We start from the raw sequence: 59,442 nt of genomic DNA, 5'->3' as shown, positions 1-59,442 counted from the left end.
GTAGCCAGTCTTAATGCTAAGCTAAGCTAACTTAGTTGGCTAATTAACCTATTTCTCAATGACTATTCTTTTAAGCTTGTCCGCTGCACTCCTGCAGTGTGTTGATGCTTTCTCCGGCCGCACCGTAAACACGGCTCCACAAGAAATCGGCGACTCTTAAACCTCAATTGGGCCGCCGCCGGCTTCGCCTTTTTGTTTTCCAAACAAACGTCAGTCAGAGTTGAGTTTGTGTATTTTGCTTCCTCCTCTGAGGAACTTGAATATTTCTACTTCAGGCTACTTTATACATCGTTTCAACTACAATTTAGAGGCACAATATTGTACTTTTTACTGCACTATGTTCATCTTAGAATTGACCCTTCGCTAAGTGCTGCACCTCGAGCGCAGGCTGGCCAATCAGAGCCTAGCATCAGCCGGCTGCGCCTAGGGCCCCGACAACCATCCGACTCGGCTCCATCGACATTTTGTGGATTTGGAGATCGTCATGGTGTGTAATAGTGATACTCGTAAGAGATAAGCTTTTATGAAACAATATGTTTCTAAGTAAAAGTCAGTGGAGCAAACATTAGCAAATCATTAACTTCTATGCTGTGCAAACAAAATATGTACTTTTCATCCTCAGTCTCGATCTCCAGGTGATGCAGTGGTTGGATTTTAAGCTTAGCTTCTAGCTTTATCTTTTTATCTGTTTTCACTGCTGAATCAGTTTGACATCTTGGACCTTCAAACACATTTTGTAGACATTTATATTGACTTCTCTTTGAAATCGCCTCCTACCCCCAAAAGTTTTTATATTTCTTTAGAGAGTGCAGTACAGATAGAGTAGCAGCGAGGGGTGGGACTTATCGAAGGGTCATTGGGAGAAACTTCTTACTTCTTAGACTTCTTACTATTTTTTTATTCCAAACGTATATGATGCATTGCTGAAAACAGAACAGTGCTTTGCAGTGCTGCAAAGCCATTGATAGGATCATTTCAACCTGTTTTCAGTGCAAATCAACTACCTTTTCATCATCCTAGTGGCAGGTTTTTAGGACTTTACAGACATAAATGTATTTATGATCAAGGTCTTTATGAACAGGTTAAACAGCTTAACACAGAATAAAGTAGTTAAAATCAGCTAAACTACTTACATATTAATGCATCAGCTCATATATTCCTATGATAGATCAGTACTTTTACTGTAGGATTTAGAATGCAGTACTTTCTTTTGTTGCATCGTATAACTACTTACAAGGGCTAAGGGGTCTGACTACTTCCTCCGCCGGTCCATAAACAGCTACTTGTGCAGTGTATGTGCACACATGAGCGTTCTGTTAGAGGTCTGCCTCCTGCTGGGATAGAGCTTGTTCCACTGAGCCCAGCGGTTAGGCAGGATTTTTTAAGGTTTATTAAGATGATAGATGTGACTGAGAGACAGGGAGAGGTGGCGCTAATAAGGCACAGAGAGGGCGTTATGCAGCAGAGACTCCCGGCCTCTGCTCTGCAAGGTCGTAGCTGTTACGCCGCTGGGATTTAAAGCCCCATACACGCACGTGCACATGAAACACGCTGTGGATCTCTCAATATTATTACAATTAATAATCTGTGCACATCATCGTCGACCTATCCTCGGTGTGTTTCAAAGAAAATATCCACCGCGTCAAGATGGAAGCCCAATGCAGCCTGATTAAGTATGCCACTCGCTGCCTGCACCCACTAATCTTAGCTCAGGTGTTCTCGCTTTAAATGGGGAAGGTCAGACACGTGTGCAGGTGTATGCACATGTAAGCTAGAATATGCACATGCACATATATATTTGATATATATACACACAGTTTGATATGTAATTCAAACCTGTGAAAGCTGACCAAATGTTACAGCGTGCTGTAACTCACTTGTTCAACATCCCCTCGCCACGGATTCAGGTCACACTTTGATGCCCAGCAATGTGCCGCAGCGGTCCACTTGTAACTCTATCATTAACTCGGCCCTGCTGCCCGACGCCATCCTCCTAAGTGTTCACTGTACTAGAACTCACCGGGGCTGAATGTGAACGGTCCAGTGGAGTCACGGCCGGGAGAGATGATATTTTAATTCCCTGGTTTTTGCAGATCCCTCCTAGGCTCGGTGTCATTTCTCACTAAACGACCTTGACAGACAAAGAAGCCTCAGCATATAATGAATAGGAGCTGGTTAATAGTTAATTACTTATTATTACTTGATCTCGGGGCAGCGGAGCCTGTATGCATGCTGTTCTTTGTGTGTGTGTGTGTGTGTGTGTGTGTGTGTGTGTGTTCGGCCAAAAATAACTCAATTTGTTTTTTGCAGGAAAAGGGTTCCTTTTTGTTTATAGATCACCAAAGGAAAAGGTCTCAAATTATCGTTTCTTTAATAGCTGCAAATTGTTGGAAATTTCAATGTCAGCAGGAATGACTCTGGAAAACAAATCATTAACAAACGGGAGAGGAAAACGAACGCTGGATGATGGTTTCTTTGGGATTTCCCTTTTCCAAATTGTCACCTTTTGCTGCTGAGCGTGCAGGGAGAGGAAGAGAGAGAGAGGGAGCGACAGAGAGAGAGAGTAATGGAGTAAATGTACTCCCACTGCAGCAAACAGCTTTGTGGCTATCTGTCAGAGGCAGCTGGTTCGTCACTGAATTTAAGAGTCGGGTGTCTCAGCCACCTGCGTGAGAGGCCGCACATAAACCGGAGAAATGTTTTGCAAATGTCGTGCAGATGGGGAACTTCCTCTCAACGCATCTTTTACGCCGAACTTCCCTTTTAACACGTCTGTCAAGTGATCTATCGCCGCTTGACTTACTTTATCATTATCACATCAAATGGGCTCCGGGCCGGTTTTCAGCGAGCGCTAATATGGAGCATTTATTCCTGTTGCATACGTGGCCTGGCGCCAAGAATACGACAACCTCACATCGATAGCTGGGCCTCATCATGTAAGGAAACTCTTCTTCTCTCCAATTCAAGTGCTGGTTGAAGATAAATGGACACACAGAACACGTTTTTCAGGAAGTGGAAAATCTATTAATCATCACCCACAGGTGTCATTAATTCCCCCTTAAAAGGCATTAGTAGATATTGTATTCATTCTAAATGGTTATGGCTGCCTTTAAAAAACAAAACTTCTTCGGTAACAGCCAGAATGCACCAAAGCTAAAAGTGTGTGTGTGACACAGAAAACTGCCCATGCCAGCTTAGTTTGCATGCAGTGTCCCTTCCTGCTTGCCATCATTTGTTAGGCAAATATTGTACATGCTTCAGGTCGACCGACCTTCAACTAATGTCCTTCAGCCCTGTCACAGGGCCCAGTGATGTCATAAAAAGTACCAGTCTTTTGTTGCTATGATATGGAAAGTCAAAATGACACCACGAGGTAGAGTACTTGCTCTGAATGAAAGCTGAAGTATGTATGGAGAGAGGATGATGAGGGTGACGGTTGTTCTTTTGAGTAATTGTCCTAAAAAAAAAAATGAAAACACGCAGCACTCAACGCAGAATTAGAAGCTCAGTGCCTCGTCACGCTGCTGCTGTTTGTAGAATAGTGTATGTATGCTGTCGGTTCAAAGAATAAAAAAAAGAAAGAAAACGTAAACATAGCAGTCGTGTGCCGTCCCTGCAGTCGGCTAATCAGTACCGCAGTATTACAACATTGTGGTTATTGCCACAGCCCTCCTCTCAAGATTCTTAAAGGAATGGCCAGAATTGATGCAGCATGGCTCGGCCCGAAAAGACTTCAAAGGTTCCCAATATGGGTCAAGCCTCAGAAACACTGGATTGTACATTTCCATAATGCAACTCAAAAGTCTTTGCCCCACCTGCTCAAAGCCCACGGGCCTTTCTTGTAATGCAGAGAACGCCACCATGTGACTTGCATCCTTGGCAAGTTCAACTCGGGAGTCCAAAACTCCAGAGGACAGGAGGACGCAGTACGCTCCATTTGTAACTGGGACAGCCGCGTTCTCACTGACATCACCAGCTGCACACCAACACAACGGACCAGTACAACCTCAGGGCTTTTTTATCGTGAGATGCTGTCATAATCACTCTAATGCATATTTACATGAACAAAACTAACTAACACATATTAGGTTTCAAGTCAGAGGCCTAAATGGTTCTTCCTCAAGGAAATAAGTCACATGTTCAAAGCTCCGGGTTGACAATGGATGTTGACCGGCTGGTCATCAGAAGCGTAAACCGCTGTAGGATGAAGAAGATGATCTTCTGCAGTTACAGACATGCATCAAACTCAGATGAATGCTCAGTGCATGCACACGTGGGTCAGTTGCACTGTACTTTGCTAGACGCCTACTTTGAATGGGAACACTGCTTGCGCTCAATGTTTTTCTTTCATCGTAACGCGGCTCTGCCTTGTTTTGCCTAAAACAAATAAACTGCATTATTCACTTCTTTAAACTTATCTGATGTGCATTGGCAACGGGTGGAATCATCTCACCGCACTGCAGCTGGTGTCTTTGACCGCACGGGGCCCACTCTACTGTAACCTGGCCGCTCTGGCTCATGGCCGTCCTCGTCCCATCCCGCTTTGTGCTGCACTTCTACTGTACTGAGCCGGGCTTTGCATCTAGGCCATGTAGGCAGGCTGCCTTCTGCCGCATGTGTCTGAAACCGAGCTCTGTGCCTGGAAGAGAGCAGTATAATCAGGGCAGCGCTTTATTTAAAGACTGTAACGTGGGCAGCAGCGATTCTCTGGGGCTTCGGCGCTTCACAGCGCAGCTCTCGTAGAGGTGATCAGACCTCCTACTAACTTTTAACACCTCAGCCCTTTTCTCCCCCAACTTCGTATCTGGTGCGATCTGGAGCCGGACAGCCGCTTCCCTGCAGAGCGCGTGATGGTTTCTATGAAGCATTCTGAGTGTGGCAGGAGATGGATTTATATATTTTGCGCAAAAGAGGAAGACAGGCTGGACATCTGTTTTGCATAAGAGTCCATTTGTCACGTGTGTTTGTATGCCCAAGGTCAATGACTTTGTGTGTTTCATTAGCGCTGTAAACATGTGGGTGGACAAGTACACGTCAGTGTGTTTGCTGATTCGATGTGCCTGTGAAAACATATCAGGGAGGTTCATTAATCATACTGCGTGAGTAGCTTTTTTTATGTGTGAGTGTGACCATTTAATGAAGCAAGCTGCTCTGTCAGCCTCTTTGTGAGCTGCTTCAGTAGGCGACTAGCTACTGCCAGAGCAACAACAACTATTATAATATTGCGACCCTACCGGTGATTCCCATTCATTAACCAGACTGTGGCCGGCCCGCCAAAGTCGGTTTTGGTCCTGCCACCGGAAAAATATTCCGAAAACTCCTTAAGGCTTGCCGGCTCTACTCGACAGACTCTAGACCGGCTCTGAGAGTGAAAGCGGCTCACAGCTCCGGCCGTGTCAGCGTCACCACGTCCCTCGCACAGACTTCGGCTGACCCACTTCAAACCGTTGAGAAGAAAAATAATCTGTCATGTGAAATAATAACAACTGTTCAAACTTGTTCAAGTTGGATCATATCACTGAGAGCGAGAAGACGATTGAGAGTGATTTCAGGGCCTTTTAAGTTCATGTCAGCTGAGGCAAGGCCGGCTTTATTTATAGAGCCCATTTTATTCCAGAGAAACTCAATGTGCTTTACTTTGAAAGGAAACGCGGTGTGTTGTGTGGAGCTCCACAAGACACTTATGCAAATAGCTCCCTTTACCTTCGGGTCAGATTTGTAAAGGTGTCGGAAGAGTTTGCGCAGCCTCGAGTTCGAAGCATCGCACATCCGCAGGTACCAAACAGACGGGCAGGAGGAGGGAAATATGATGATGAATATGACAGTATAATATGCGAGAAAGGGAAAGTGTGTTTTCACAGAAGTGCTTGTAAGATTGAACTTGAGTGGCTAGGTGAAAGAATTTGAGGACGTAAAAAAAAAAAAAAGCGAAATATGATTACACAATGTTTCACTGGGATTTTTTTGATGTCTCATTGTTACGGTGTTACATAAGTTAACAATGGCCTACGCCTCGTTGAAACACCACTGTAAACAAGCAACGGCACTGTAAAGCTTCACCGCAGTGAACACATCAACTCAATGGAACTGAAGATGCGAGGTGGAGGGCTTCTTCACGCTTCAGAGGTTCCTCTCTTCAACAATTCACGAGGCAAGCGGAGGGTGAACCTGCCCCAGACACCAGGCGACTGCCAGGTCGTCATTTCTCCCCTAATGAGACACGCCGCTGCTTCCCGAGCTACTTCCCATCTGGAGGTGTACACCTGCTGGCGTTCTGCTTATTAAGAATGTCATCAGCACCGCGCTGGCCCCGCGTTTCCCTTTACGTCGCCACTGATTTGACCGAAGTGCAGTGAGGATTATTCTGTGCATCACAACATTTTCTTCTGATCTACTTGATCTAATGTGTCCCAAAAGCTCATTCATTTTTTTGTCGCTTTTTTGATGCTTTAACAATAACCATTACTACAATTATCCCACTGCTCTGTTTTATTCATGATATGCATCCTCTCTTCTTCATGGCTCCTCTGACGACAGCAAAAGGCTTGAGTTCAGTGTTCTGTCGATGCATCAGTACGCCACAAACAATGGAGGAAAACGCACGCTTGTCATTTGAATTACCTGTTTGTGTTGTCGTTCGAAGGTAAGCATTAGCATGTATATTAAATACATCTTTTCTTTCCACAATGTGCTGAGGTGCCTTCGCTATTTACATTTCACTGAGCCTTCCTTTTGGTTCTTGTGTTTTTGCACATCCCCCGCTCTCCACTGCAGTGAAAACAGTTAGTTTGCTCAAAACTTTACTTGACACCGAAAAGATAATGTTAGAATCAGAATCAGAAACCGTTTATTGCCAGGAATGTTTACACAAACGAGGAATTTTGCTAGGCGGAAGGTGCATACATTAGACGAGACAAACAACAGTCAACGACAACAACAGTGCAATGATATTTAAATCAAGTATAAGATAATGTGCAACCACAGTTCCCCCGAAGGTAAACACTGTTAGCTCTGTCAGCACTGCTGTTATTGTTTGCGCTGTTAACGCTTTTAGCGCTGTAAACACCATTAGCTGTTAGCTGCCAGCTAAGCCCTCACCATGTTGTCTAAATTCTGTATAGTGAACCTTTTCTCTGTGTGTGTGTGTGTGTGTGTGTGTGTGTGTGTGTGTGTGTGTGTGTGTGTGTGTGTGTGTGTGTGTGTGTGTGTGTGTGTGTGTGCGCCAACTTTCAAGTGGCTTTTTCCTGGTACCAGATCTTCACAAATTCAACGGGAAATGTTTTATCCTACTTAAAGTCTCAGCCACTCAAACATATGTTTTACTTATTGGTGATTCACTTGGATGTGTTATACTGTGCAGTGTTTGACACTAGGAAGTCAAGGTTTTCACATCTACTGAGGGATAACGTTTTCTCTGCACTCACTTTAAATGTGAGATTAACATACAGGGATCTACTGGGACTGAATCTGTTTTTTGGCATTTATTGTAACGCTAATGTAGTTTTTATGGTATAAAGTAACTTTGATGATAATGAAGACCTTCAAGACCCTTCGTGGTCCAATATGCAACAGGAAACCTGAAACCTGCACACATAAATTCATAGATTCCTGATTTATCAGTAATGCAGGAGGGGTAAATGGAACTTTAGGGATTTGTAAATAGTCAATAAAACATTTTGTGGGGAAAAATCTAATACGCAAATTATTATTCAAAAGCAGAGTAAGTTTATGTGCTCACTTAAAGCATGTCCGGAGCGGATCTTTGTAGATGTTTGGAAACAGGCAGGCAAACAGTTTACAGTCTCCAAGAATAAGACAAGTCCACCTTTATGAAACCTATAGAGACCTTTGACCTCTGTCCTTCCCAATCCACATTTGCTGACATCAGCTCAATATTCAGCCATGGCGTTGAACATCTTTTATGTCGCACTAAGCCACGCTGTTTGTACTCCAACACAACGAACTCTGACAACACCGGCTATCCTCTCTCCAGCTCTCACTCCCGTTTCCACCATTGACTTTCGGCAGCATGTCACATGACACGATGACAAACGTTGTATTTCCCCTTCACAGCAGTGTCTGTCAGAGGCAAAAAAAACAAGCACTTGTGGACGTACATTGACATTACAGACTTGCAGCGTTCTCCCTCAATACCGGAGCAATTTCAAAAACTGATGTTCCAATTAGTCACTTGGAGAGATTCTCTAACATGCTAAATTAGCTGGTAGCTATAGTTGTCAGATAAATGTAGTGGAACAAAAAGTGTAGTATTCCTTCCCGATCTGAAGCAGAATAGAAGCATAAAGGTGAATAAAATGGAAATACGCAAAGTACAGGTGCTTCAAAGTTGTGCTTAAATGTCCTTACTTACTTTCCAGCATAACCAGAGGAGCTTGTAGAAATCAAAAACAAGTCAGACTACAAGCAGTGGGTACAATCCATGCTGTGATACCCCCGTTGGCAATGACACTCAGGACTGCAGCTTACCAAAATGTTAGTGGAGGATGTCGTGGTTTGATTTGATGGAAAACCGCTGTGTTTGGCGTGACAGAGAACGAGATAGATGGAGAGGCACGAGATGAGCTGTAGAACCAAAATGCCCCCCCCCCCCCCCTCCTCCTCGGCGCTCAGATGCTCCAGCTCTGCTCACAGCTTGTGAAGCTGGACTGTCGGCTCATCTTGTCCCACCCACAGACAAGATGCAGCCTCTCACTGTTCTCCTGGCTTGTGTGGCACTAGGCCTGTGTGTGTGTGTGTGTGTGTGTGTGTGTGTGTGCGCTCCTTCTCACATCCCATTTGTGAATTTCTTTATATAACTGGTGGCTGCATAAATCTTCAGCGATGCGTCACGATGGCCATTTATGTCCGATAACGGTAAAATGAAACAGCGAGTCTCCCGAGCTTCCTACTCCAGGGAGTCGAACGCCGAGCGAGGGCCGTACTCGACGGTGGTGTTTATATGAGCGACCTTCCTGTCCACGCATGATGCTGGCTTTCTTTTCAGAGGGGACGGATGGACGGACAGAGAAATGAAATGAAGCAAGTAATGAGGTGTCAGGTGGGCCGTGTGGGATCCGACCACCGAGACTATAAAAAGAATGAGACTTCCCAGAGGACCAGCGCTCCCCAAGGAATCAACATCCGCCGGCCTAATCTCGGACCTCCATCACGATCACTCCTCCTCCCTACTTCCTCTCCTCCATCTCCTCGCACCTGAAGCCAGAAAACGTGCAGATATGCCTCCGATAATATTATGACATGACAAATTGTCAAAGCTAATTATCCGCCTGGGTCGGACGGTTTGACAGTTTATCAAAGCGTCCCGAGGCTGCATAATCTGCTCCGTCCCGCTCTTTCTCTGTTGGAACTACATTCTTGCCTTCTGATAAGGGGAAACATCCCAGAGACGGGCCGAGCGTGACCAGACAGGCACGATGAAGAGGCCAAGCGGGTACAAACTCACATTCATGACTGAGCATGCACCGGTGTTTCAACAGCCAAAACAAGGCAAGAGAGGACGGGGGTCACTTTCCTGTGCGGCTCCATAAAAAAACACTGGGGAAAAAAATGGCTGTGCTAGCACTTGGAATGGATTTATGCGTGAAAAGGCTTCATTTTCTGGTTTGGAATGGATAGTAGAACTATAAAATAATCACTTTTGGATTTATAGCCGAATTATTCGGGCAAAGTGTTTAAGAAGTTATTGTATTTGCAATTTTGAACGCAGCAGCACCAGAGTGTACTACATCAGTGTGCGCCGAGAGAAATGTGTAATGTACGGAGGGCGGTAACAGAGAGGCAAAGTTGTGAGAAGTCTCTTTCCACGGAAGAACTAGGATAAGAAGCCAGTTTGTAGATAAGTAAACCACAGTTTCAGAGGATAAACGATGGGAGAAGCAGCTTAATCGGAAAGAAAATCATCTGCAGAGGCAAAGCATTTATTTATAGTACACAAAAGTACAAATGCTGAATGAGGAGTACTATCCAAACCGTTAGAAGGAAAAATGCATTGAAGATGCTGCTGATGAAACAAGCTCAATATGATCATTAATTCACTGCCCAGCAACGACATTATCATCATTATTATTCAATTGAACGTTCTTAGGCTACTTTAATATATATATATATATATATATATATATATATATATATATATATATATATATATATATATATATATATATATGATACAGTTTTATCAACGTTTGTATGTCGTCAACAACTGTTTATCAAATAATGTATATTAAATGAGATATATATATATATATATATATATATATATATATATATATATATATATATATATATATATATAGGACTAAATCGTGATGTTCCTGACCTTTGTATGAGGAAATTCTCTCTAACTGGACCTCGTTGGATTTGAATAGAATACCCCTGCTTTAACGGCGTACAGCTGGCTTGCACTTACATATGCAAAGTGTTATTCTTGGCAATATCCTCCAAAGAAATAGGGGGCAGCATTTTACCAATACCACTTGGTCCAAAAGTTCAACATTCACGACCTACTAACAGCAGAATACGCTAAATTTAACCAAACTGCTGAAAGTGCCGTTCAAGATATCTTATATGTACATTTTCTAATCTTCCCGCGTGGCGTCAGCCTACAGTTGAAGTTATCCATCTGTGCATTTACTGTCACACTTACCTTCTCTAAAGGGGCAGAAGCAGGAAAATGTCTCATATTTTAGTTTTGTCCTCCCCGCCACCACGAAAGTATTTCTGGAGCGGGACCTACAGTAAGCATCTGTAGCAAACCCCCGAGGCCAGAGGCCAGAGTCACAGGGAACTGATGGAGCTCCAACGGCTCTCACGGGAGCAACAGAAAGTTTGCTGAGACAGGGCTGTCCGGGATCAGACCCCCGATGCTAAGGCTAGCGCTAGCCGAAGTCAAGGTGCAGCAGCTAACCGCTAACTGAAGGTCCTCCCGGCGAAGTAATCCCCTGGCGGTGGGGAGAATTATAAAAGATATGAGCTGTAAACAAAAAACAAAAATGTGCACGACGTTGACCTTCAACGTGATTGACAATCCCTCGGGGCAGCAATATTCTTTCGTCCTTTCATGTTGGACTGAGGACAGACTGCGGTATTACTAGTCAGGGCTAGCTGGTTAGCTTGCTCATTTCAGTAGACATGTCTGCATCACAACACACTGACGTCTGTGAAATGTCACTGCTGTAACTTCTTCACATTCTCTTATAATGTTAGTCCAATTTTATAAATGCTTTAATTTAAAATTCTGGCCAGATACTACACATTGCCACTTTTTCACACCTTTTTTTTCTTCCAAAAATCCACTTTATGGTCTTCACGTCGCAGCCTTTTAGTTTCTACGTTTGTATTCACTTATGAGCAGCCTCAAATGGTTCTCTGGTAAACACACTCAGATTAGACTTTTGTTTCCTTCACATTGTGGCAGGAATCAATTCTCTTTACTGCATTAATGTTTTTGTAAAACAACTGAGCACTTCATATCACTTGTTCCTTGTTTGTCACGGTGTGTTAGTGGAGCTGCATGTCGCCTCACTGATTTGCATGTTTGTCTTGGATCCATAAAGGAAGGTGACGTTGTTTATGTGGTTATTCTGTGTGCATTAAAAGCACACTACATTTACATCTGGCCCCATTTTACACCTTCAGCTTCAGAGCCAGAGGATGGGCATTATCAACCCTTACAAATATGGATTTGTTTCCAGATGACTGGGCCATTGTCCTTTTGACATTACACATGTTGCATTTTAAGTAGTTGGCAGCTCACATATTATCCTTCAGTGCATTTTCACTGAACAGTTGATGGATTTAACTGGTCTCTTCCACAGCTTGGCTATTTCCGTCCATATTGTGCGAGTTGAACACCAACAGTTTCTGACAGCATCTTAGACCCACCTGCATCCGAGTCTCGCTCCTCCCCTTCCTGTTATTCTCCCCTTTACTGTGCAACTCTCTATCCATGACAGGCAGCACACAAAAAACCCATGTGTGTGGTTAAAAGTTGCGACGGCTGTTGTGATGGCTGAAAAGACATCTGCTGCACAGTGTCTTTGCATGTGGGTATTTATTAGCAGTGCCTGAAGTGTTGATAGTTTCAGGGACTCTTTGATATTTATAGAGTGATGAACCCCTCAATGCATCACAGGCTGCACATTATCTCCTCCAGACGGCTTGAACACAAGGTGGAAGTTACCGTCCAAAGTCAAATTTATAAGGTTGGAAAGAAATTAGGGCACGCTACTGTTCCATCTTCGTCTAACGCTTCAGCGGAGGTAACCCGTCAGGAGGAACTCGTTGTCGCAGTGCAATCAGGCCCAGAGCAACTGAGTCATAAAATCTGGTGTTGCCGGTGTTTGTCTGGAATGAGACCTGTTGCACTGCTCGCTCTGCTGGTGGGGCGGCAGGACTCACTCAAAGAGAGGAAGTGTGTCTGTCTCCTCTCCTTTGAATAAGGTCACATGTTTATTCTAAAATGGGGAAGTGTTGGTATTCAAACTGAAAAGTTACTATCATCGCCCGTCTGTTCTGTGAAAGTGTTTGTCCTGTGATGCATGACCCTCAAAAGTCTGACTCGTCTGTGAGTGCACACTAAACAACCCCCTCCACCCCCCTTTTTAATACTTTCACTGGGGAGGGAAGTCCTCTACGAAAGGCCATACACTTTGCCGCAGAGCAATACGTCGCCATTGCTTTGCTTTGCGTTATTGCGCTGCTGGCTGATGAAGGGATGATGAATGGAAGAGGAGCTGACGGAGAGGAGCCATCTGTCCCTCATTAAAAGTGATCGGAGGCAGGGGAGAGCCAGGCCGCGACTCCCCTGGGACGCCGGATCAAGGATGATTCCCTGTCTGCCATGGCAACTTTGAGTTGCAGAAAGATTAATAAGAGTTGCTTCCTTGTCTGGAACAAGGCTATTGGATGAAGGCTGCGACACGGTCCTGAGCTGTGCAGCTGGAGCGGCGATGTCGGATAAGAACGATTTCAAATACAAAGCACTGGGGGGGGGGGGGGGGTAACGTTAGCAATGCTGAATGCATTTGAACGATTTTGGAGCTTCTTTTATGGCTGCTCAAGAGAGACTATTTTCATAAATACAAGAATAATAAAGCAATATTGATTGTTTAAAAAAAAAATATTGTCTTTTTTTCTCACAATATAATCAAATAGAAGAGTATTAGTATTGATAAAATCCTATATACCCACCCTTAGTTGGACCCCAACAGGCTGTTCTCATACAGTCGTAGCTATCCCCACCGAAAACGAAGGTAGATGTCCCATGAAAGCTAAACGTATGTCCAATCGTAGGAAAACGCACGGAACTGAGGATTAACTATTTGTACTATATCATATGAACCGTTATATGAGGACACATTGACTCCAATGATATGAGGCTTTGACATCTTTCAACCTTCTTGGCTTGGAAGCAGTGAATGCTATATTCTGCGGCACAAGGTAACTCAGCCATTTACAGCAATATGAGTGTGTTTGTCTGTTTATAACTACTGTATAATGGGAGAATTTTGTTGTAGTTTTTTGCCAACTTTACTGGCTCGCCGCTCTTAAAGCATCATTTCCAGCTGCAGCAGGCAGCTGTTCTCAACAAGAAAGCTGTAAAATTCACTGCTACCTGCTCAGCACCAGTCAACAAACACTCCTCGTTAGCAACTAGCTGGTGGAGCATTTAGCTGCAAGTAGTTACGATGTAATGCCTGTTAAAGCTAGCATTATGAATGACAGTTTAAGGAATATTTCCACCCACAAAACGTTAATTTGTGCATCAACTACTCACCCCGGCGTTGTCACGGGTTGGGTTTTCCTGTGTTCCGGTTTTATTCTGAATTCCTGTCTCGTGTGTCCTGTTCCCCTGCACTTCCTGTCTGTTGATTGTCTGCTGATTGTTTCCTCCTGTGTATAATCACCCACACCTTCCCCGTGTACTTAAACCCTGTGTTTCTTCTGTTTTTTGAAGCCTTGTTTTCCATCCATCCATTTATAACCGCTTATCCGGGGTCGGGTCGCGGTGGCAGCAGGTTCAGCAGGCCGACCCAGGCCTCTCTCTCACCCGCAACATTTTCCAGCTCATTCTGGGGGACCCCGAGGCGTTCCAAGGCCAGCCGGGAGATATAATCCCTCCAGCCTTGTTTTGTTTAGAATAAATTAGTATTTTTTCACTGCATCTCTGCATTTCAGTCCTCTCTCAGAGCCTCGGCGCGACCTCAAATACTCAAAGAAAACGTTTGTTTTTCTCTCTCAGGCCTCCAGGGCAAACGGAGAATCCCCCCCAAAAACGGACGAAGGCCACACCTTCGCAAAAGGTGACTGTTTTTTCTGAGGTGTTTTAAATAAATTTAGAAAGATTTTATCGAAGATGAGTTTGGGAACTAGTGAGCGTACGACTGGATCAATGAGACTGCACGAGTTGTGTGAGAAAAACAAAGTTTTCTTCGAGAGTTCAAGGCGAGTCATCGATACACAGAAGCATTCCTTCCACCAGGCCAATGGATGTGATGTGTCCCCAGAGCTCTCATTCGTTTGGATCTGACATGATCCTGTCGTCTATTTCCCAGGTCACTGATTGGTAATTGGAGCCGTCCGACAGGAGCCGTTGTTGTGCTTTGTCTGCTGTGATGCTGAGAAGCGTCTTCATTGGTAATTTACATAAAAGCCCTTGGGGAGACGAGCCGCCCGCTTGATTCTCTTTCATGGCCACTATTATTGCAATTCATTAATAATTATAACTAAAACCAGAGGTGGGAATCTTTGACACTTCCTGATACAGAAACACCGCTACCTGCCGAAGACCCTTTTGTGAATGCGCTAATCGCGGCTCCGTCTGGATAGCTACACCGGCAGCTGTCGTGTCATGTCAAAGCCCAAAGTTGTGAACCCTCGGCACTTTGTTGACAGCGTTTCTCGCTGCAGTTAATTGGTGTGGATGACCTGTCAAAAAGCAGGCGGCGGGGAGGTAGACGGAGCCTTCAGAGGGTGATCATCTCTGCTATTAATAGCATTAGGAGGCCTGAGACGAGATAAAAGAGCCAACCCTCGATGAAAAATTAAATCCCATCACCTGGTCAGAGGAATAGCCCTGACATTTATTATTCAGCATTGCCGTCCCTTTCCTCGAGGACAATTCAACATTTTGTCCTGCTTCTCAATTCTTTCTAAAGCTCCATGGTTTTGAATTCAAACTGATTTGAAAAGGTGAATGGAATTTTTCATTAATCCAGTGCGTTTCAAAGTAGATGTACTTTGTATGGACAGTCACTCTCCCATTTGTCCTCACCAGGAGGAATTCAAAGCTCTGCATTCTTTGTGGCATAAGAAAATGTTGGGCTGCTCAGTTTCGTATTTTATTATCATTGTTGTGGATTTAACTGTCAGTCATTTCTGTAACGTCAAGCACTCGGTGAAGGCTTCGACGAGGATGAGAAGATTATAATCAGCAACAAGTGGAAGAGACCGGGCTCATTCTTTCATGTGAAAGGCAACAACAGGCTTCTTAGCTATGGAAAAACAAAATGTAACAAATAAATACATGAATGTAAATGTATTATATTGTTATATATTAGTAAGCAAATTGGTAAAAAAATATATATATAAACTAACCGCAATTACAATTCAAGTGTAAACCTTTTTATTAGAGCAACAAATAGTTCAAAACTTAAACAGGAACTATGATTCCAGTATACAATGTATAAGGTATCTAAATATATAATTGAATTAAACAGATAAATCCCACTGTCACGATGGATTAATGTCACATGACACAGATGTCTTCGAGATCTACAAAGTAGAGCCATCTTTATTGCGTATAAAAATAAAAGCAATTATTAAATTAATGGTGCACTAACTGGATTCCCATACATTGTGTGTGCATATGTGTTTAAGCTGCCTAGCAAACACACATCATCAGGGACTTTGTTAATTACTTGATATGCAGCGTTCCATTACAGACGGGCTGATTGACAGGATGACCCCCGTCATCACACTGTGACTCATCCTGCCCACAAATGATTGAGTAGCAAACTGTGGGCCTGGAGGTGGCACTGATTGCGATCTGTGTGTGTGTGTGTGTGTGTGTGTGTGTGTGTGTGTGTGTGTGTGTGTGTGTCAAAGGCTGTGCGGCTAAATCACATCACACATAAGCATCATTAATCAATGGAATATCTCTGATTAATTTGATTAATTAGTTTTGTAGGGAGAGAGAATGACCACCATACGATACGAACATTAAGGCAAACCTAGCAAAAACAGATGTATTTGTTTCAAACAGCTGTTAGAGGAATAGTATCCTTGCGGTGGCAGTTTATGGCACTTTTGAAAAAAGAAATGACACATTCATAGTCTTAAACATAAATAGTTTATAGGCATATAAAACACACCCTTGTTTTATTCAGAATACGCAGGACTGCTGCAGCCTGACTTGGTCTGGTATGACCATTAGCTTATGGGGGCTAACGTTAGCTAATGTAATACCCAGACAATAGTTGTGTCATACTAATACTATTAAGTGTCGCTTAATGAGTCTTCTTGGCTTGTTCTACTGTTACACTATATTTTAGCATTGGCCATTGTATTGCCTTTGTAGCCAGAAATGTAATAGGTACTTTTTAAAGTATAATAATAATTACACACTTTATGTATATTGCACTTTAAAAAATAAATCTTACAAAGTGCTTCACAAGGCAATAAAAGCAAGAAAAACAAAGCAAAAGTACAATAAAGTAACTATTAAAACAGACCAGCGCAAACATGATCAAAGATGCAACAGGGAATAACTTTGGCATTCTACGTTTGGATTTATTTGATCTGCCTGTTTGGATAAGCACATCACATGCTTTACTAATATGGTCAGCCCTTTTTATTGTCATGTTATGAACAGCAGTCAGAGCTGTCAGTACGTCAGCAGGGGAAAACTGTTGTCTATAAAGGCTGATGAAATCATGCATCAAATGTTGAATCATTCCTATTTTTAAGGAAAAAAATTAGCCTTTCACACAAATGATCAAACCCAGAATGTAGCAGAATCACAGATATCACATTATTACTTCCTTTTCAAAAGCAAGCGGCAACCTCCGGTTCTGAAAAGTGAAGCCACTGCAGAAGTGTCTTAAACTTGCATTCTCTCTAATGGCCATCAGGGGGCGACTTCTCTGCTGGCAAAAAGACATCTGACTGTTTAATGGTCTATAAGAAAATTACTATTTCTCTCTTGATTTATTCTCTCAGTAAGCATTGTAAACATGAGTTTATTGTCTGAATCTCTGTTTTCAAGTCTTCTTCAATACAGCATGATGTTCATTTACTAAATTATGCTCCATTTAGAGTGCATTGACAGGTTGCTACTGCTAACAGAGCTGTACACAGCGTCCCTACATCCCTCCCCCGCTGTCCAAATATGGTAACTTTAGTCACTGATTGCAAAAAAAACAAGATGGCGACGACCAAAATCGTCAATTCAAGGCTTCAGGCAGTAATAAACAAACCAATGGCGTCACGAAGATTATGTCCACTTCTTATATACAGTCAATGGTCAAAACCTACGTTACGTACATTATGCTAGGGGTCTGGTGAGCTCACTTCTTTCCGATGCTGCTGTCACACTTCAGTGCAAACTGACGCCTGACCTTTGTCGCTGTGCGCAAGATGGTCTCCGATGACGAGACAAAGTGTCAACCAATGGTGTTTCGTCCTGTTCCGTTTCCATCTAAAGAAAATGTCATTAGCTAGTCCCCAAGTCAAAGGGCACTCGATCAACACTTCAACGCCGACGAGCAACGCTTGACCGCTATGTTGCTCTTGTCACTCGTAGTGTGAACACGGACAACTCCACACCTCTGGATCCTTTTTTCCTTTTCAAACTTTATCACATTCTCCGCAGCGCCCACTTCAGCCACAAGAAGGTTTTAGCGCTTCTTCTTCTTTTTCACATAAGCAGTAATACTCCTCCACCAGTAGACAGCCTTTTGACGTGTAAAATCTGTAGAGTTTCCCCTTTTCAACTAACTTCAGCTGCGGCCAGAAACAAAAATCCTTACCTACCACTGACCGATGAGCTGGGTGCAAACAAAGAGCGCCCACTATGAACAAATCCTCAAAACGGAGCCCTAAGCTTCCTGAATGGCACCCATAAGGATGGAAAGCAGACATTCGCAAGAAGAAAATGGAAATGTTAAAAGTACTGGAGCTCTGTACTTTCAGCACAAAACACTCCCGACATCTCTTTTCATGCCGTTGCGAGTAAGGAGGCAACTTGCCTTGTAAATTGTGTCTTAAAGGTGTATTAAAGGTGTTAAATCACTTCAAAATCTCCCACATTAAATTAATCGTTGCTTTGTGTGACATTGAGAGAATTAAAGCGCCACGTTAGCAACATTAAACTCTCTCTACTGGCTTCTGCAGCACACAGATGATCACAAGGTCAGATTATTTTTCTTTTCTTTTTTTTTTTTAAAAGGCAATTTCTCCGGCTTCCTGCAAGGGCAGATACTGCTAAGAATGAAGGTTAACCTTCACCACCTATCACTGCATCTCAAATGGGGGATAATCACACAGATGTACCGTATTAATTCTCTCTCCATGCTCACAAAGGTGAACCTTTAATACCAGATATATAGCGAACGCAGTTTACTGCTATTTATAGCACTGAGTGAGAACTGTATTTAAAATATTGAGTTGGTATTAAGACAGCAGACAGTTGTCCCCTGACATGAAGCATTTGCCTTCCCTTCCCGGGGCTGACAGGCTGCGTGGCATCCTGCCGCACCAGACTGTGAAATGATGTGCAGAGCCCCCGAACGAGGGAAGAGGGGAAGCAGAAGAGGGACCAGGCTGCTGGGTGGGGTTGACTTGCCACTTGGGCTGCTTGTCAGGTACAGCCGCTCCAGACTGTTTTTGTTTTTTTTCCCGACTCGCGTCTCCTTGATTCAAAGTCATTGGCGGCAGCTGTTTGTCCCCAACACTCCAGTCTCCTCTACAGCGGAGAGATTTGAAACGCACCGAGAATTGTTTTCATATCAAATGTAGAAATAAGAAGAAAAAACAAGGTCTGCAGAGAATGTCACGTCTCGTCTTAGATGCACGTGATGCAGTAGGTGCATCACGTGCAATGTGGAGGGAAATGTCTTCTCTTTTTTTTTTGGGGATCACTGCTCATTTCCCTCATGCAAATGAGAGCTGCGAGCAAAAAGGAGGAAGGCAAATGCTGTTGGAAGGCTGACAGCGCCGTGTGGAAAATGTTGTGCGACTGGCGCTGAGACCAGCACAGTCCCCCAGTGTGTGCCACTGAGGGGAAAGAGGGAGTGAGCCGTAGAGGGGGGGGGGGGGATTTCCTTTTTTCATGTGAGCTTTGGCATTGAAGGGGTTCTCTCAGAAATGTATGTCACCACGAGCAAGGAGGGAGTGTGTGGGGGGGGGCAGTGAGAGTGAGTATCTGCTGCTGGGACTCAGATAGCTGCTGGGTGAGGGTGTCATTTTAAGAAATATAGAAATCTTTTTGGATCCGAATATTGACGCACAGGCCAAGACAGAACCTCCAAAGCGAGTGACTTGGAGGCACTTAGAGTCCAAGAACTTCATGTAGCCAGCTACCATCCTCCAGACTGCAGTTCTGGAAGTTACGTAAGCTCCAGATATAAATATACTTCTTTTTTTCCCCCTGTTAGAGAAGAGGCCAGCTGTGCGCAAGGACAGAATTGGAGCACCTTGTTCCTTTTATATTTTGTGCACCAACGAGGTCCCAGTCCAGCGCCTGTGGATCTCCAGCAGTAGACCCACTCCAGCGCGTGCACACTGTGGGGAGGTGGTGCCGCAGTGACCTCACACTCAGGGTAAAGCGACGGAGGGGAAAGCTGGATCGCTGGTTTCCCTGCTTGCTTTCAGTTGGTTCCAAGTCAGGGATGACTGAGTAAATTCATTACTTCTCCCACTTGAACTGCTGATCCCCCATGAGGGCCAACTCCATGTGGCTCCCCACTCACGGAGCATTTTAAACAGCTACGTTTCTTTAATGAACAATGCAGCTTTAGTAGTTTGAGGCAGGCTTTGGGAGCCGGTCACGAGGGTGAAGGTGCAGTCCTACAAGCAGCCATGACACAAAGTAAAGTATCGTTCAAAAGTTTAAAACAATAGGGACGTGAGACAGAGGGAGGAGTTTGATTGGTTCATAGGCGCAGAGGGCGGGATCCCAAATGTGTGATGGATGTATTGGCTGGAAGTTTAGGCGCACACCTACCGCTCGTGTTGCATGAGCTCACCTTTACCGTAGCGGTGACAGTTTTCCAGGAAGTTGAAGGGATAAAAATGTCAAACAGCCTCGGGCAGTTCACTGTGTTAGGAGTCACAATGAAAGCTGTCGGTGCCGGGGCGCTGATCACAGGAGCACTTCTGCTGTTCTCCTCGAGGTCCCGATGAGCTCCTGGAGGGGGAGCCAAGGCATTTTGAAAAGGAACACACTCCAGACACTCAAGTAGATGTTCAACAATAACATTCATCATTCAGTTTGATATTGAATACACTAACGCGGCCCACTGAAATGTGTTGTCCATTTTAGATATTTATGCCATTACTTATTTAAAATTGAGCTACTTGTACCTTAGTCGAGTAGTCCTTTTCATGCATCTTTATTCTTCCACTCAAATATTTGACTTTATACTGAAATTTAAAAAATGTAAAAAAGTTGATCATCCGAATATCAATCCTTCCCACCACTTCAGCTACAGCCAACAACAAAATGATACCACAATATACTTGTTTAGAGTAATAATTTCACAAATCAAATTTATCATAAAACAAAATACTTTATGTTGACCATAAATTGTCCAATTTGCTTTAAAATTAACTGAAGGAGCCTGCACGGTTCTCTCTTAAATCATACCTGTTATTACGAAAATGGATGACTAGCTCAGCTGTGATATCATATATCCAGTATATACTCCAGAATAATCGGACCGCTCTAGTTACGAGGTACTTTTCAGATTAAGAATTTACAGTAAAAAAATGGTAAACCCCTTAAAAACAGCAGGCTCTAGTTACTACTACTCCTATAAGCATTGGCAGAAATATTAATAATCAAATGACGCACAGTTTCCATTTTCCTACAGAACAAGTATATACTTTTACTGTTGATAGCACAGCTGATAGGACATCTTACTGTCTGTAGTTTGACTCACTATGAGGACACTTTTTAATTTTATTTTAATGGGAGTATTTTTTGGGATGTGAACAATGAAGCAATCATTTTGTGGTTACTTTTGTCGCCATATGTTCCACACATAACTCTACACATGTGAACTTACCTGTAAGCGGACTTCCTGGGCTCAGACCCGGCATCCTCCGAAGCAGCGGCCTTCAACCTCGGTCCTTGTGGACTCGGAGGCTGTCTCTCAATACCAGGACGGCCAAGGACGGACTGGAGAAGGTGAAGGGTGTTCATGTCTCCTTGAGATGAAAGCCTTGGCAAAGACTGCAAGGACGGAGAACACAGCTGTCAGAGTTTGATGCGTTCTGGTGTGGCTGCTATCGCACAGCTCTGAATGTCCAGTGCATTCCACCACCGGCGGGACGTTTATTCTGTTGTTTTTACATCCCATATTCTGCTGCACTATTTCACACGTACGCTTATTGTGTTCATTCTCTTTTCCTGTTTGTAGAAGCTACTGCATCCATGTACATGAGTAAGATAAAACCATAGTCATAAAACTATCTCGGGCACATTTCAGGAACTTGTGTTTAATTTTCAAACATCCCAAGGAAGCGATCACTCTTTTCTCTGGATCAACGATGCATGGACACATTTGGGGGATGTGTGAATTGCGTAAATCCCAAAAATACATACATTATTGTGACAACAGGCCATCTTGAGGGACATTATTTCTTTGCGCAACAAACCGCCAATTAAACCCACGTGCACGCTTTCCTCCGTTTTTGTCAGTTCCGAGGACGACTAATTGCTTTCTCTGTAAGCTTAAAATGAGTCGGTCTAATTATGTTTGACTAGTCTGAGAGCACACCTGAAATTGGCCTAATTGATTTAAGCTAATCCCTGTGCAGCTGGCCCCAGGGCAGTTTCCGAAACTCACACTCAAAACGAGTCCTGTCCCTGTGCCACTCTCACATGAACAGCAATGTTTTGGGGGCCTTAGCAAACCACCAACCACCAGTGTCCTTGAGCAAGGCACTTTACCACCAAAAAGAGCAACGCATTGACGCCACGTGACCGCACGAACAGGTTAACAAACGCGACGGAGCCGAGTGCTTAAAAAGGCAGATGTTTGTAGTCGCACGAGGCACAGGTACGGCGCAGCCAATGGGAGCGCAGGGGGGCGTGCCCAGCGAGCGAGGAGGCGGTCCTCCGCGGCGCAGACGGCGCACACCTTCAGATGGAGATGAAGTAGCAGCAGCAGCAGCAGCAGCCGAGCAACAGAGCGACACCAGCGTCTGCGCCGCGGATCCGGAGTGTGGCTTTTTTTTTGGTCAGGTGGGGGAAACAGGTGACGGAGCGGACCGACAGACACTCGCAGACGCCTCGACGTGCATCGGTGGAAATTACCCCACCCGCACCCACCACCCCCCCCCCCCCCCCCACAGTAGATGCCCCTCAACTACATGCATTTGGAGCCGACCATCTAAGCCCAGTCCGCCAAGATGGAAAACGCGCACACGAAATCGGCGACCGAAGTTTTAGACAACTTCGGCGTGAACGAAAACACCGGGCTGACTCTGGAGCAAGTCAAAGTCAACGTGGAGAGATACGGACCGAACGGTGAGTAGTCGTCCTCTGCGTCTGTCTCACCTTCATTTCAGGTCAGAGCTGCTGCTGCTGCGTATATATATATATATATATATATGTGTGTTTATATATCTCACACGGCGCGCATCGATTCGTTTGGGCAGGAAATCCAACTGCCGCCGTTATATTTCAGGCTGCAGCGAAAAAGCAAAAAGAGAAGAAGCCTGTTCCCTCTTGCGCGCACTGTTGGACATGTTAGTGGCACATGCATTGATGCACACGGCTGTGTTGAAGTCATTCCTTGAATATCACACCAGTTAAAGTTAGGTGACCCAGATCAAATAAGCCCTGTTTGGCTAATTAAGATCAATTAATTCATCCGACTTATTATTATTTAATTCAGCTCATTTAATGAGGTCCACCTCATGTCTGGTCTCGTTTGAAACTATACACTTGGCATCATGTAAGCGCCCCCCCCCCCCCCCCCCCCCCCCCCCCCCCCCTTTATATCCAAGGTGTTGACACCTTAATGTGACATCCCTGGCCGTCATGCTGGGATTAGGAAGCGCAGAGCAGGCCATTGGAGTAGAAGAGGATGTGGCCGTGAGAATGAAACGGATCATCTTGAACAACCTGTTTTCACTTTCAACAGTAGTTCCCTACACATGGCGTAGGGTGTCCGCTTCAAATTACAAGATAACAGAGGGAAGTAGGGTAACGTGGAGTCATTTAACATTTGTCGAGCGATAAAGATCACGAAGACTCCAACCTCCGCTGTCCGAGTGGTTGCTCTAAAGCAGGTGGCTTTCAGGTGAGAAGAAGGCCTCTCTTGAGCAATGTGGGTCCTCATCCTCCTCCTCTTACACTCTGGGGATCAATAAGCCCGGACCACCTGACATCACTACACCTTTCCGTCCCGGGCCCGTCATTTGCATGTGCGTCCAAGCCGCGCAGCAGAGCGGCACATTGTGCCAGTCAAACAGTAGCCCTTTTGTTGCAGCCAGCCACTCACTCTGCCCGGGGGCCCGCGATGACTTCATGGAAACAGAGCAACGTCTTGCTACAGATAACATCTCTTTCGCTTTTAGCTGTGAACTTCCTGCCTGCCTTGTGCGAAGAGCATTACTGATGCATGCTGGAGGGAGGGAATACCCCCCCACCCCCTCTCTGTTGTTTTTATTTTGGTATGTTGCCCTCTGAGGCTCACTCCACAGGGGTTATCCACTATGGATGCTCCTCCACCACCCCCTCCCTCCGTCCCCCAAAAAAAAGAGGAAGCAACTGCATGAAATTGGCCTGGGCTTGTTGAGCATTTTAGTATGCGTCGTCGTAGGATGATGCACGGCTGCTAAACGGCTCCTTCCCCTCTGCTCGCAAACCGCAGACCTTGTGTCTTGTTCCAGGGAGATGTTCGCGGGTGGTACGCTTACCTCTCACACACACACACACACACACACACACACACACACACACACACACACACACACACACACACACACACACACACACTGTTTCACTCTGAGGCATAGTTAGCAGGGTCCCATTACCAGCAGGATCATTAACCTAAATCAACATGTCCACAAACAGGATCTCCACGGTGCGTCACATGTGTACGTCTTAGGTCTTTGGACGCGATGAGGGGAAGGAGTCGCCGTCGCACTGCCTCCTCGAGGAGGAGGAGGAGGAGGAGGAGGAGGAGGAGGAGGAGGAGGAGATGTTTTAGGCTCGCACGAGATCCCAGATATCTGGGATGGATGAGCGCTTCCTAGAAACATCTGAGACGTGTCTGTTAGCTGTTAGCGGATCCCCTCAACCCCAACAATTGACACGCAGGATGAGCTCGTCTGCCTCATTGCTCTTGGAGATAACTTAGGAGTGGAAACCAAATAGTTTGGTTCTCTGGCTTTTGTACTCAAAGCTGAGCTGTCAGCAGTCAGACTGGCTCAAGGTCTTGACCCTAATTAGAAGGAGGGGATTATCTCTTTGCCCTTCAAGATGCTATAGATTATTGGGTTCTATGATTCTTATAGTTCCAGTAAAGTGCATTAAAATGTTGTCTATAGCTGTAAGTAAAGACAGGTGAACGCCGCCCGGTCTTCCCTGCATTGCGGCGGCGCTTTCATGTGCTTCTGCCGGCATAACCCCGCTGAGAGGTGTGAGAGTTTCTGATCCCTCTTTGAGACGTTGGAAAATGAGCTTAGCCCGCCACATCTGGATGGTCTTTTACTACAAAGCAGTCTGCAGACAGGAGACGGCTGACCTTTTTATTCACACCTTTCATTTGGGGTTTTATTTGTTGCTTCATCACAGGCGTTGCAAACGTACTGTTGGGAACTACAAGGGCCTCAATTTACAAGGCAGTTCATCACTTTGATCGTGAAATGGATGGTTCTGATGTAGTGGAGGAAGTCACAGACCTGTCTCTGTCTCTGTGTGTGTGTGGGTGCATCAAGAATGTTTGTGCTGTTACAGCTTGCGGTGTTTGGTGACTGTGTCCTGTGCACTCGCAACCCCAATACATTTATACATAAAGTATACATCTATTCCCTTCTAGAAAGCACATTGTCCTCACGATCCAGTTTAAGGGTTGACCTCGCCAGCAGTTTCTAAAGGTGCTGACGGAACAAGTGAGGGAGTGTCCGCGGAAGGAAGGCCCTCTTCACAGGAGTGCGTTCATTTATTGATCCCTCTCCTTTTGGAAAAAAAAAAAGACTTTTCTGCTTCGTCCGACTTTGAAATATTAAAGGGGAGTTAAATTAAGAAGTATTATTGATCAGAGCCCGTCAAATGTACCACTTTTATTCGTGAGCATTCAAGGGCGGTCGAGGTTGTGAAATTGTCCCTCTTGACACTCCTTGCAGGAGAGGTAGTACAATTGTGCAACGCATTATGGTTGAACAACCCATGCATGCCGTTGCACCATCACGATACAGTATCCGACGTGAGATCTGCTTTCAGCAGCATGAAATACGATCTGCATCCACAAACCAACCCGCCTCTTCATCCGCTGCGCACTATGCACACGATCTCCGCTGAGCTGCTGTCTGTCCCGCAGACATGGAGTCATTCGGATTATTCGATTGGTTGGAGTGTTAGACGACGTGTGGGCTTGTCCTCACACCGGTTTCTGCCACAAATAATGATTACAACCTCCTCTTGTGGGATCTCGCTCTGCGTCGTTTCTCTTCCTGTTCTGCAACTCGTTCTACTCATGCCTGTCGCGTTTGAAAAACGAGAGTCCTCCGCCCCTCCTCCTCCTCTTCCTCCTCCACACGACACACGGGTTGCACATTGCAGCGCACTCTTCAAGCCGGGGATTTGTCGGCCTCCACTTCAGTCACCCGTCGTGGTCCAGTGGAGAGTTAAATTGTGGTAGCAGCGTCAGAGGTTTTGTGTGGGCTGGAAAAAGGGAAAAAAAAAAGGAGAGTTAAGTTGTAGAAAAGTAATTTGAAGTCCTCTGGGTGTTGAGTCACTTCCCTGTTCTAGTGGGCTGTGTGTGTGTGTGTGTGTGTGGTGTGCACGCAGGCCCAGCCGCCTTCAAAGGAGCTGTGATCCTGTTCTAGCTTGTCACTTGTCTTGCCCGCTTCCCTCCCACCTCTGCATCTGTCAGTCACCATCATCGTGGCCTTCTGGTGGAAGGACGTTGAGTCACCGGGCTCTCAAACACGCGGCCGCCTGCCGTCCGGCTGCACCGCCGACGAGAAGGTGCAACCCAAAGGTGCTATGCGTGTTTTCCAGGTAGCGTGACGTCAGGCGTACCGGAGAAGTGAACATGAAGTCATCTTATAGCCTTCAGAGAAACATGCCAGTTAATTATAGTGGGCCGCGTGTGTCTGGGGAGGAAAGCAAAGAACGTACTGGAAGAGGAGTTGCATCTGATGCGGAAACCTGTTCTGCTTCAATGGGACAGGTTTGGCCGAAAGAAGGCGAACAACAATGAGCCGCGGTGTCAAAACAGAAAATGACATGAAGAGACACGAACATTGTTGTTTGTTTCATGATTTCATAGGATACTTCACCATGTAGTAATGTCAAACTTATATCCACATTCTTCTGCTTTTCTAATTTGAATGTTTCTTTCTTCTAAAAGTCTATTTAGGATCTGTGATGTTTTCAAACCAAATCAGTCATAACATCTTCCACCCCAAACGGATCATTAAATATTTCAAGATCATGTTTGTTCAGCTCTTGGGACCAGAGGCTCCTCCCACACTACGACGCCATTACAACGTAAAATTGTGACATTAACTTTATTGAAAATAATGTGTCTGATAACACTACCTTGCAAAGACTATAATTAAATTCCACTGCAGAATGTTTCCGCTCTTTAAGACAACAACAAAAAATTGCGTTGTCTCTCAATACTTTCCAACTTCCACGCTGTCTGTGATTCTCAGGCCTCAGCTTATTTGTACCTACAGAAGACGTAAAGCTCTCAAAACAGGTCTTAAATATGTCTATTATATAATAAAAGGTGAAACCAAACCGCTTGACTCAAACGGGAGTAATTGATGCGTTTTATTGCCGAGTTGGGGACTATTTTCAGAGTGTTTACAGTGTGTGGGGAATACAGTTCAAATGTGCCCAGGTCTGTCGCAATGATGTAACACGTCAAGTGTAGATCTGAAAGTCACACCATCCTTTACAGCGGCATATAAGTGGGTGTATGTGTTTGTGTTTTGTTTGCCATTTAGAAAAAAGTTCCTCAGTTTGAAATCAACCCTAGTTTGACTGGTCTCCATTGCTGCTGGGCTCAGATTGGTAACGTTGTACGATACCGGGCATTTGATTGGATACAAGTGTCGCTCTGGTTTCTAAACCTAGAATAAACCCTATAAATAGCATAATGTTAACACGGATATTTCAGTCGGCCATTCGGGGGATCTCCCATTGGCTAGTGGGTGGCGGGTGCCGTCCTCCTCGCTAGCCTGTTGGGATGTTTAAAAAGATTATATTTATATATAAAAAATAAGTTTTTTCGCACAGCTGTGACCTTAAAGAGGAAGCTCCGAGCCCGACGAGATATGAGCTCTGTGCTAATCACTCATGCACGTCCTGCTCCGTTGACGGGCCCTGTTCCTTTTCCTCCGACTGCTGAATGTGGAGCAAGGCGCTTATTTCGGTGTGCTCCGGAAAACGTATTCAATCTACTGTGCAACAAGCGGTATACTGCGTGTGCATCTGGAAACCAGTTAGTAGTGTGCAGAGAAATGCAGTGTTCGTTATCAGATTGACCAAAACGTGTTGAAGATAAGGTGGTAAAACGTCTTCGATGTACGCACAGGACCAATGTGAAAATTACTAAATTTCCCCATGAGCTGTTCTGTGCAACCTCACTGGGAAAAAACGTAAAAACATTTTCCCCTGACCACAGCTCGATGACATCAGAGGCGGTCCAGCCAATGGGCAGCTGCAGCAGCCATTGAGCCGAATCTGTTTTTAATTGGCTAGAAAAGATCAAAATGAATCTCTACTTTGAAGCAGTTCTCCATTGCTGACGGTCTTCCCGAGACGAGCAAAGGAACGTATCTCTGTGCAGCTCTGACAGTTGATGGAGAGAAGTACAGGTTGATCAGTTAGTTAAGCACACGTAGCTGCTGAAATGACCGCCTTGAGCAGGATATCTGGATATCTCACCATTCTTCTCCACGTGTCCTTTCCCCTGCGCGCGGTGAAATTGTTATTTGCCTCTCGGAATTGGAAACCATTATCTCCTTTTTGTCTGTCACGAGTAAGGAGTCTGGATGCGTCAGCAGGTTTTTAAACATTTGCCGAATATTAGCTGGGAAAATATAAGTGCAGCTCGAGGCTCATCCTGTTGCAGCGAACTGAGAAAATCGTGTGTGCTTTGAAACTGCTTCTTAACTCGTGCATTGCATTCACATTTGCCTGTTTTTTTTTTTGTTTTTTTTTTAAAAGTTCGCTTGGCATTACAAAATAAGTGACAAAGAAACTCAAACCTTTTGTGACATTGTAGGCAAAGAGAAGGCAGCTGTGTTCGTGCAGCACATTTCAAACCCGGATGCAAAGAAAAGCAATAGGTTGACATTTACAAACGATGAGCAATTAAAACCACAATGAAGTCCATTAAGATAGAATTCAAATTAACAACGGGTTCGAATAAAGTGAAGTTAAATACAAATGGAATAGACCAGCAATACAGGATGCAGTTATTAGTTTTAAGTTGCCCCAAATGCATCAGAGGAAATGAGCACTATAATTATTCCTCCTAATAACTCATAGCTAGTTATATACTGACTGTCTTTTAAATGAAATATGACTTCTTTGCAAATATGGAGCAAAATGTTCCTACTAATGCATCCCAAAACTGTCTGTAAAAACAATCTAACAAATTACTATCAGCCAATTACAAAGCTATGAGCAGCTCCTCAGAAGTGCTGTGTAGAGGTAGTTAAGATTGAGGGTACAGACTGGAATATGCACATTAAAACTCTTGGATTAAGACATTCATTCATGGTCCCCAGAGGAGGAATCCACCAGATGGTCATTTTCCTTTTATCCTGTGAACTTTCTCATCATATATTGAATGCATTGTCACACTAGTGGACGTGTGCTACAGATCCACCCCTTCAGGACGGATTAGAACCACTCCAGTGACTTCGGAGTCCATCAAGTTTATCCAATATTTTGGTTTGTGACCTAATACCTCAAACTAATGACAATTCCCATCAGCTTCAGTTATGCCTTTATGTTGCGACGGTACACATTGTTTTGTTGAATCCTTGTGTTTTCGAGTGCAGCCGCTTTAATCCAGCACGAGGGCTTTCCGGGCCTGTAATGACTGGAGGGAAGCGGCGTGTCGCTGTGCTGCAGAGGAATGATTAGGGACCCGTTGGTACCACTTCCTCCTCTGTGCCAGATCCTCCCGGCTTAGTCTTCAGAGGTCGGCGTGGCTCCAGGAGATAGCCTCTGACACTCCTCAGAGAAGGGAAGCCTTCTGGGCATCGAACAGACATTTCTGTAAATAGCGGAAACATCGCCGTTGCCAGCAGACTGCCGACGTCTACTCTGCAGTTACCTGCGATGCCTCCTGTTCACAATTGATACGGTTAATGCATTCAGGCCTTTCCGGTGGGAGAATACATTTGGAGTGTGAGCAGATCTAGGAAGCTCTAGTGGACTTTGTCGTTAGGGGTTCCCATCATGGTATTTATAGACCTGCTTTACATTCTCATAGTCAGCGGCTGGAGCCGGGGCCACTTACAGAAGCAGCACAAGGCTTTACCCCCGTGCACCTACTCTACCTGTGCCTCCCTGCTCGCACTTTAGAGGCTGGCGGCCGGCTGTTTGTTTTGGAGGCGTGTCTGCTTGCCCGCGTGCTACCAGTCATGCTAACTCTGCTAGCAGCCTGCGGGGGCTCGGGGTGATCCTGTCCACGTCAGAATGTGTAGGTTTTACATTCGGAGCTGCATCGAGGCCTCGTCGGTTGCGCAACAGTTATTCTTGGGAATCTTTTTGACAGACGCTGGCAGATTACCTCGTGAAACGCCCGCTTTCAAGGAGCCTTCATGAGCCAAGTCGCCATGGTAACTGCTGAAAACTTTCTCATGTTTGGAGTTCCCACAAGAGTGGCTTGAACTCTCGCTCGCTCATACTGCTGAGGCAACACACTGCGATGTGATCTGTGGTGCGGGGTACTAGAAGGTACTTGTTTTTATTTTATCAGCAGATAGTTTGCAGCGCAGAGAGGTAGATTCCTAGGCCAGTTTCCTGCTTTTCTTCCTGACCCCCTGGACACAGAAACCAGCTCTCTGCTGTTGTTGGCAACCCGTCTCCAGGAAGTGTCTCCCCTCTGCGAGCAAACAAGCGCTTTTATTCATTGTCTGGGCTGGGAGGGGATGTGCTGCAGGGACAGGGAGAGAGGGAGAGAGAGGTGAAGTCATCGTTCGGGAATGTGCCTGGGCAAGCCTCGGGTTGACAGGCTCAGATGACTGAGGGAATCCTTGGCAGAAGGAAGCCGGGGAACCCCGTTCACCCCCCACCCTCTTTCCCCTTCTGCCCGTCTTGTCCTCCGTCAGTCCATCTTTGTCTCCAGCAGTCGAGTCGCAGCCTTACAAACCAGGTCAGTAACGGTCAAACGGGCCTCATGTCGGTCAGACTGGTGCAGCAAGGAAACATGGAACCCACTCCTCTGAAGTTTTGCTTCTGCTGGCAGAGTGCAGCCCCCGCAAGTTCAACCGTGTCCAACCTGAACGCTGACAACTCTCCAGACGGCAAAGTTTGCGAAGCTCCTCTCAAGGCCGGGAGACAAAGATCAGTCTCAGCCTCTAAGACGGTTGTTATGCGAGGAGAATAATATGCAGCAGATATCGTGCGCAGGTTTGACTTTTGAGGTTCAAAGATCTGGGCTGAAGTACCTCTCTGTTCTTTTAATAGATGTTATTGTTCTGCAGCAATCCGTTTCGCTCCCCCCCGAGTTTTATTACAAGCCAAATTAGGAAAAGTTATTTCACCCGAAAGACATTTTTCATCTCCTTTGGGCAAAATTCCCAGATGTGCCTTCGGTGTGTTTTGACCACGTGAAAAGCCGTGGGACGATTCCAGGAGTCGAGATGAGAAACAATCTCTCTTTTCCGCCATTGGCATGCGTAACGCCAGCGGCCGTGAGCTTTTTTGGCAGGAGGATCACGTCATGGCCCGGCCTCTCTCCCGGCCGCCACAGGGTCACGCTGGAGGCCCGTGTGTGTGTGTGTGTGTGTGTGTGTGTGTGGCGGTCTGGACGAGACATGCAGAGAAACACGAGGTTTCCACTGCTGAAAGGAGAGCACCGACTCTTCCACAAGGCAATGACTAAGCAAGAACGCAGACTTTGGCGGTGGACAAATGCACGAAAAGGAGCATCAGATGTGTGTTGCCGTCACTCGTGGAGCGCTTCAGATGTGATGGATGTTTGTTGCGTTGGGCCCGTTGGGTCGCTGCTTGCCGGAGGAGGATGAGGAGGATGAGGAGGATGAGGAGGATGAGGATCTGACAAACGGCGTGACTCAGCGCGCCCGTGTCTCACTTGTCAATTGGAATGATTATTAGAACACGACTGATGTGTTTTCTACTCGCACCAGTGACTCGTGTGTGTGTGTGTGTGGTGGGTGTTGTGTGCTGGTAATCAAACCAGATAAGATGCTCAGCTCCTCCATTAAACAACAATAAAAGCATCTTTTCCTTTCAAATGAAAGTGAAGATGATGTGAAAGAAACAAGGGACCTGTTTTGATTCTTGGGTTTGTTTTTGTGGGAGCTTGCCTACATACTGAAAGAAGGGGGGAAGGGGGGTGGGGTGGGCACCGCTGATTGCTGAGAAATAAACTCCAGCAGTTCAGAGACTGAGGCTGCGGCATGAATGTCAATGACACCACAGCAAAAAAGTGTAGCTTTATTCTGAAAGCAATTTCAGATAGGGCTTCAACTATTGATTATTTCCAATGTTTAATCTTTTAATTATGTTTTAAATTACTTGAGAAATAGCCATCACAAGGTCCCAGGGCGGGTCTAAGAAACGTCTAGTTTTGCCCGACTACCCTTCCGAACTGAACTAATCTGCACATTTTCACATTTGAGACACTGGAACCAGTAAATGTTTATCTTTTATTACTTTATAAATCAACTAAACCATTGATTATCAGCATGTTGCTCGTTCTGATTTAGCTGCCACATATAAATACAAAGAAAAAAAAGCAAATATTCTTGGTACAATACATAATCAAATAGTGACACTTTTAGGTTAAGTGGTTATTATTGGGATGTAACAAATAGTTTATTATCACATTGATTTGTCAAATTGTTCACTCTGATCATTTTATTATTTTCAGTAATCTCTTCATGCAAAATCCACAGCTTCCAGTCTCTCAAATGTGAATATTTTGTTTTCTATGATATCAAACTAAATTTGTTTTTGACAGTCTGATGCATCATTAAGCCACATAAATATGCCAACTTGGCCCAATGGAGTACAGAACTGAAACTGCCTTATTGACCAGACAAATCATTAAGAATGGGTAGATTGCTGAATAAAAAAAACATGCATAGAAAAATAGAACGTAAGAAGAAGACCGCTCCTTCTTCGTCTTGGAAATCGTATTGAGCCTCATCTTCTTGGTGATTTTGTAACGTGATCTGACGATTTCAGTTCCCCTCTGTGTCAAAGGTCTTATGTGTCTATATGTTGACAATGTGTTGATACTGTGGGCCTGAAGCTACACTAAAAGTACTGCAGGTGGACTTTAAAAGATCCTGCGAACCCATAAAGGATCATTTGTCTCGGGAGCATATCATTCATGTCAGTAAAGATGCAACTGAGCTCTGAGCCTCTTCTCATCATATCCAAGCGCAGCGACACTGCAGGGCAATTTGTATTGTGTGCATGCGTCTCAAAGACTTCATCAAATGTATTAACTGCTCTTTGTCTTTCTCCTCCCTCTTTTCCATTCCTTCACAACCGGGCGTGGTGTGATACCCACAGAGCTCCCAGCTGAAGAAGGTAAATATTGATTTACTCCTTTTTTTTACGACCTGATTAGGTGTCTTGAACCAGGATCCTTTCTTCTCTGTAGACCCAGGGCTAGACTTTGGGAGTGTAAACCCCTGCACAGGTGGACACACACCACTACTGCTCTGTAAATACAGGGATTGTCTGTCTTTTACAACTGAAACTACCGACAATACATCTTACAGATCCTTTTTTTTTACCCGTATAAGGGCACACTTTGAGTCCTGACTCAAAACCTCAAACTTTTGAGTGTGCGCGTGTGCGATGCATAAAGGTGTGTGTGTGTGAGATGTGTATATGTCTCTGCGTATTTCAGGCAAGTCCCTGTGGGAGCTGGTGGCGGAGCAGTTTGATGACCTCCTGGTCCGGATCCTGCTGCTCGCCGCCTGCGTCTCCTTTGTAAGTACGACCCAGCTCATTGAGAAAGGCCTCTTGGTCTTTATTTGTTGGTGATCTTGACCCCTTTTGAGTGGTGGAGACTTTTCTTCTTCTTCTTCTTCTTCTTCTTTCTTCCCATCTATTACAGCACGTCCCCGGTGTCTCGGGATGGAATTGCTGTTGCTATTTCTGAACGTAGGAAAGTTGCTCTAAAACTGTACATGACACTACACATCTCCTCCACCCGTTGTAAGCGCAGGACTCTGGAGCGCTGGCTCCACTTTTCTTCGTGTAAATCGGGCTCAGAAAGGTTGTTTACAGTGGAACAAGGCTGCACGATGGAGTTTCAGCTCGGTCACTGAAGCGAGCTTCCTTGTGACCTGATCTGACCCAAAGTCACATGCAGGCCACACTCCACAGCAGCTTTTCCTCACCGCACACTTCCTCAGGGTTTGTCTTCAGTGCTCTTTAACCTTTTTAACTCGCTGTTTGCTCCGTCACCGGGGAGTGGCGACAGTAGAGAGACGTGGAGGAAGAGGTAAACCTGAACCTGGGACTGGCTTGGCTGTGGGTTTTGAATATATTCAAAGTGGGCCGATGAGACTCTCCGGCCTCCTTTGCATGATACGAGAACGTATCATCAGACAAAGCAGGCCGGGTCAGGCTACTTTATAATGTATCGCATAAGTTACAGCAATGGGGTATTCACAAACTATTCATCAATGGTGCCTCAAATGATCAAACCACTTCATTTTGTCCTTTTTTATAAATGATCTGTTTTCTTGTTGCGGAAGCCACAAGCAGACTTAGTAGGGCAGAGCCACACAGAAAGCCACACCAGCCACCTTCAAACTATCCGTGCACTTCCTCCCTTTGAGTTGAAGGAATAAAGAGGTGCCGAGCTTTAATTTGGTTTCCCGCGTCACTAAGTGGAGTCGAGTTGTGGACTACAGGAAGTACTTAAAAAGTCAACGGACAATTGCATTGTATTTTTAGCCTTCTTTGTTTAACGTTAGATTCTTCAATAGGTGACCTTAAGAGTGTTTTTTTTTTTTTTTGTCCTTTTGATATGTGTTTTTTACATTCTAGCTGATGTTCCAAAGCTGAAAGGGGATATTTATTTTGCGGATGAAGCTTTTATTCCGAAGAACCTTAAATCGGCTCAAATTTGCCTCCGATAGCCAAACGCAAAGGCAGTTAAATTTCCACCAAATTCCCTCGATGAGTTCTCAGACCCAAATTAAGTCCTGCTCGTCTCCCCATTTGCATTCCTAGTTGGCGTGAAAGTAGCAGTTCGGTATTCAGACGCCTCTCTGAAGTGTCTTTTTGAGCAGTCCTCACTGAGAGGGCGGCCATTGTTTCCCTCCAGACAGGGGAGATTTACCGTCCCAAATGATGGGGAATGATGAGCTATCGACCGGGCTCCGGCCGAGCTCGACACACGCCCTGCCGCTCGATACACCTGGGAGACCGTACCCTCTTTATCATTTGATAAGACCCATCAGATCGTGAAAAAGTAGATCTCTCTCTCGCTCGCTGGCTCGCTGCTGCTTTGGCTGTGCAGTATTTTTTGTTTCAGCAACGAAATAAATAAAAAAACAAAAGCTGTCAAAGTCATTTCTGTGTTGCAGCGGGCAGCTTTTTCTGTTATGATGTCCTAAAGATGCACTTTATTGCTTATTACAGCAGCTAACAGTGGCTGCCATCTTTGACACCTTTGACACCTCAGAAGCCGTTAGTATTCAGCTGCCATCGTACTTCATCTGGCCGGAGAGAAAAGGCAGCATGGAGGGACTGTTTGGTATATTTGTCCCCTCGGTGGTCATGAAACCACTTTTTTGTTTGTTATAAACATCCCTACTGGATTGACATTTCTCAAATAAAAAAACGGCGTCATTTGTAAGTACGTTGTAGGATAAAAGAATTATATGTGACCAACTTTGTGTCCAGAGGCTGAAGTAAAAAAAACAAAAAAACAAGTTCTAGATCTCGTGGTCCACGCACCATCTGAGCATACAGTCACTGACGTCGTCTCACATACTCCAGACGTCAGTTGCATCTCATCTCGGAGCTCAAGACCTATTATTATTTTAATGTTTTTAAAGCGAGGGTATTTGACTAGAAATGAATTCAACATTTGTTAAACTGTCCAAATTCTTGTGGCTGCCACAAGAGCTGTCACTCTTGTCTCGAGCCTCACATCCCAGTACCCAGTCCTCTGACGAGACACCACACAGAGCAGTCGAGCTCACACAATCCTTATGTAAATGTGAGTTTGGGTGTGATTTTCCTACTGTCCAGGAGGCTTTGGTGTACTGGATTTAAACCGGGCTCCATGATAGGCTCTTGCAGAGCTGGGCTCATTTAGAGTAATCTCTTGTGGGCTAGTTTCCTGCAGGCATTGTCTTAGAAATGGTCATATTCTGATTTTTTTATTTTTTTTTGTGTGTTATTCATTCATTGTTGGAAAAGTCATTCTACTTTTGAAAAAAACTTAAAATGGTCTACTGAGTGAAATAGATAAATGCATATTTGATTAATTAGAACTGGATCATTTAATTGTACTTTGTTTTAAATACTGTTTTTTGTTTCCTGCTGGATGTGAGACATGTCAGCTTTATGATAACCAGCATTTTTTAATACCGCGTGATGCTGGTGCACTGGTATACTGCCCCAAGCAACCTCACTGAAAACAGTCCTCCAGCTTCTCTTTCCCCTCTCTCTCTCTCTCTCTATATATATATATATATATATATATATATATATATATATATATATATATATATATATATATATATATATATATATATATATATATATATATATATATATATATATTTTTTTTTTTTTTTTATTTCCAGATTTTCCTGCAACAACGTTCACAAATAAAAAAGCGTTTCCTCCCAAATTGTGTTCCAGATCAAGCCGTCCCTGAAGATGCCTGCAATGGGAGCTGCAGTGTAAAATGTGACCGCTAATGTCCCGTGTCCTGTATGTTCCTCTAGGTGTTGGCTCTGTTTGAGGAGGGAGAGGAGACGGTCACCGCCTTTGTCGAGCCGATTGTTATTCTTCTTATCCTCGTCGCCAACGCTGTTATCGGGGTCTGGCAGGTGAGACTTACTCTTCGTCCCGTGTCTCTGTGCAAAGTGCTGACGCGCATGAGTAGCGTTGTTTCTTTCCCCAGAGGCGTTCACATGGTTACGAAGGCTAACGAGACTGTAAAGCCCCCCCCAAAAAAAAACATTTTATCCCGTCCAGCAGCTGCTGCAGGATGCGCAGGCCTCACCTGCGGAGTCTGGTTACCCGTGTGCTCTGTTTTAAAACAACGAGCGGCCAAAACGACACATACAAAGTGTTACGAGGCCGTCGAGTGGATAACTCTGCAAAGTGTTACCTGGTGGGGTTTTTAAGAGGGTTTCATTTTCAAAAGCCTTGTCTATTTGTGTGTTTGCCTTGCATGCTTTAAAAAAAAAAGATTACTTAGAATAACCTGCTTGATCAATTGTCAGTTTACCTCTCGCTTCCTCACATCTCTCTACGCAGGAGCGGAATGCCGAGAACGCCATCGAGGCTCTGAAAGAGTACGAGCCGGAGATGGGGAAGGTGTACCGCATGAACCGCAAGGCGGTCCAGAACATCAAAGCCAGAGACATCGTCCCGGGAGACATCGTGGAGGTGGCAGGTAAGCCACACCCAGCAGCCCCAATGTGACTGTCACTCACCCAGACTAATGTACCCTTTGTCTACCTCGGAGCTGCCTGCACCGTGCTGCTGCCGAGACACACACTCACACACACACAGCCTTTGCCACCCATTCATGAGTCTGGAAACACTATTGGAAGAACTCAAAACGTGTGTGTGTGTGTGTGTGTGTGTGGTTCTGTGTAAGTGGCTGTGGTCACCCCTTGTATTTAAGGCCCAGTTTAATTTTCCACAGTTTCCCCCCTTTTTTCCCCTCTTTGCTTTCCATGCTCTCAGTCTCACCACCTGGACGCTGCTAGATGTTTGTTAGCTCCCTCCAAGTTACACACACACACACACACACACACACAATCCCCCTGTTGTAAACATGACTGTGTGTGGGAAGCCTCGTCTAAAAATAGTCTTGTTGTCACTCTGGTTCCAGAACGTGTGTGTGTGTGTGTGTGTGTGCGTGTGCTGGAGTTAACGTGCGCTCATGCAGCGCCAAAGGAGATCACTTCGCCATCAACATGGCCGCTTTTTAAATGCTTTCTTTGAGGAGAGGGAGAGGGGGAGAGAGAGTAATCCTCGGCCTTGCATGGTTAGTGATTCGGAGAAGAGGGAGAGCCCGGGATGTGTGAGCGAGATCTTAGCGCTCATTCATAATCACAGCACGGAGGGATTATACATGCTGCGTTGGTTACAGTGAGTCCGTGGCGCTGTTCGATTTTAAGAAGAAGAAAGAAAAAGAGAAATAATCCGTTTCACAAATTGTTTGCCTGCCTTTTCGACAGAGTCTAACTGACATCACGTTCTTGGGAAAATGGGAACTGCACCTTGTGTGTGGGTTCATGTGAAGGGGAGCACTTCCCTGGAATTTTGGGCTTGTTACGGCCGGTGTCCTCCATCAATCACCTAGACAAGCCTGCACAGGAGGCAAGCACCAAAACGTATGCGCAACGTATCTCCCCCCCCACCCACACACACACACACACACACACACGTACTACCACTACCACGTCGCAACACCAACAGTGTCACCATGGCAACGTCCGGCTCATCTCGGCGCCGCTGAAGTTCGCCGGGGGTCGAGGTTTAAACGACACCTGTGATGACGGCGTGGAGCAGAGAATAGATGGGACTCGAAATGAACCATCTGCTGTTTGAATAAGGGAGAATTGATAAAAAAAAAAATCTATTTGGAAGAGCTACCGATAAGAATCCCTTGTTAGTCTGACCTAAACTCATACATATATTATAGTGGACTTTAATACATTTATTCAGGGTTTAAGATGTCTGTGTGGTTGGCGGCATTGTGCACTCTCCTCTCAATGTACGCCATCATCGATCTGATCCTTTGAGGATATTCCCTTTTATGGAGGCGGCTGGATGTTCTGCTGAAGACGAGGCAGTGGGCAAAGCCACTCCAAGTTGATTTAGAGAGGAGGTACGATAGGGGTGCTATGCACACTGCTGCATTTTTGTAAAAAATACACACGGGCATGTTCTAAGCCCTTTGTTGGTTCAATGTCGTTGCTTAGCAGTTTAAAACAGGAGTAAACAGCTGGTCGAGCACAGTCTCCTGACTGCAACATGCAGGGCATACGGCGACCAGGAGAACACGTTCATATTTTCCTGATTTTTCTCAGATTAGCCTGAGGTTATTCCATGGGAACGGGACGCTAGGGGGTAAAATAAACGGTCTACGGAGCCATCGGAAAAAGCATTCTGCTGACCACAAGTGCCTTTTTTTTTTTTTTTTTTTTTTGAGAGGGAGAAAAGAACATAAATATATTTACTCAAGTTTCCACCGCCGCTGCCTTCTCGGAGGTATCCGCAGCCGGGCGATGCCAGCCACGCTTACAACGCACTTGTGATTTGCACCTCCGCTGGAACTTTCCTGGTTCGGGTGAGGGAGGGTTTACACGGGACCTGAAGAGATGGAAACCTGCAGCCAGACATTCCCACTAACGAGTCATGGTTTCGCCTGCACGCGAACCAGCAGCTCCCTGCCAGGACATTATGCAAGAGATTTGGTTTGGAGTCCACTTTGACCAAATGGAAGGAGAGCTCCGGCTGGCCAAACCAGCTGACCTCCTCATTTGTTTTTGATCAAATTTGCATGTGCTGCGTTTCCAGGGTTGAAGCTAATTATAAAACCTTCTGCTTCTTCGTTTTTCATACTCCAAAAAGCGCTCCCAATGTCTGACGTTTCTGATATTTTAAAAGGCTGTTCATCCGAAATCAACGGGGGCTGTCGTAGGACGCGTTTCTCCTCCAGCAGATGGAGAGCGTCCGTGGGAGGCCCGTGGCCGTGGGTAGGTGTTTGAGCGGCCTCTCTCTTCCTGCCCTCAGTCCCGCGACGGCGAACCCGCAGCCCTCGGCCCGGCTCCCACGCTTCGTTCTCCCACAACCCACGGGTGTCGAGACAGGAGAGGTGTGGAGGAATATACGGGAGTTCGGAAGCAGCGGCTAATTCAGCGACGCACAATGTGTCATCTCGGGGCCCCGTCAGGCCACAGATTCTTGGTCCACGGTGCTGGAAAGAAACAAGTGAAGAATATCGCACCTGTCCGCCGTGTTGGGAGCCATTTCCCACTCCTGTGCTCTGAGATTATTGTCAATGACTCCGTTCTTCTCATGCACGCTCTGTCCTGCCATTATGATATGATTTCCATGAAATGTTCATTGTCGGGGCTCTGACAAAGGGGACGCAATAACCATTTTTGTTGTGGAGCACTGGAGACTTTTAATGGTCCGGCTATGAAATACGAGTTTAATATGCAGGTTTAATAAGCAGACGAAGAGACGGTGGCGGAGAAGATGAAAATGCATTTTGTAGATTTAACGCCGGCTTCAGCTGTAGTTTATGTCTGACACGTGTAAGGAAGTGGTGTATCACAGGAACAGAGGGGCGAGAGAACAAAGTGGAGGAGAAATAATTGATCTTTTTATTATTATTTGAACAGCAACGGTGACTCCATCAAGGTTGTATTGAGCCGTTGTTTACCCGCGGCGGCAGCTTGAGCTCGAGCCAGCTGACGTTTCTTTGCCCAAGGATTTATTGTTTGAAGACGGACATTCGACAGGGTGTAACTGAGGGTTCACCTGCAGCTCCACTCACAAGCACATGAGGACTTTCCTGAGGGACAAGCCTGAGTTCCAAGTGCATCTTCTCCTACTGCCCTATGGCTGGGATGGTCTTTTGGTCATTGTAAGCCATGCTAGCTGTGTGGCTCTATGGAGGGTAATGTCGGTACGTCCACCACCTTGGTCCTGAGAACTATTGGTTGGGTTGCAGCAGGATTTGTTCCCGATGTTCAAAGTCTCTATCCGATTATTAGCCACCAGGTTATGGTATTCATTTTTGTTTTAACATGTTACAGAGCTCTCAAGTTTTTAAGACAGGTAAGAGTGACATATCCCCCCCCGCCCCCCCATATTATTGTTATTAGCTTCATTTTCATTGGTTGCTGGACTACATTTCACCCAGATACAACAGATATGTTTTTCTGATTGGCTATTTGTGTAGCCCATTTCTTTTTTTTGATTGGCTGATGAGTGGCACCTCGCGGCAGAACTCCAGGGGATTCGGGGGAGACGTGCTTGATTCCTCCATGGTGAGGGCAGCGCGACCAGGTCATGTTTGCGCGCTGCGGCACATTAAATAGCCTAGAGGTTTTTTTCAGCGTGAGAAATACGATGTGTGGCGGGAGGGCGTGACTGAAGACCGAAATGCGTGACAGTCACGCTCAATGCGTGACACTTGAGAGCCCTGATGTTAGCATGAGGGTGTTAGCATTTAGCTCAAAACAGTGCTGCCTCAGAAAGCTGCTCGCAATGCTGAAGCCAGTGTGAAGTATTTGGCGGCATCTAGCGGTGAGGTTGCTGATTGCAACCAACTGAAACTTCTCTGTGCTAAAGCGTGTAGAATGAAATGTTATGTCTCTGTATGGAGAAAAAAAAGACTGATTGTAGTATATGCAAACAAAAAACTAATTTTCAGGTGATTATACACTGAAGAAAATGTACTTATCAATATTATATTCCATTTCTGTCAATAGATCCCCCTTAGTCTCTGATTAGAAATGTATCGCACAAAAAAAGCTTCTTGGACCATTTAAGTCCACCTCGTCAGATTTTCGGCATTTTTTTTTTTATTTATTTTTTAAATCTCTTCTTAATCAGTTGTTCAGATTGCTTCCGAATTAGTGTCTTACTAAGTTTTTCTTATGTATATTAATGAACTTTAAAAGGACGTGGCTCAGCCAGAGACCCGCTGGCAATTCAGCTGCTTCCTTCTGTTGAGCGAAAAAGGGCCTAAGCCCAGAATGCCCTTCGCGGCTATATCTAATGTAATATGTTTTTATAATCCCAGCTACTCTTTGTTTCCCTTGTTCTACCAGTTGGTGACAAGGTGCCTGCTGACATCAGACTGACCTCCATAAAGTCCACCACCCTGCGAGTGGACCAGTCCATCCTCACAGGTATTTTCCATCGCTCTCGTGGGCCGTACGTTACGTAGTGTCTGTGTTGGTTCTTCCTAGCCCTTTGGGCTCCGTCACTGTGGAACCATCGCATTGTTGGTCGTATAGTCACCTGTGGCTCTTACAGATCTAATCCTGGACAATCTTTCCTTTTTTTAGGGGAGTCTGTGTCCGTCATCAAACACACGGACCCGGTTCCTGACCCCCGGGCTGTCAACCAAGACAAAAAGAACATGCTGTTTTCTGTAAGCGCTTCCTCCTGCAGCTCGCTGAGTCATGTTTATCCTCCGCTTTGATATCGGAGACTGATGTCATTATTGGCACAGCGATACAACCCTGACTTTCAGTCACATAGTTGACTCTTTCTGACTAAACATTAAGTTCATGTTCCTTCTCTGGTGATCTAAAAGCAGCTGCGTGTTTGACTCGCTGCCATTTGAAGATTCTTCCTGCCTCACATTCCAGCACTTATTTCCCTTTTTTTTTTTTTTCCTTTTCTTCTCAGGGCACAAACATTGCAGCGGGCCGCGCCATCGGCGTGGTCGTGGCCACCGCCGTCTCCACGGAGATCGGTAAGATCCGTAATCAGATGGCGGCTACGGAGCAAGAGAAGACGCCGCTGCAGCAGAAGCTGGACGAGTTCGGCCAGCAGCTCTCCAAGGTCATCTCCCTGATCTGCGTGGCGGTGTGGGTCATCAACATCGGCCACTTCGGGGACCCCGTCCACGGCGGCTCCTGGGTCCGAGGGGCCATCTATTACTTCAAGATCGCCGTGGCCCTCGCCGTGGCCGCCATCCCCGAGGGCCTGCCCGCCGTCATCACCACCTGCCTGGCCCTCGGCACGCGCCGCATGGCCAAGAAGAACGCCATCGTCCGCAGCCTGCCCTCGGTGGAGACGCTGGGCTGCACCTCGGTCATCTGCTCCGACAAGACGGGCACCCTCACCACCAACCAGATGTCCGTCTGCAGAGTAAGTGTCCAGACTGCTGGTCATTTAACGCCGCTGAATTGGTATTTCATATCCACATCCTGTTGTGGGATTGACTCTTCTTTAAAAAAAAAAAAAAAAAAAAAAAGCTTCAGGGGAATCTTTACTTGAGTAAGTGCGAAGCAGGTGAATTCTGGAAAATCCTCTCGCCGTTGTAAAGTTCACCTCCGCCTGGCTGGTTTGAGATAACGGCTGCTGGCGCGGCACAAGCTTGCTGATCAGCTCACACAAGCACAGTGAAGGCTTTCCAAAATGTCACATGGCCTGAACAAACACGGTGCAGGGATCCATGTCCCGCACCGTCCTGCAGGTGTTCAGTGTATGAATAGCGGATATATAATTACATTAGACAATATACTGAAAGATCTTATCCACAACTATTCACCGGTGGTTCTGTAGCACATGGCCTCACCCTTTTTCCTTTGTGTGTGTGTGTGTGTGTAGGGGCGTGTGTGTGTGTGTGTAGGGGCGTGTGTGTGTGTGTGTAGGGGTGTGTGTGTGTGTGTAGGGGCGTGTGTGTGTGTGTGTGTGTAGGGGTGTGTGTGTGTGTGTGTGTGTGTGTGTGTAGGGGTGTGTGTTGCCTGAAAGCCGTCTTTGCTCCAAGCGCAGAGTAAATGCCAGCGCTACTGTTTGCCTTGGATCCTTTTCAGGCCTTTTAGCTCTATGCACACACACACACACACACACACCCACACACACACCCACACACACCCCCACACACCCTAATCTCCGTTAACACCTCTTGTCCTTACATCCTCCATCTCACCTCAGCTGATGACCTCAGAGGTTCTGGTGCCCAGTACTAGAGCCATGTGTCGCTGGACTGTGTGGACGGATTGTCCACTGATTTCAATCATTTATTACTAAAAGGAGAGTCAATAATATTGTAAAACATTTGGACAGTTGTTATTAGGTTTCAAGTTTAAACCATATGACGGTGATCACTGGACCCGATCCAAAGTGCAGTTGATCCGAAACAGCCGCTCGGTGTGCTATCCATGTAACAAACCACTGTGGTCAGAAGGAATGGAATATTGTCCTCAAAATAAATGTCAAGTCATGGAAACTTTATCTTTAAAGAAAATATATATCTTTTTTTATATATATATATATATATATATATATATATATATATATATATATATATATATATATATATATATATGAGACACATTTCAATAAAGTCCTGTTTTCCACCTCTTCCATAAACAATAAAACATTCTGTCGGCAACTTTGGAAGTGACATAAGATGACGACCTCACCGAGCTCATATCTGTGACAAAGTGTCAATCATAAACATGAATCTACTGATTTCCTGAACTATTTTCTCACGCGTCGATTATAACTCATCGCATTTGTTCAGTCCTAATTAGAGCTGATGCGCTGGTATTTAAAAAACACACACACACACACCTGAGGCCCGACGTGGTAAAACAAGACTCTACCCATCCCAATTAGATTAACTTGGACCCGGTCCACCTCCGGTTCCTCCGGACCCACAAAGACAAATAAGGCAAATGAACCAGATAATGTTTTTTGCGAAAAAGTATAAAAAAAATGTAGTCCTGATATTCAAAACCGGTAGTTTCTGCAGAGGCTGACGTCGTGCTCTAGCTGTGTTCGGACGTGACTTCTTCGACACAAAACCAGGAGAAACCACATTCTGACTTCTCCGGCTCTTTGTCTGTGTGTCTCCATTTTATTCTCTCACTGTCTCAAAATGGAGTTGACATCAGAGGACTGCGTGCACTTCCTGTACGGCAGACACGCTCACGGTACAAACGCCCCTCCCTCCCTTTTGCTCCCCGAGATGACGCAATCAATGCGTAGCGGCAGGGAGTTCCCTCCAGCAGGACGCGGAGCGCTCAGCGCAAGCCCCGAACCCTCCCCGACCGGAGAGAGAGCGAGGCAGGCTGACGCCGGCAAATATTGACCTTCTGCTTCCACCTGCACTCCCTGGCCTGCTGCTCTCAGCGCTCTGGTGGAAGATAAGGGACACACATGCACACACACACACACAGAGTGAAACTTCCCTTTTTTTTTTTGTCATGGTGTTTCCCGGAGGTTATTATTAGTTGTTAGTGGTTGCATAACTTTCCCCTCTTCGTGTTCGTTCTATGTTTTGACATTTGTGTTTTAGTGTGTTTTTTTTTTTTTTTGCGTCAAGGTTTAAATGCACACACGACTGTTTGCCCAGGCTTATCCGCCTGTGCTTGGTCTCCAGCCAGTGGCCCTGATAGCACCATGTGTCTCCCAGGCCTCGGGGCTATCCCCATATCCGCAGGATTTCCACGGATTCCCCCCTCCATATCCTGACTTCCCTTTTTCCTACACACACACACACGCACACGAAGAGACGCCACACATACACACATAAAAAAGGCAGACTCACCATCACCCCCCCAGAATACAAACTTGTGCCACTACCACTGAGTCACATGCCTCACACTGTGCCGTGTTTCCTTGGAGACCACACCGGATCAAATAGGGAGGGCAAAGGGACCACGGCTGAAAGAACAACTGTGTGTGTGTGTGTGTGTGTGTGTGGCTTTAGGAGACGTTGTTGGGTCGTCATTGTCGATCTGTTATAGAGCGTTCCCGAGCCTGATGACCTTTGTGAAATTAAGAATTGAATAGAAGGGTGAGGCTGTTTTTTTTTAAAAAAATTTTTAAAGTCTCTTAAAGGGACACCGCAAAACGAAAATAAAAATCAGTGAATATTCGGAGGTAGACCTGTGATGTTTGGGCCCACGTTTCAGGATAACTTCTGAACTCTAGCGCTGTCCTCCGACTACTTCATCACAACAGAGGAACAGCTGGTGCCGCCAAACCAACACACATTGTTTTAATAAGAAGAAAAGTCAGGCGCTGTAATTGGCCTTTTTCCATTATGCCATGAGTGTGTGCAGTTTTCCACGCAACAGCAGGTCAGTCAATGTGGTTCCCTCGCTGAGATGTTTGAGGTTTTCCAGCCTGTCGCCTGCAGCGCTCCATCTAACGGCTCATTGTCGCCGCTCTCCACTGTTCCACTGCTCCCTGGACATTTAACACGGTCACAGATGACCACGTCCTTTGTTGTAGACACGATTTTGATGAATAATGGTGAGCCATGAACCTCTTTCTGTGACTGCTTCACAAAAAGAAAAAAAAAGAAGAAAAAAGACATGTTTCACCAGTTTGATGTTTTTAATGTTTTAGCAGGGGGGGAAAGTGAGCAGTGCCCCGCTGTATTTCCAAAGTTAGTTTGGTTAGAAGTTGGTTAAGCACACATTTAAGACTGCATCACGTAAACGGAATATCAATAGAAATATTTAAACAATCCAAACTTGGTTTTTGACACAGGGTCACTTAGTGAATGTTTGTCTGAATGCAGGAATTGACCTTTCACCAAGTCCTGCCCCTGGACACAGACCCTGACCAGGGTGCTGCTCCATGCTGATCTGAGACTATCGTCTTCGATTTTGTGTTGTGTTCTCCTGCTTTTTAAAGGCTGCATTACAGTGAAGTGATGTCATTTTCTGAACTTACCACACCGTTCTAGCTGTTTGCATTTACTCACTTAGTTATTATATCCATATATAGATATAATATTTCTTCAGGCTCTGAGTAGCAGAGGTAGGAACCTTACCAGTTCCCGGTGAACGGACAACAGAGAGACTGATTTTTAATGGCATCAACAATAATGCTGGCTTGCATTGCATCCCGTGTGCATACTTGGGCAATTTGAATCATGTGTGGGAATGGCGGACTTCACCACTTGCAACGAAAACTACTGCAGTATATTTACTTTGTTTTATATATGTTTTTTACAGAAGGGAATCCATTTGTTGGCTATTACATTTAATAATCTACAACTTGAAATCTTGAAAGTGCCACTGTGTACTGCAGTAAGAGAAGGACAATGTTCACACTGTTGTCAAACATTACAAATGCAAAATTGCATGTTTTTACTAAAGTTATAATCATGATTCAGTATGACGGCTATTTATAATGGACTTTCATCGTGTCCAGACTAGACTACATCAGCAGACTAAATGCAGTAATCCTGTTGCCGCAGAGAGTTGTTAAGGAATAATTACTCCATTAAAAGGCTAAAACCTGCCTTTTAGGCTGATGTGTTAGAGGGACGACGGCTAGCTCTCATCCCAAGTCTGCCATCGATTTTGTGTTCCTTTTTTAAATTGGTGGAGGTTGGAGAGTGACTGACACACACACACACACACACACACACACACACACACACACACACACACACACACACACTCTGATGGCAGAAACCTAGTTTAACTAAATAACTGCCTCATTAATTCTTCAGTCAGATTTAATGGAGTCTCCAACAGAGTTAAGCTAGGTCATAGGGGTGTTTTTTCTTAGTGTGTACGCTTTGCAGGACTTATGTGTCAAGATATAAAAAAAACGCAATATTAATAAAAGAATGGAGGTCAAGGGCAGTCTTTAAGTCTGTTGTAAATTGTTGTATGCCCGTCAGATGAAGAGTGGACTCCTTCTTATAAAGAACCAGCCACAACACTCACATCCTTTTTTTTTTATTGAGATCCCATGTCTCCCGCGTGTTTGGAGGAAATCACGGAGGGAAGTAGTGATGATGCAGCGGCTGCTGGGAAAGCCTTCGGGGCATTTTATTTGACTCTGGATCGCTCCAGATTTTCTTTTGAGTCACCGGCCGTAGTGTGACCTCGGCCTCCCTTGTGCCCATTTACCCAGCCGGCAGAGTACTTCCTGTTTACAGCCGCCGTTTGATCTTCATAATGCTTCACAACCTTTAATTTATCCGGAGCCCGGAGAGAAGTATCAGAGAATAATTGGTCTTTTGTTAGCCGCATCCTGCTTCTTAGTATTTATACTAGTATTTATTTGAAGTGTGCTCTGACACCATGGGGCGATGTGTGATGATCCTCCCACGGCAGTAAATCAATTTGACTGCTTGAGTTTTACCAACATCTCCACTACAATTCCACGTTGGCATACTGTAAAACACGAAGGTGTTATAGTACCTCTGAGCAGCTCAAGGACCGTCAGCCACCTCCGAGCTGCCCACCACCACAACAACCGCTTCCACGTGAATAACTCGATGATTAACCATCAGATTAACCCCTCGACCTGGGATTATGAAACAAATAACACATTATTTCTGCCACTAATGAAAATGAATGAGCAATAATACGCTTGCTTGTTGTTTCTACCACAGCCTCTCTGTTCCTGTGCCGCTAATTTTAGCTCTAATCACCAAACTTCTTCCTCAGTTGTTGCTTGTGACCACAGTGACAAAGTCACTTGGTCTCGCTTGATGTCTCCTTAGTTTCAGTTTATGTAGACGAGATTCTTTTTTTAACACACAGTATGACAGCAGCATATAAATATGATACGTATATGTTTGTTCTGATACTTATTGCACATTGTCGCTTCAATTTAAGTGCTTGAGTGAAATATTCAACTCTCAATGCCATGATTTTATAGGTGCACAACATGTAAATATTACAATAGTCCTGTGCATCATTTTATACATGTTTCCTAACGTGCTAAGTGCCAATCTATAATATTTGACCTAAAATACAAATATGCATAGATAATGGGCAAGTTATTGAGTAAGAGACAATTGAATAGTTTGCTTTAATAGTTAATCCACTGGCAAGTTCAATAGAGTTGTAGAGAATAAATGAATAGTTTCCTTTTAAGAATGCATATTTACTGTAGTCCTTGTTAATATGACTTTGACTCTTTGAGTTCCTGCCCTCCATGTCTGATTATTAAGCTCACTACCCTGACCCCCTTTGCTTTTCCTCCTCTCCAGATGTTTGTTACGGACAAGGTGGAAGATTCCAGCTGCAGCCTCCACGAGTTCTCCATATCTGGCTCTACATATGCCCCTGAGGGACAAATGTAAGTCTCATGCATTACTTGTATTGGGGAAAGTCTTGCTCCTTTTATTCAATGAAAAATGTCCCCAAAGCAATCCCCGCTGAACTGGAAGAACCTGAATTGCTTCTCCTTTTTTATTTTACATATAAATGTTGTCAGAAAAACTCTTGATGTGGATCTCTGGTCCAATAGTTTGTACATCAGTGGTAATGATTACCCAGAACATGTTTCTATCTGTGCTTTGTGTTGCTATGGCAATGTCTGCAATAACCAGGGAAATAGTTAGTAATCCTGGATGTTGTTTTGTGTGCCTCGTACTTATGTGGGCTTTTAAAAATGTTGTGGTGATTTTGATCTCTGCCATATTGTTATGTGTTTTTATACCTCAGTAAATGTGCATCTGTGGAGGACTATAGGTAGGCGGCCCGTTATTAGGCAGGAGAAGGCTCGTACTCGTCATCGTGTTTGCATGTTGTTTATTTAGCTGCTCGGCGAGTTCAGTGTTCTGACTCTGCATGAACCTGCCGATTTCATAACAGAGTGTGGGTAATTGTGTGGGAGCTTCGCTAGCAACGGTTGCAGTCTCTACTGGGAAGGGATCCACGGTTGTCATGTAATCCGCACTGCTTGTCAGGAACGTGCACACACACACACACACACACACACACACACACACACACACACACACACACACACACACGCTCTCCGTTTACTACCGTACAACCCCGGTTTCTTCAGTCGACTTTGGAATGCTAAACAACTGAACTGTCTCCCCCACTCAGAAATATTGATTAGGTTATTGTGTCTGAGGTGTAGCGAACTGTGAAGTGTTTTCCCTTGTGTTTTGCTGTGGTGAGTGACGTGTGTGTGTGTGTGTGTGTGTGTGTGTGTGTGTGTGTGTGTGTCTGTATCCTTCCAGACTGAAAGGAGACAAACCCATCCAGTGCGGAGACTTTGATGGACTTTTGGAGTTGGCCACTGTGTGCGCTATGTGCAATGACTCTTCACTGGACTACAATGAGGTAATTAACACAAACACACATACTTCTATCTTTGCGGGGTCCCTCAATGATATAAGGCTTTCCAAGCAACTTACCCTGACCTTAACCATCACATCACTGAATGCCTGACCCCAACACTAAAACCTTATTCTAACCTATCGGTTCTTACTATGTAGCAAGCATAAGATACACACACACACACACACACACACACACACACACACACACACACACACACACACACACATAATTGTATCTGTATGATTTGTTTCCTCTATATTCCTGACGAAATTGTAAGTTTCTATGCAAATGAAACCCATCTGTGACACGTACAGCATTGTGTTTTTTTGCAAATGCCCTCGCGCATTGAAAGTGCACACACTGTGACGACTTCATAAACCGTAGAGCTGGAAAACACACACATCACCAAAAGTCTTCTTCTCTTCTCTCCTTTTTAGCTGAGCTAATTTTACTCCGACGTATGATCTTTTTCTCTGGTTTGGATTGCTTTGCTCACCTCATTGTCATCACCATGGTATCATGGTAACCATGCTGAGGAGCAAGGCCAGCGACGAGGCACTTTTCAACTGCATGCATCCTCCCAGACTAACTATTCCTGTTCTCGTAACTGGTCGTTTTGCCACCCATTTTGTATGTTGTGGACTGAAGGAGTGAGAGATCAAAGTGTGCTAACCCAGGAGAGAGAGCTAGGTGTTTTATTGCTGAGTCACACCAACACATGATGTGTGGCACGCCATTACTGGTCCACTTGGCATGTAGGAAGTTCGCAGAGGCAGACGTGAATGACGTGAAGATTTGATCACTGTGTGTGTGTGTGTGTGTGGGGGGAGTGTTTCTTCGAGAGGGTTGTTCACATTTAACAGCGGAGGCTGTTTCTCCTCACGTTTGATCTAACATGTGTCATCATAGAGGGGTCTGACATCTATAAAACAGTTCAACAGCATGTGTTGATGCCTTTCTCTCCTCTCGTAGGCCAAAGGGGTTTATGAGAAGGTGGGTGAAGCCACAGAGACGGCTCTCACCACCTTGGTGGAGAAGATGAACGTCTTCAAGACCGACCTGTCCGGGGTCAGCAAGGTGGAGCGCGCCGGTGTCTGTAACTCGGTAAGCTCGGTGTGGAGATGGTTATTTACAGGCCTGGAAAAGTTTTTGAAAAAAATAAAATCCAAAATTTTTTGGAAAAGTCATGGAAATGTGTTATATACATATGTTCATGACGTTCATTTACGCTTAATTAACATGCTTTTAAAAGAAAGACGCTCAAAATATAAGCATGTATCCATACAGGCATATAAATGTGTATTCTGTTAATCAAACTATTGTCTCTCATTCATTTGTGTCATTGAAGGTTTACTGTATGCTTTGGAATTCTCATTGTTAGTTTAAATACTACGTTTTCTCACTTTTTCGTGTATACACCGAGATTTCACAAACTGTTTGGTCATGGAAATCTGGTTAAAAGTCATGGAAATCCATTGGTCAAAATGTGTATGAACCCTGCCACACACTATGTATTAAGGCAGAGTCCTTAACTCGCTGCCCTTTGCTGCATGTCCCCCTCTTGCCTGACTATCTTCAGCTGTACTATGAAGGACAACATGCCCTAAAAAACATATAATCAAAACGTACAAAGGAACTCCAATTCTATAAAGCCTTTTTTGGCCTTTTTTGGCTTCAGAGGGAGCTGAACAAAGTCTGATAAACTGCCTGTTTGGGCTGAAGACTACAAGTTGTGGGTAATGTAGGCGCCAGGTTGTGTCAAGAAAGAAGAATGTGTAAACTAGACAATATCTTTGTTCCCGGATCAATTTATGATTATTTATTTTTTTAAACAGTCCGATAGTCGCTTAATGTCCAATCAATGCTTTGTGAGGCGTTAAAACTGTCAGTATAGTGAGCATAGTGTTCGCTTCGGTGTAGTCCTGCGTAGCTAGCTCGCTAGCTTCCGCTATCTCGCTAGCGCAGAGAGCAGAAGGGGCTCACAACCACGGCCAACATCCGATGAGTCAGACCAGCTTCAACACATCTGCTGCAGGCCTTGCCCTTCTCTGCATGAAAGCGAGAGAGACTGTAATTGCTCTGCTCATTATGCCATACAGTACGATGACACAATGACCCCCTGGTTAAACAAATGTGTGCCAGATTATTAAAGTCTTGTTTTATTTAGAGCGAGGGCTTTACTCGAGGGCTGTTTAATCAAGCTCAAGGTTGTTGATAGATGTATGTTTGACATCAGGGAGTGAACCTGTGAGTGTTTGCCTTTTGAGTTAAAAAGGTCACAATGTAGTTTACGACAGCATGGCTCCCCGTGCGTTACTCAGAATTGAGGCTCATTATACACAAAGCCAGAGAGGAGAGGTTTGTCACATTGACAGATTTCCGGACATCCGTGACGTGTTTTAAGTCCCCTGACTGTGTGTGTGTGTGTACATCCCAGTCTTGGCGTTAACCTCTCAGCCTTGTAATGTGTGATGGGATTAGCGCAGACTGTGAACTAGAGGGACACCTACTGGTAGAACAGAGCGTGACATTAAATGCAGATGATGCAGTAATGAAAGGGGATGTTTACAGGTTGAGCTCCTTCTCGTTAGCGCTGTTATTTTCGACATACTTCCAGCTGTTATCGCCAGCCGTCTACATTATCCCCATGTGCTGTCGTACAGAGACATCTGAGGCGGCAGCCAGACATCCAGACAAGGTGGTTGAGTGCTCGGTCTAAAGTGTTATCCTTCAGCTGTCAGTAGCTCAGCCAAACGTCTCAGTCAGCCACTAGCTGCCCACGGACACGGCTACTTAGCTCAAGCTCTGTCTCTTACGCACTTTCTTCACCTCTTCCTTACTACTCTTTCCTCACTCTTTTTTTTTGTATTTATTTCTTCATCCATCAGGTGATCAAGCAGTTGATGAAGAAGGAGTTCACCCTGGAGTTCTCCCGTGACCGCAAGTCCATGTCTGTCTACTGCACCCCCGTCAAGCCGGGCTCCCAGAGCAAGATGTTCATCAAGGCACGAATGAATGACACACACACACACACACACACTCATTCACAACCAGAGAGAGACTGTAACTTTTTGTGTCAATGTGGTTCCTCCTCGCAGGGCGCTCCAGAGAGCGTGATCGAGCGCTGTAAGTACCTGCGGGTGGGAACGGGGAAGGTGCCGCTGACCCCAGCCCTGCGCGACCAGCTGCTGTCTAGGATCAGGGACTGGGGGACGGGCAGGGACACCCTGCGGTGCCTGGCCCTGGCCACGCACGACGTCCCGCCACGCAAAGAGGAAATGGACTTGGAGAATTCCAACAAGTTTGCACAGTACGAGGTAAAGCAGACGTTTGTTTCAGGCATCCAATTTCTTCAAATAAGCTCCTATTTAAGTCATAAAGCATGAGGTTTCCTTACTTCTGCAACAGAACTGATATGTTTCACTCGGGTGTTAATTAGCGGGCTTGAGAGGTGCTGGGAGGCAGATTCTCTTTTACCTTTTAGACAGAGCCAGGCTAGCCGTCTCCCTGTGTTTCCAGTCTTTATGCTCAGCTAAGCTAGCTGCCTTCTGGCTGGAGCTTCCCCTTTTTTAACGGAGAGACGTGAGAGTTGTATCGATCTAACTCTCTGCAAGATTACAAACTGTTCCTTCCTGCTGCCGTCTGTCCTTCGTTTGAATCGGAGCGGTGATTACATCTCTAATCACTGGAAGCCTAAAGCTTTTACGCTTGCAGCTTCTTCTCTGATGCGATGGAAACTAATCTGTTTGGTGTTTTCTGCAGCTATACATATGAAAAGAAGTGAATTCAATTTCCGTGGGACGGAGGGGAGATTCTGTTTTCAGATAGCGTCCCTAATCCCCCCCCCCCCCTCTCTCTTTATTTGTCTCTCTCCGTTTCCGATCAGGTGGGTCTCACGTTCGTTGGCTGCGTGGGCATGCTGGACCCGCCCAGGAAGGAGGTGATCGGCGCGGTGAAACTGTGCAACGAGGCGGGCATACGCGTCATCATGATCACGGGGGACAACAAGGGCACGGCCGTGGCCATCTGCAGACGGATCGGCATCTTCGGCGAGGACGAGGAGGTGACGGGGAAGGCCTACACGGGCCGCGAGTTCGACGACCTCCCGCTGGAGGCCCAGAAAGAAGCCGTCAAGCGGGCGCGCTGCTTCGCCCGCGTCGAGCCGGCCCACAAGTCGAAGATCGTGGGATACCTGCAGGCGTTCGACGAGATCACCGCCATGGTGAGGAGATTCCACACATTGTACATTTGCTTTTTGTCACGTTTCTTTATACCCGTTTCAAGGAGAGGGGATTCTCTCATTCCTTCAGCTGTGTGTTATGTGAAAGACTTAGAGGAGCCCGGTGAGGCGTGACATGTTCCGGGTCTCTGCGAGGCTGCTCTCTCAGACACCGCTATCAAAAGCTGTCATCTCGGACGCGCTCCACTGCTTCCTGTCTGACACGCGTCTCAGAAGAGGGGTTGATCCGCAGGTGCTGGAGGGAGGGAGACTGCAATATCACCATTTGCCTGTCAGAGGGAACCGGAGCAGTCTGGAGTCGCTTCAGGCCCTGCCATGACAGATTAATACACTTTTGCTTAACCCTGTCTGCCTGTGAAGCGATAATGAGACTTTGCCTCGTGAGATAGTGGTTTGTTCAACCAATCTCTGTTTTATGAATGATCTCCCCATAAATGTGTAATGTGGGCTCAATATCCGGCTGAAGCGTTTTAGTTTACTTGAACTTTTACCCTTTCTTCAGCTTTTTGCTCCCCCAAAAATGTTCTATTTATTTGACACTAGTTCTTTTCGCCGCAGCAGTGTCCATAAAAGCTGTTACATAAAAGATGTTTACAAGTTTAATCGACAGTCTTTTTTTTTTTTTTTTCTCGGCGCAGACTGGAGATGGCGTGAACGACGCCCCGGCCCTGAAGAAAGCGGAGATCGGCATCGCCATGGGCTCCGGCACAGCGGTGGCCAAGTCGGCGTCCGAGATGGTGCTGTCGGACGATAACTTCTCCACCATAGTGGCCGCCGTGGAGGAGGGCAGAGCCATCTACAACAACATGAAGCAGTTCATCAGATACCTCATCTCCTCTAACGTGGGAGAAGTGGTCTGGTGAGGAACGGGAACCCGCACACACACACACCTACACACACACCACCTGAGACGCATGTCTTCCCCGTCAGTCGGCTGACGTTTTGGGTTTCTTCTCCAGCATCTTCCTGACCGCCATCCTGGGTCTCCCCGAGGCTTTGATCCCAGTCCAGCTGCTGTGGGTGAACCTGGTGACCGACGGCCTGCCGGCCACCGCTCTGGGCTTTAACCCCCCGGACCTGGACATCATGGACAAACCCCCCCGCAACCCCAAGGAGCCGCTCATCTCTGGCTGGCTCTTCTTCAGATATCTGGCCATTGGAGGTAGCGTTGGCTCAACGTGTGATCAAGTGTGTAGACGGGTTTGAGGATGGGATGAAACAAAAGTTGTTGGAATGTCATGACGTATGGACATTTTCAATATTTACAATAAAAAGTAAATGCCTTTTTCGAGGTAATTTTTTTTAATTTAGTACGCAGCCCTCGTTCTCAAATTTTCAAAACTCCTACATCCCTCTTGTTTGATTTACATCTATTGACGAGCTAACGCATAGCATTCCAGGGGAATTTTTTTCCGGTAATTCTAGTGTCTGTTTCTCCCGTAGGATATGTGGGTCTTGGAACTGTGGGTGCTGCCACGTGGTGGTACCTGTATGATGGAGACGGTCCACACGTGTCTTTCTACCAGCTTGTGAGTTACAAACCATTGCTCTACTTTCTGTCTCCCTCAGCTCGCTGCCACACGGAGGAGTCCCAGCCTCTGCATATAGTGTTTTTTTTTTTCTCCTGTTATATTTTGATATGCACCCCCCTTCCAGCTTTTTGAAGAAGACAATGTTTGGCAATCCCAGTGGTGTACAGGAATAGAAAGCGAAGTAAGACCCATGTGGCGTTGCACTCTGGGTGGGAGACGAGGCCAAGGTTCTGCAGCTGTTCCCCCATCAGATCTGAGCTCCATCAAACCAGGTCGCAGGGGTCCTGGCGACTTCCTGCCGGCAAAGACACACACTTAATCCTGCTTCTTCTCTCTCTCTCTTTCTCTCTCTCTCGCTCTTCAGAGACACTTCATGCAGTGTACCGAGGACAACCCCATGTTCCAGGGCGTAGACTGCGAGGTGTTTGAATCCCGCTACCCCACAACCATGGCCCTGTCTGTGCTCGTCACCATCGAAATGTTCAACTCTCTCAACAGGTCAGTTGTCCTGCGATGTCAGGGGCAAACGCTCCTTAAATGTCAGATATTTATTTAAAAAAGAAGACACAGTGGTCCAACACAACAGCGCTCTCTCTGGGATGGAACGACCCCGGCTGTCGGCGGCAGAACATCCCGGTCTCCATCAGCACAAACTCGTTTTCGCTGCTGAATGATGTTTTTTTTATAATGACCGTGTATTTTATAATCTGCTGTTAGTGAATGTGGCGGAAGAATCAGCCACACAGCTTGAGAAATGGAATAATGCCTATTTCAGGAGGCAGGAATTAGAAGGACCAGAGGCAAAACCTCCCAGTGTTTTTTTTTTTAAATGTTATCCGTGTCAGTTTACACATGCTAATCTGGTTACCGTCACCCATCTAAAGAGGCAGACATTTAGTGGCAAGTGAAACGTCTTCATCATCAATGTGTTTGACACCTTGTGAGCTTGCCAGAGTCCTTTTGATCTTTGCAACATAAGACATGTTTTGATCTATTCCAACTTCTTCCCCACCAGTTTGTCTGAGAACCAGTCCCTGCTCAGGATGCCTCCCTGGGTCAACATTTGGCTGCTGGGAGCCATCATCCTCTCCCTCTCCCTGCACTTCTTAATCCTCTACGTCGAGCCTCTGCCGGTAAGCCTCCATCGAGCTGTGGATCTATGGGGTGTCGCTGCTAATCACACACACGTCATGGTCCAAATGCGAGGGAGATTTAGAGAAAAAAAGATTGAAGGCATATTCTTCTTGACTGTTTTGTGTTTCTAATGGCAAAGTATTCCATGAGAGAAGAGTACAGTGGCCTCGAAGGCTTAATACACTGCAGCCTGAGAGACCAAATACTGAAAAACTTGTCGTATTGGAACTCTTTTCTGTAGTGTTCCGTGCAATTGCATTTTTGTATGTTTTCTTCATGTGTTTGTGTTCACTAAGGAACACGTGACTAAATTAACGGCAATGTGTATATTATTTACTCACCCCGTGTTGCCTTGAATTCTTTAAAAAAACTATAATTTTTTCTCGCGTAGCTCCACGGTGAAATGAAGAATAGTGAGGTTTTAGCAAAGATAGCGTGTTTGGAAGTACTGAGCATACGTCTGGTTTATGAGAATAGGATTATACCGCACAACTTTTGTGAGTTTGTGAACGGATGTTTTTATATAGTTTTGTTTTTGTGAGACTGCATTAACTCCACTAGCTTTCAGCCACTGCAGAAAAGTCTTAGTTGCATTTCTTTGTCCAGCATCTGATGCATTGATGACAGAGTTTCTGACAATGTCTTCTGCCCTTCAGTTGATCTTCCAGGTGACCCCGCTGCGCTGGACCCAGTGGATTGTGGTCCTGAAGATTTCCATCCCAGTCATCCTCCTGGATGAGGCACTGAAGTACATCTCCAGGAACCATCTAGAAGGTATGTGGAGTCTCTTTGGTCCACTTTTCCCAACGAATCAACCCACAGAAATATGTGTGTGTACAAGTTGGTAAATGTTGTGATGTTAAATATCAGATTTTACTGACAAGTCTCTCTCTGATCTTTTTTTACCTCCTGCATTTCCTAATTCAGCCTAAACTCTCTTTTTCTCACCTTCTGTGAAAAGGTACTCTATTTCCAACCTCTTGCCTCCTTCCCTCCTCAATGTTTTACTAAGTATTCTAAATGATGTTTTTGTTTTTAAATCCCCGGCAGGTGATGAGGACAAGAAATATCGGAGGAGGTGGCAGCAGCTGAACTAAGACCTCTCCCTCAACACACTCGCACACTTCGACACACGCCTACCCGCTTCCCTTTAGGAGCTAGAAACCTTTCCTCACCCCTTGTCCTCATTCCCAACACCTGCATGTCCAAAAAAACAACACCACTAGTGTGTGTGTGTGTGTGTGTGTGTGTGTGCGCGTGTGTGTGTGTGTGTGTGTGCGTGTGTGTGTGGCGAGAAACTGTAGAGAAGAAGGAAGAAAAAAAAAAAGATAAAAATGCCCAGGGCTCTTTTTTTTTATGTTGCTCATTGTTGTTTTGGCTGTACAGCACAAAGGAGAGGGAGGAGAGGGGAACGGGGATGAGAATACCGGGGCGGGAGGGAAATTTGAAATTAGGACTGAGGCCAAAAGAGAGATCGAGAGGCCCAGCTTGGAGAAGAGGACGGTGTCCACACCTGCAGAGGAAGAGCGTCTGCGGGAAGGATTTTTTTATTTCCATGCTCGTGCATCCACACAAACATTGCGTTGGAGGTACCGCCCAGCCCCCCCCCTCTACTGGCAGTGAGTTCCAGCCAGCTCCTCCGTTTCTGCACGACACAATTGTAACTATGGCCAGTTTGTCACAGCGCTGCTCCTTCATCATCCCCGGCCCTCGTCTTCACTCTCCCCTAAATCGCATTTTACACCCGTCTTGCTCTCCGTCTCTCTTTTCCGTCTCTCCGGGGATGGGAGGGCGGTTCGAGAACGTTACCGGGCTCTTCAGTTGGAGATGTCTCTCCGCCTAAAGGTGTGCATAGCTTTACCCCGCTTCCTACGCCTCTTAAATTCGAGGAGCAAACATGCATATAAATAAATAAAAAATGTCAAACAGCAACCGAACCAGCATGTCAGTCGAGTCGTCGTCAGCCAGTCCACCCAGCTGGTCCTGCTAAGCCTTGCTTTAGTGTGTGTGTGTGTGTGTGTGTGTGTGTGTGTGTGTGTGTGTGTGTGTGTGTGTGTGTGTGTGTGTGTGTGTGTGTGTGTGTGTGTCCTTACTTGAATTCATTTGTCTGATCTGACTTGATAGTCGACCAATCGCACAGACGATCTAGTGAAAGTAAGTTATGGCAAGTAAACTGTCTCACTTGGTCATGAATCATTTGCGTGTTCAGCACAGTCAGCCTCATGCCTTATCAGCCCGCTGCACCTCCACATAGGAATAAGTGGATCACCATGAATGTGTTCCTGCCAGCCCCAAACACCGCCCACTCATGTGCCCCAACAGTGAGCCTCTTGGTTCACGGTCTCAAAGCCTCCCCCTGAATGTCCCCCTGGTCTGAGACATGTTTAATAGGCATCACCTTTGTTGTTGTTGTGCTTCGTGCGCCGCCCCCTCAGCTCCTCCTGCTCTCTCTCTCTCTCTGTGCTTCAGCGACTTACTTTACTATTTAGTTGCTAGAAAACAATACCAATGTATTTGACTGAATGAACCGCGCGGTTTGGATTGTGTCTTTAAGTCTTAGCTATGGGTTTATGTGTTGGGCCCTGGGGACTGGGTTCAGTGGTGTCTTTGCTCTCTCGTTGCGTTCCTTGTGGGACGGAGGAGTGTGTGTGCACATTCACACAAAAAACTATCCTGCTCGGTCATAAAGAATTTGATAAAATGACGAGATCTTAGAGGCAACTGTTGCAGATCTTTCTTCCTTTTCTTTTCTTGCCTCCACGCCAGTGTGACAGAGAAGAGCCTGGTTTAGAATCTAAAAGGAAAATCCCCCCTTAAACTCTTCCAACAATAATGCCCAATCTGCTCACGATTGTA

At 45.5% G+C, this 59,442-nt stretch overlaps 1 protein-coding gene across 1 annotated transcript; it reads left to right on the top strand.

The window, feature by feature from the left end:
- Positions 1–22,656: 22,656 nt before the first annotated feature.
- atp2a3 (ATPase sarcoplasmic/endoplasmic reticulum Ca2+ transporting 3) lies at positions 22,657–57,946 on the top strand (the record flags this gene model as incomplete). The annotated part of the gene is made up of 20 exons (XM_079214487.1): positions 22,657–22,774; positions 33,218–33,235; positions 33,561–33,643; positions 36,628–36,732; positions 37,166–37,304; positions 41,710–41,790; positions 41,950–42,035; positions 42,296–42,760; positions 48,591–48,679; positions 49,578–49,680; positions 50,653–50,784; positions 52,569–52,997; positions 53,567–53,902; positions 54,559–54,779; positions 54,880–55,082; positions 55,364–55,449; positions 55,817–55,950; positions 56,468–56,585; positions 57,243–57,360; positions 57,637–57,946. The coding sequence occupies 20 exons, from the start codon at positions 22,657–22,659 to the stop codon at positions 57,681–57,683; spliced, it is 3,111 nt and encodes a 1,036-aa protein (XP_079070613.1). The 3' UTR covers positions 57,684–57,946.
- Between the last annotated feature and the right edge of the window lie 1,496 nt (positions 57,947–59,442).

Source organism: Taurulus bubalis (assembly GCF_910589615.1).
Source record: "Taurulus bubalis genome assembly, chromosome: 2".
Classification (NCBI taxonomy): Eukaryota; Metazoa; Chordata; class Actinopteri; order Perciformes; family Cottidae; genus Taurulus; species Taurulus bubalis.
This window is presented reverse-complemented; position numbering and strand designations above follow the sequence as displayed.